This window comes from Hyperoodon ampullatus (assembly GCF_949752795.1).
Source record: "Hyperoodon ampullatus genome assembly, chromosome: 5".
Classification (NCBI taxonomy): Eukaryota; Metazoa; Chordata; class Mammalia; order Artiodactyla; family Ziphiidae; genus Hyperoodon; species Hyperoodon ampullatus.
Genome location: NC_136918.1, coordinates 97,380,047 through 97,446,305, shown reverse-complemented (window position 1 = coordinate 97,446,305; position 66,259 = coordinate 97,380,047). Strand labels below are relative to the sequence as shown.

The following is a 66,259-nucleotide window of genomic DNA, read 5'->3' as shown; positions in this document are numbered from 1 at the left end:
TATCCATTACCTCACAGTTACAATTTTGTGTGTGTCTGTATGTGTTGGGAACTTCTAAGATCTATTCTCTTAGCAATTGTCAAAGAGTTTTATGGTATCATGTCTTATGTTTAAATCTCATTTTGAGTTAATTTTTGTGAGTGGTGTAAGATAGGGGTCTGGTTACATTCTTTGGCATATGGATATCCAGTTTTCCCAACATCATTTATTGAAGAGACTATCCTTTCCTTATTGAGTATTCTTGGCTCATGTCAAATATTAGTTGACTGTATATGCAAAGGTTTATTTCTGGGCTCTCAGTTCTGTTCCATTGGTCTATGTGTCTGTTTTTATGCCAGTGCCATACTGTTTTGATTACTATCGCTTTGTAATCAGGAAGTGTGATGCCTTCTACTTTGTTCTTTTTTCTCAGTTTTGGCTTTTTGGGTTCTTTTGTTGTTCCATATGACTCTTAGGATTGTTTTTTCTACTTCTGTAGAATGATGCCATTGGAATCTTGTTAGGGATTGCAATCTATAGATGGCTCTGGGTAATTTAGATGTTTAACAATATTAATCTTCTAATCTATGAACACAGGATGTCTTTCCATTTATTTGTGTCTTCCTCAAGTTCTTTCATCAATGTCTTACAGTTTTTTTTTAAATTTTTTAATTTGTTTATCTTTGGCTGCGTTGGGTCTTTGTTGCTGCACATGGGCTTTCTCTAGTTGCGGCGAGTGGAAGCTACTCTTCGTTGCGGTGCTTAGCCTTCTCATTACGGTGGCTTCTCTTGTTGTGGAGCACAGGTTCTAGGCACTCAGGCTTCAATAGTTGTGGCATGTGGGCTTAGTAGTTGTGGCTCAGGCTCTAGAGTGCAGGCCCAGTAGTTGTGGCACACAGGCTTAGTTGCTCCACGGCATGTGGGATCTTCCCAGACCAGGGCTTGAACCTGTGTCTCCTGCATTGGCAGGCAGATTCTTAACCACTGTGCCACCAGGGAAGTCCTTACAGTTTCCAGTGTAGAGAAGTTCACCTCCTTGGTTAAATTTATTCCAAAGTGTATGTATGTGTGTAGTTGATTCACTTTGTTTTACAGCAGAAACTAACACACCATTATATTGTTTTTGATGCTATTGTGGTGGGATTGTTTTTTTCTTTTTCAGAGAGTTTGTTATTAGTGTATAGAAATGCAGCTGATTTTTGTATATTGATTTTGTATCCTGCAACTTTTCACTTGTATTCATTGATTAGTTCTAATGGCTTTTTGGTAGCATCTTTAGGGTTTTTTTTTTTTTTTTTTTTTTGTATAGGATAATGTCATCTGCAAACAGACAGTTTTACTTTTTCCTGATTTGGATACTTTTTATTTCCTTTTTCTTGCATGATTGCATTGGCTAGGACTTCAGTATTATGTTGAATGGGAGTGGTGAGAGTGGGCACCCTTATTCCTGATGTTAGAGGAAAAGCTTTGAGCTTTTCACTGTTGAGTATGATGTTGGATGTGGGCTTGTCATACGTAGCATTTATTATGTTGATGTATGTTCCTTTTTTAAAAAATAAATTTATTTATTTATTTAATTTTTGGCTGTGTTGGTTCTTCCTTGCTGCATGTAGGCTTTCTCTAGTTGCGGTGAGCGTGGGCTAATCTTCATTGCAGTGCACGGGCTTCTCGTCATGGTGGCTTCTCTTGTTGCGGAGCACAGGCTCTAGGCATGCAGCCTTCAGTAATTGCAGCACGTTGGCTCAGTAGTTGTGGCTCACGGGCTCTAGAGCGCAGCCTCGGTAGTTGTGGTGCACGGGCTTAGTTGCTCTGTGGCATGTGGGATCTTCCAGGACCAGGGCTCAAACCCGAGTCCCCTGCATTGGCAGGCAGATTCTTAACCACTGCCCCACCAGGGAAGTCCTGAGGTATGTTCCTTTTATACTCAGTTGGTTGAGAGTTTTTTGTCATGAATAGATGTTGATTTTGTCAAATGCTTTTTCTGCTTAAATGATCATCTGATTTTTGTCTATCATTCTATTAATGTGATGTATCACATTTATATTTTAAATTATATATTATATATGTTTATATATAAATTATATATATTTGTATATATTTATATGTAATTATTATATATATCATAAATAATATATAATTATTATATACAGTTGACACTTGAACAACACAGGAGTTAGAGGTGCCAACCCCCCTGCAAAGGCAAAAATCCTAGTATAACTTTACAGTCAGCCGTTTGTATCCACAGCTCCACCTCGGAGGGTTCAAGTAACTGAGGATTGAGTAATACTGTAGTATGTATTTATTGTAAAAATCCTGTGTATAAGTGGACCTATGCAGTCTAAACCCGTGTTGTTCAAGGGTCAACTGTATATATAAATGTGAAGTATCATATTTGTATTTTATTCTATTCTATTTTTATTTTTTTTGGCCGCACTGTGCAGCATGCAGGATCTTAGTTCCCCGACCAGTGGTCAAACCCATGCCCCCTGCAGTGGAAGTGCAGAGTCTTAACCACTGGACCACCAGGGAAGTCTCTTATATTTGTATTTTAAATTATATAGTATATATAAATTATATATTTGCATATATCATGTAATTATATATTATACATTATATAATACATATAATTATTTTATAATATATAATTATAATAATGTCAGGTATATATACATACATATATATTTGTATGTTATATAATATATAATTATATTTATGTAATATTTATATAATATATAAATAAATATCTATTATATATAAATTATATATATTTGTGTTTGTTGAAAGATCATCCTTGCATGGTGTATGATCCTCTTATTGTACTTTTGAATTCAGTTTGCTTGTATTTTGTTGAGGAAATTTTCACCTATATTCATTAGGGATATTGGCCTGTAGTTTTCTTCTTATCTGGATTTGGTATCAGCACAAAGCTTAGGAGTGTCCTCTCTTCTTCAACTTTTTGGAAGAGTTTGAGAAGGATTGGAATTAATTCTTTAAATGTTTGATAGAATTCACCAGTGAAACCATCTGGTCCTAGACTTTTCTTTGTTGGGAGGTTTTTGATTGCTGATTCAATCTCCTTACTCATTTTTGGTCTTCTCAGATGTCTTCTTAATTCACTCCTGCGAGATTTTATGTTTCTAGGAATTTCTCCATTTCTTCTAGGTTGTCTAATTTGTTGGTGTATAATTGTTCATTTTAGCCTCTATGATCCTTTGTATTTGTGTGGTATCAGTTGTAATAAGTTTTGGTATTTTGCCTTTTCATTTTCATTTGTCTCAAGATATTTTTTAATGTACCTTTTCAGGAGTGTGTTGTTTAATTTCTATATATTTGTGAATTTCCTGGCTTTACTCCTGTGCTTGATTTCTAGTTTCATTTCTAAAATTTACCATTATCATTTTTAGTAATGCATTCTTTTTCATTTATTTATTTTTAAAAGTTACTTAATTTTTTATTGACGTATAGTTGATGTACAATATTAGATAAGTTGCAGGTGTACAATATAGTGATTCACAATTTTTAAAGGTTATACTTCATTTATAGTTATTATAAAATATTTGCTATATTCCCCATGTTGTACAGTATCCTGTGGCTTATTTTATACCTAATAGTTTGTACCTCTTAATCCCCTACCCCTATATTGCCCCTCCCACCTTCCCTTTCCCCACTGGGAGCCACTAGTTTGTTCTCTGTGAATATGCTTCTTTTTTGTTATATTCACTAGTTTGTTGTATTTTTTAGATTCCATATATAAGCGATATCATATAGTATATATCTTTCTTTGTCTGACTTATTTCACTTAACATAATGCCCTCCAAGTCCATCCATGTTGCTGTAAATGGCAAAATTGCGTTTTTTATGGCTAAGTATTCCAGTGTATGTATGTGTGTGTGTGTATGTATGTATATATAAACTTCTTCTTTATCCATTTATCTGTTGATGGACACTTAGGTTGCTTCCATATCTTTGCAATTGTAAATAATGCTGCTATGAACATTGGGGGTGCATGTATCTTTTCGAATTAGTGTTTTTGTTTTTTTCAGCTATATACCCAGAAGTGGAATTGCTGGGTCATATGGTTGTTCTATTTTTAGTTTTTTGAGAAACCTCCATACTGTTTTCCACAGTGGCTGCACCAATTTACATTCTCACCAACAGTGTAGGAGGGTTCCCTTTTCTCCATATCCTCACCAACATTTGTTGTTTGTGTTCCTTTTGATGATAGCCATTCTGACAGGTGAGAGGTGATAATCACATTGTGGTTTTATTTCTCTGATGATTAGTGACCTTGAGCATCTTTTTATATGCCTGTTGGCCATCTGCATCTCCTCTTTGGAAAAATGTCTATTCAGTTCTTCTGCCCATGTTTTAATTGGTTTGTTTGTTTGTTTTATGATGTTGAGGTGGATATTAATCCCTTATTGGTCATATCATTTGCAAATATTTTCTCCCATTCAGTGGATTGTCTTTTTGTTTTGTCATTATTGTCATTTTTAGTACATTTCCTTTTTAACTTTTTTTTTTTTTTTTGGCTGCACCACTCAACTTGTGGGATCTTATTTCCCTGACCAGGGATTGAACCCAGGCCATGGCAGTGAATGTGCTGAGTCCTAACCACTGGACCACCAGGGAATTCCCTCCTTTTTAACTTTTAAACTACAGTTGTAAGTAAATTACACAACAACATTGAAATATTAGAGAATCTTATTTTGACTATAGCGTTACTGGTGAGTTTTACACATTCACGTTTTTATGATGTCAGCATCCTTTTGTTTCTGCTTGAAGAACACCCTTTACTATTTCTGGCAAGGCAGGTCTCATGGGGATGAACTCACACACCTTTTGTCTGGAAAAATTTTTTCCCCAGTTTTATTGAAATATAATTGACATATAACACTGTATAAGTTTAAGGTATACAGCATAAGAATTTGACTTACATTTATCGTGAAATGATTGTCACAATAAGTTTGGTGAACATCCATCCATATAGGTACAAACTTAAAGAAAAAAATTTTTGCCTTGTGATGAGAACTCAAGATTTACTCCTTTAACCACTTTCATACATAACATACAGCAGTGTTCACATTACATCCCTGGTACTTATTTATTTTATAACTAGACCATCTTTATCCAACACTCCTTCCCCTGACCTCCCGCCTCTGGTAACTGCAAATCTGATCTCCTTTTCCATGAGTTTGTTTTTTTGTTTTTAAAATATAACTAGATTCTATTCTGTTCCATTATTTATTTGTTTATATCAGTACTACACTATATTGATTACTATAGCTTTACGCTAAGTCTTGAAACCAGGTTATTTATTTGTTTATTGCCATCAGAATAAAGCTCTTTATTCATCTTCCTTGTTTCAAAGAGTCATGGTAGTTCTTACAGTACAGAGAGCATTTCTGGCACGTGGTAGCACAGAGCCAAGGCACGCTCAAACACGCTGAGCCCCAGCATCTCCCTGGAGGCAGACAGTTACAGAAAATCCAAACAGGGACAGAGGGGAAATGCCAGTGAAATAAGAACCCCAGGTCATGGCTTGGCTTTAGACTTGGGCTGTGATCCTGGGATATCCAGGCAGGACCAAGCTCAAGCTAGACAGCAGTTCATTCACAGGAAGTACTGTGACTGGCCTGGATACAGGCCCCCACAGAGAAGACTCATTTAGGAGTATTCAGCAGGCTGAGAGTGCAAGCCACAGAGGGACACAACTTGCTTCTCCCATGGGGAAACTTGCCCTGGCCTCTCAATTAGCTCCAGAAGGCCAAGGGCCTTTGACTCCTTTGTTCATTCAGCATAACTTTACTGCTGTCTACTCTGTGCCAGGCCCTGTGCCGGGTGCAGTGGACAAAGAGAGGAATCAGACACAGTCCTTACTTGCAGGGAATTCAGAATATAATAGAAAAATATATTTATAAATAAGTTGTTGTGATTCAAGGTAAAAAGGATGCAGAAAGGAGTCAGACAAACTTGGCCCTCAAGGAGTTCACAGCCTAGCAGAGGCCTAGGCTAGGTCGGAACATGGACAATAACACAGGGCAGCCTGTGATGACCAAAGAGAGGCTCAGGCCGTGTGCTCTGGCAGCACAGGGAAGGATGACACAACAGCCACTGGATGACGCAGTGGGGAAAATTCACAGCTTATCAGAGAAGACTGAGCAGCCTAATCTGGCTGAAGTGGAAGTAATGAATCCTACTGCCTTGGGGAGGGGATTGTGCAGCCTCAGGCTGACCTCTGTGCATCCCTTGGGCTACCCAACAGGCAGGGTGCAAGGTCTCTTATCTATGGATGCAGCTGCATGATATCCTGTGGATATCTGAGGGGAGACTGGTGACCAGGGGGAACAGGTCCAGATAACAAGGGCCCATGGTAAAAGTTAGGAGCCTAGGAGTGAGTAAACCAGGAGGGCCTCGGGGATCAGATGACCACAGCCTACACAGATCCCACATGTCATGGAGCAACCAAGCCCGTGCGCCACAACTACTGAGCCTGTGCGCCACAACTACCGAAGCCCATGAACCCTACAGCCCGTGCGCTGCAACTACTGACCCCACATGCTGCAACTGCTGAAGCCCGCGTGTCTAGAGCCTGTGCTCCACAACAAGAGAAGCCACCACAATGAGAAGCCCATGCGCTGCAACAAAGAGTAGCCCCCGCTCACCACAACTAGAGAAAACCCACATGCAGCAACGAAGAACCAACACAGCCAAAGAAAAAAAAGAAAACAGAGAGGATTGAAAGCAAGTCAGCAGAATAACACGGCTTTCTGTGTACTTTCTCTTTTGTCTTTGAAGGAAAAGAAAATCTTTTTGTGCCTCAAAAAAGATTCTTCCAGGGGCTTCCCTGGTGGTCCAGCGGTTAAGACTCCACACTTCCACTGCAGGGGGCACAGGTTCGATCTCTGGTTGGGGAACCAAGATCCTGCATGCCACATGGTGCGGCCAAAAAAAAAAAAAAAAGATTCTTCCAAATTTAGATAATTTAACATACAGAGCTGAGAGAAGAGTCCTTTTAAAATGCCGTAAATTGAAGCTGATTCCCAATTTGGTGATTAGGTGGATATTGATAATTGTTTTAGATATATCTGAATCAGTAGGAGTAGTAGTTTCCAAACTTTTTGCTAATCAAAATATTGGGAGTACATATTGCATGATTCCATTTATATGACATTCTGGAAAAAGGCAACACTATAGGGAGAGAAAACAGGATTAGTGGTAGCCGAGAGTTGAGGGCAGGTGAGGCTGCTCGTGGGAATTTTTAGGTGATGAAACTATTCTATACAGTACTGTGGCTGTGGATACATGATTCTAGATATTTATCAAAACCTATGCAACAGTACACAAAGACTGAAGTTTTACTATATGCAAATTTTACCCCCCAAATCTTAACTAGGATATCAGGGGATCTCAAGATGGAATGAGGACTATGACAAATGAATTTGTTTTACAGATGTATGACATAAACTCACTGAAGGGAATAGGAAAAAGGGAGATGACCTAAGTAACCTTGGAAGATTGTTTTGACTGTTTACTGTAAGTGTCTTAGTCCGTTTGGGCTGCTATAACAGAATACTATAGACTGGGTGGTTTATAAACAACAGAAATTTATTTTTCACAGTTCTGAAGGCTGGAAATCCAAGAACAAGGCATTCAGTGTCTGGTGAGGGCCAGCTTCCTGTTTCATAGATGGCCATTTTCTCACTGTGTCATCATATGGTGGAAGGGGTGAAGGAACCCTCTGGGGAGAGTGGAGCAAAGGAATATGCATTAAGTCTGAAACAGGGAAAAATATTCCAAATGAAGCAACAAGCTCAGCACAAGCCACGAGCTTTTATCTCTTGGTCAGGAAGTGTTCCAAGCCAAAGCCTCATGCCTGAAAGACTGCCTTTCCCAACAAGAGGCAATTAAGGTTAAATGAGGTCATAAGGCTGTCCTAACCTGATGAGAATGGTGTCTTTATAAGAGGAGGCAGAGACACCAGAGAGTTCTCATTCTCTCTGCCATGTAAGGACATATTGAGAAGGTGTTTATCTACAAACCAGGAAGGGAACTCTCACCAGGAACTGAATCAGCTGGCATCTTGAACTGGGGCTTCTGGCCTCCAGGACTGTGAGAAAATAAATTTCTGTTGTTTAAGCCACTCTCAGACCATGGTATTTTATTATGGCACCCTGAGCAGACTAATACAGGCACCAAATACCTCTTCTAGTCTCCACCCTTGGCAGCATCCTCTTACTGTCCGTGGTGTTTTGGAATAGGGTGGTCGGTATCCAATGTGACAGCAGTCACTTATTTTGAACAATGGCTTGATGGTTCTTCTGGCCCAAATTTCAGTCACTTGTTCAAAAGGAGGAAGCAAAGGAACTGAATCAGGAGCTGACATGGACTCAGGAGTGCTTATGCAGCAAGCTTCTGCCATCAGAGATGGAGCCAGACTTGCTGGTGAATACCCCTCAAGTTAGCTGCATCATAAACAAGCTTAATTTGCTTTTGTTTACCTAAACTTAGGATCCGTTCTTTGTTTTACTTAGAGAAATAAAGTTTAGTAACATTAGCATCTAAACCATTTCTGCAGACAGGTCAGAAATGACCAGTTCCTTTGGTTTCATATCAAAATATACAAACCTACGTTCTCATTTTTTTTCCCCAGCTCAAAGTTAGGTTATCATAAATGCAACCTTTAGAAATTTCTTATGCCATGTCATAACCTGAGATAGGGAATTCAAGAGGAAGAGATTTGGGACACTCTTCTAGGTACTTTTCATTTGTCTTCTCAGTTATTCCTAAGTGCAGGTGGTGTTGCCCCTAATTTACAGTTGAGGAAATGAACTCAGAGAAGTTAAGTACTTTGTTTGGGATGGCACTGCTAATAAGAGACAAAGCTGTGAATTAGACTGAGTCAGGCTAGGATCCAAAGTGCATTTTTTTTGTACAGTAGTACTCTCCACTGGGAGTGTGGTGACTTTGCAGTCAGAGATCTTTTAAGAATCTAGTAGTGATGGACAGGCATCTCTGGTCCCTGCCACTCTTTTTTTTTTTTTTTTGCGGTACGTGGGCCTCTCACTGTTGTGGCCTCTCCCATTGCGCAGCACAGGCTCCGGACACGCAGGCTCAGCGGCCATGGCTCAGGGGCCCAGCCACTCAGCGGCATGTGGGATCTTCCCAGACCGGGGTACGAACCCGTGTCCCCTGCATCGGCAGGTGGACTCTCAACCACTGCACCACCAGGGAAGCCCCCCTCCACTCTTGTTTGTGTCTGTAATAACTGTAAAATATAAGATCACTAAAATGCCTTAGGGTTCTGAGTGCCTGTGTGAATGGGGGTTAATAAGGCTCACCAATGGTCCAAAATCATGACTAGGAGTCAGCATGTCCTATTTAAGTATTAGCCACTTGCCAGACAGCCAAACTGTGAAAGACAGGTGGCAGGGAGTCCACCCACTGGAAGATGGGACTTAGAGAAGAAGTCTGTTTTATGGGGCTGTTGATCATTAGGCACAGAGGCAATGGAAACCACCTTTTATGAGTACAAAAGGCTGATCCTTGAGAAAGAAGAATGAAATGATTACTCCAGAAGAGACTGCCCCATGTAGAACCTCCTTTTATTCCAGTCATACGGGTCACCCATGCATGCAGGTCTGCCATGAAAACTTCTGAATGAGCACATAGAGTCCATTGTGGTCAGTAAATGTCAAATATTTTGACCTTGGAACAATAGTCTTGGGCAATCTACTTTTGTTTTTTTTTGTTGTTTGTTTGTCTTTTTGGCTGTGTTGAGTCTCCGTTGCGGTGCGCAGGCTTTCTCTAGTTGCCGCGAGCGGGGGTGGGGGGTGGGGGTGGGGCTACTCTTCGTTGCGGTGTCGGGTTTCTGGCTGTGGTGCCTTCTCTTATTATGGACAATGGGCGCTAGGGCCAGGGCTTCAGTAGTTGCAGCACACCTGCTCAGTAGTTGGCAAGGGAGGGCCCTAGAGCGCATGGGTGGGGCAGTCTACTTTTAGAGGCTGCGTTTTGCTGGGATAAACTGGGGTTAACCCCACTGTGTTCCCAGCCCTGAGGAACACGGAGCACCCCTGACATCTCTTCCGGTTTCCTGAGCAAGTGCTTCTGTCTTCGAAGGACTCTTCTCAGTTCCTGAATTTCACATAGTTGCTACAGACGTTTTACTGCTTAGAAGAAAGTCCAAAATAGGATTACCTAGAATTCGGGTGTGTTTGGGGGGAGTATTCAGGCCTTTTTGCTGGAAGACCCATGTCACCTACAGGGCGAGTAAAAGCAAAAGGGTTGTTTTAAGGGCTAACAGAATACGTCCACTAATTTCAAGCAAGGAAAGATTCAAGGACCCAATGGCTCTCTGCTGGAGCTTGGCAAATCTTTTTATTTTAAAAATTAATTAATTAATTAATTTTGGCTGCCTGGGGTTTTCGTTGCGGTGCGCAGGCTTCTCATTGCAGTGGCTTCTCTTTGTTGTGGAGCATGGGCTCTAGGCACGCAGGCTTCAGTAGTTGCAGCACGCGGGCTCAGTAATTGTGGCTCTCAGGCTCTAGAGCGCAGGCTCAATAGTTGTGGTGCACGGGCTTAGTTGCTCTGCGGCATGTGGGATCTTCCCGGACCAGGGATGGAACCCCTGTCCCCTGCACTGGCAGGTGGATTCTTAACCACTGCGCCACCAGGGAAGCCACAGCTTGGCAAATCTTATTTCTCTGGTGCAAGGAACAAAACATTGCGCCACTGAGCGGAAAGATGGCCCAAGTAGGGGCATCTGGGGTTTGGTCACTTAGGCGGAGAAGACAAAAGCTTCTAAATGGATGCTCCCTGGGGAAACCCTGATGTCTGAAGGCGACAGGAGCCGGGGTCCTGATAGGGGCCAGAGCTCAGACCACAGGGCGACAGCAGCAGCACACCTTCGCGCGTGAACCTGGTGGTGCGGAGCTCGACAGGCGCCAACTCTGCGTCCTTGCTCCAGGGGACGCTTGCGCTCCAAGCCCGCGGCTGTCAGTCAGCGCCCTCGGTCCGCCCCTCCCAGAGCTCAACCAATCGCAGCCGGGGGTCGGGGGTGAGACGACACAGCTGGTGCAGGAAGCCGGGGCAAGGCGGCCTGGTGCAGCTGCGACGGGCGTCTGGGTACCCGGCCGCCGGAGAGCGCACGTCGGGAGGCCAGAGCGGAGGTGAGTGCCAGCTTGCGGCTTGTGCTTCAGGGCCGTGCCGGGCCGTGCCGGGCCGTGCCGGGCCGGGCCTCTGCCGCCCGAGCGAACCATTACCTGGCTCCTCCCGGGCGCCTCTCGGCTGCTAAGCCCCTTCCTCCGCGCTTTGGCTCCCGAGCTCCCGGCCCGGTGCAGAGGAGCTGCAGCCCCGGGGTCATGGCTGGGGCATCTGAACCTGGAACGGGAGGCTCCGGCCCAAGGCGGGGCAGAGTTAAAGCGCCCGGCTGCCGCAGCCTTGGTCCGGAGTAGCCCGAGCTGTAGCCGGCCCCTGGGCGGGGCTGGGCGCGAGCATCTCCATCCTAAGCTTTCTCGACTTGCTGCAACACCCGCAGGAGCAGCCGCAGCGCGGCGGAGCCCAGACTTCCGGGCCGCTAAAGACCCCTTCCCCTAACACCTTTTCTAAGCGAGTGCGGGGCACTTGGAGACGCCTCCCTCCTCTGCCCGCATCTCCAGTCTCATCGCTGCTCCGAGACCCAGCTGCCTCTTGGCTGGCGGTCCTCTCATGCGTTGGACTATTCTGGTTTTACTGAGCTGTCGTTTTGGGACATCAGATTGAGGTCGCTTGGGTAAAGTGTGACCTCTACAAGGTGTGAAGTGGAGACTCTGCCTGGCCTGTCGCTCATCTCCACTTGATCAAAGACCACTAGTGTGGTGGTAAGAGGGATTCACAGGATTTATACAAAATTTGTAATTGTCTGTAAAATTTTCCTTGCTTGCATTATTTATTCTAAAGGAGGATTGTTGCCACATTTTCTAAAGAATAAAGGATCACGCTGCTCTGATGGATCTCTCCCCTTCTCACTGTGGTTAATTATCATTTGGAACATCAGCGTGCTCTTGAAGCTGGCAGCACTCCCAGACCCTGATAACTGTCTCAGTCCACGCAGTAGAGCAGCACACTGTTCCTCCATAGTGTTTGGGCTCCGCTTTCCTTTGACTGTGTTTAATATCTTCTGTGTCTTTCATCCTCACAATCTCTCTGGGCCTGATACGATGCAGTTATTTGTTACTGAGAAAGGAAACGAAGGGATAGATCCCTGAAGTAGGGTTGGCTATCCCCATTGACACAGACTCGGATTGTCCTGGAGGGACAATGTAAGTTACAATTCAAGCATCATTTCTGAAAGGCCGTCCCTGAGCAATTTGTACAAATAAGACCCTCTGGCCACTCTATACCATTGGTTCTCCTACCTGGCTGTGTATTATAATTATCTGCAGACCTTAAATAAAAACTGTTTCTCGGGCCCTACTCCTATGGATTCTGATCCAGTTGGTTGAGTGGAATGCAGGCATTGGTATTTGTATAAGCTTCTGGGATGATATTAATGGGCATGCAAGGTTAAAGAACACCGCCTATCAACATGCCCTATTTTTTCCTTTTTTCTTTTTTTTTTGCGGTACGCGGGCCTCTCACTGTTGTGGTCTCTCCTGTTTGCGGAGCACAGGCTCCGGACGCGCAGGCTCAGCGGCCATGGCTCACGGGCCCAGCCGCTCCGCGGCATGTGGGATCTTCCCGGACCGGGGCACGAACCCGTGTCCCCTGCATCGGCAGGCGGACTTTCAACCACTGCACCACCAGGGAAGCCCCCTCTATTTTTTTCTTATAGCACTTATTGCTTTGTGACTTATTTAACTGATTTGTTTACTTCTCTACCCTACTGCCCCCGCCTCCATCCCGCCCCCCGGGTATTATGAAAGCATTGGGGTGCTGCTTTGAAAGAAGAGAAGGCCTAGGTGAGTCAGCGTTTTGGGCATGTGAGATGGGGGTACATGAAAGAGAAATGGAATGGAATATGGGGAAACAAGTCCTGTAGACTTCTGTCCCTGCTTCATTTTTATCCGAGGATTGATCTTATTTGGTTGACCCATCATCATCATGGTCTTGGATGAGTCTCCAGTTCTTTCTCTAGACATTCCCCTGTTAAGTTTCAAGGTTTTACTCAGCACCCTATGAAATACAGCTGATCTTTGGAAAGTTCGAGATACGAACATTTAATTCGGGATATAGTCCATGTAAATCTGTGCTTTTGTCTTTTATGTGTGGGGTCCTTGTATTCCGAATTAAAATTCCAGATACTTGCTCTGACAAGTACATCTATGTGGCTGGCAGGTCAGAGTATTTAGGATGGGGACTGTTCCAGAAACTGGGTGTGTGGTTGTTCAATAATGTATTGTTTTTGTGTAGTGGTTGTCTAAGAAAGTTAGCCCCCCCAGAGGGTGGGGTTGCTGCCTAATTTAAAAAAATTTATTTATTTATTTATTTATTTATTTATTGGCTGCATTGGGTCTGTGTTGCTGCGCCCGGGCCTTCTCTAGTTGCAGAGAGCGGGCTTCAGTAGTTTAGCACGCGGGCTCTAGAGCGCAGGCTCAGTAATTGTGGCACACGGGCTTAATTGCTCCGCGGCATGTGGGATCTTCCCGGACCAGGGCTGGAACCCGTGTCCCCTGCATTGGCAGGCGGATTCTTAACCACTGTGCCACCAGGGAAGCCCTAATTTTCTTTTTAGTACTGAAATCAAGTATTTCATTTGTGTTACTGACAATTGTAATTCCAAGTGATATAAGCAATCACTTTGTAATTCTCTTGTGAGATGGGGGTAGGAGGTCAGGTACCTAATGGCAGTATAGAGTTGCTGCCACAGGCCATGAAAAATTTAGATTGGCTGGTAAATAGTCTTAATCAAAATTTGGCAAAACAGACCCAGCAGACCATGGATTTTACTTTTTGCTTGTCATTTGAACATAAATATGAAGCATGAGTAAGTGATGTACTAACTTTTCAGAAAGATTTGAAAACAAGACTGCTCAAGTTGAGATTCCTCATGGAGTGATCACAACTTTTAGATGTGTCCAGATACTTCTTGTTTTCTCTAGTGGTAGGATGGATCATTGAACTACATGATTATTCTAGTCTTTAGGAAAATAAGGACCTACTGTATAGCACAGGGAACTCTACTCAATACTCTGTAATGGCCTATATGGGAAAAGAATCTAAAAAGGAGTGGATATATGTATATGTATAATTGATTCACTTTGCTGTACCCCTGAAATCAGCACAGCATTGTAAATCAGCTATACTCCAATAAAAATTTTTAAAAAAAGAGAAAAATAACATATGGGGCTTTTATCTGTGGTTTATATTTTTTCTGGTTATGTTGCTATTTATAAGGTTTTGACCTTTAGCTCAGATCTGAGAATGATTTGCCCTATGTAAGTTCATGAATATAAATAACCACTTATTGTTGGTTTTTTTTTTTTATTACTAGGAAAGGAAATGTTCCTATCCTTATTCCGCCCACTACTTTGTACTGAAATCTGTGTACATCTCTTTGCTATAAAATTGTATTCTTGATTTCAAATATATTTTCCTTTGCTTCATTTTCAGTATCTTTAACCTGTATTTCATGTGCTTATCTCTGTTGCAGCAGGAAGAATGGTATAAAAATGAAAAACATCAACATGTGCTTCGAATGTGACAAGAAAAGAATAAGGGCTCTCACAATTGCTTGAATTCAGATTTTACACTGGAAGGAAAGTTAGATGTAAACCCTAATTTCTTAGTTCTAATAAGTATCTCTTCTTGGGAACTGGAAATTTCCAAAAAAAAAAAAAGGTAAATTAAATTCAATTATATATTTTTATGTTTTGGTTGATCTAGGAAACTTTTTTTAAGAGTCATTCCTATCTAGCACTATTGTTCTTACTCAATTCTAAGGCAATTTGAGATACCAAATGATATTTTCCTGCTCTCTTTGCAAATAGATTTCTTGCTATAATGCCTAGGTTTTATATTTGTAGGAAAAACCGAGAAATCTGTTACAGATTTCTTTTTTCATTTTGGAATCTTTCATTTTAAATTTGTTTTCTCATATCTGATTTAATGCCTTGTTTCTCCTTATAAGCTCATCTTTAATTATTACTTTTAGAAACCAGCTTTTTTCTTTATATTTGTGAGTTTTATTTCCTGGTGAAGATGAAGGAGAAAAACAAAAACCACCCACAGGTGACAACTATCAACATTTTAGTATGTGTCTTTTCAAAGAGAGGTCTGTCTAGTACACCTCAGGCTGTATCTACTTAGGTGTACAGATGGATCTCTCAATCTCAGTGTTCCACCTACTTGTAGCAGGAAGTCAGATCTTCTCCTAGCATGACCTTCCATAATGATTTTTATAAGAAGTCCCTGGCTGTGAGGGGCTTCTTGCATGTTTGCGTTGCTGCCTATAAGGCCTTTCGTTCCTTTAGCTCTGAAGTCTGCTGCCCTTGTGCTGTCCTTCTGCGCCACTGACCATTGCTGTGCTGCTGCTGAGCAGCTCTGAGCCACACTGACGTCCTCTGAGCTGCTGGCCTTTCCACAGTACGTAGGCCACGGCTACCGTGGTGCAGTGGAGTATTATCTTTGGTCTTCCCTCTCTGGCCATCAGGGAAAACTATGATTCTTGTGGCCAGCTCCTTGAGAAGGGTTTCTGCAGAGGAGCAGAGGGGCCCTGGGGACAGAGTTATTTCCTTTATTTCACAGCCATTTCCTTCCTAGAATTTACAGGTACTTCAGGGTGGGTAGGTAGCTGGGTGTTGGAGAGGGATGATATTGGGGGGCTATGAAATGGTTAAGTTCAGTCTTTCACAGTACTTGGCATCCCTGTGGAGGTGGCCAGGAGTGGGGGATTTATTCCTCTTTAATTTAGGAGAGAAATACCTCTTGCCTAACATGAGTGTAAGCTTTGCCAGGGGAATTTCTGGCACTTAGTACAGCGTGCGGTACAGAGTAGGCCTCCATAATTATTTATCATGTGGTTTGTTGAATCAGCATATATCATGTAAGGAGCTAAGTACTGGGAAGGAATCAAAAAGTATGATACATTGTTATCCTTAAGTTGCTTTTCTCTGATATATAGTTTCTGTTTTTTTTAAAAAAAATATAGTCTTAATTGGTATAGAGTAGTTGGGGAGATGAGAAATACATAGAAATACAGAGATCAGCTGAGAAGTGAAAAACGTAAGTGCTGTGGGAATTCTGAGGATGGAAAGCATACTGGAATAGCTTAGCCTTGTCTCCTTTATGAAGCTGGGGTGAGGAAGTGTTGTCGTATGTCCTTGTGGTATGGGACTTGTGGTATGGGAACATATTAGACCAGAAGAGTGGAGGAGTGAGGGAAGAGGGGGCTTGCCAGGTCCAACACAAAACTGTAGGCATATTGGTGCAGCTAAGGGAGTCTGAGGTCCTCTTCACTGTGGTTATGCACCCTTTGCACCTTTACCTCTCTATCCTGCCTTCCATGGAAAGCCTCACTGGGAACTAAACACTAACATTTTCACTGCGTACCTATATCATAAAAGCAGCTGGGGAGAGCATTTTAAAATAATTACATGGAAGAACAGTTAGGAGCCACATACTCTCAAGTCCTCTGCCTCTATCAGGTGTGATGAAGGATTTGGGTGAGCTGTTACTCCTGAGGCTTAGCTTTCCTCTCCTACATCTTCAGGGCAGGTGTCTTTCCTCCTGTGCCTTGTTACTCAGCTGAGGGAGCATCAGAACCACATGCGTGGTGAGGGAGCCAGAAACCCAAAGGGTGTTTCCTGTCTCCTGCTATACAGAGGGATGGCATCCCTGTTTTCCAGAGGTTATCAGAATGGTTTGCACCTAATCCCAGATCTTCTCATAAAATCACAGGTTTTCTTCTTACTGCTCTTTAAATATAATTACTCTAGTAATGTAATAAAACTTAAACTGTAAGGGAAGGGAAGTGGTTTTATTTACTTAGACCTCTTTAGAAAATTAACACTTGAATTTTGTAATTTCTAAGGGTTTGAAGATATTCTTCTTTGCTCTCTTAAAAGTTAAGACCTAAATAGGTAGTAGGACAGATATCTCTGTATTTACACGGAAGCCTGGAGCTGGGTTTAAGTAAATTGTCCAGATATGGAATAGATGTTACTGTGCTCTGTTTCTTTGCTTTCTCTTATGACTTTGGGTCTTCAGTAAGGTTAAGAAAGAGGAAATATGGGGCTTCCCTGGTGGCGCAGAGGTTGAGAGTCCGCCTGCCGATGCAGGGGACGCGGGTTCGTACCCCGGTCTGGGAGGATCCCACGTGCCGCGGAGCGGCTGGGCCCGTGAGCTATGGCCGCTGAGCCTGCGCATCCGGAGCCTGTGCTCCGCAACGGGAAAGGCCACAACAGTGAGAGGCCCACATACCACAAAAAAAAAAAAAAAAAAAAAAAAAAGAAAGAGGAAATATGGTGTCTTTCCTTTTACTCCACTCTAAGCTGTTGTAATTGGTAATCTGTTTTCTCATCTCCCCTCTTCGAAGGAGTCCTTTGGAGAAAAATGTGCTTCTTAAATCAACCCCAGTTGCTCTTTTATACAAAGAACTCGTAAGGAAACTAGCAGAAAAGAAGCAAGTCAAACTGAAAGCTCATCTGCAGCTCAGAAAAACAAAGACATGGAGTTTTAAGGAGTGAAGGGAGCATGGTGTCGGCCATGGGTGATCAAGACACAGCCAGACAATGTGGATCAGTTTCTTCAAACTACGTTTTTTCTGCTGTCTGCTTGCAGTATTGATGGTGGTAGTGCTGGTCATCAATGTCACTCAGGTAGAGGTGAGTACTCAGCATGCTGCTTCATAACTAAGGGAACCAAGTCGAGGGATTTGGGGCTAACTAGCCTGGAAAATGTTGATCATCTGGGAACTTATCTCAGTCACAGTTCCTGTTTTCATTCATTCAATAAGTGTTTGAGTGCCTTCAATGGTTATATACTGTGTTAGTCACCAAAGGTGCAGTGGTTTCTTCACTATGGAGCTCGTATTCTAAATGTGCATGGGAGAAAATAAGAGTAATAAGTAATCATAGAATATAATAATAAATGATAATTAGAAATTGTGAGAAGTACTATAGAGAAAAGAAAGTGGGTTCTCTAGAGTAGCTTTAGAGTGATGAAAGAAAGTCTTTTCAAGGAGGGGACCTTTTAGCTGACTCCTGGCAGAAAGCTGAAGGAGTATTTCAGGGGAGGGAGATGATGATGTCTGTTTGTTTGTTTGTTTTTAATTAATTAATTTATTTTTGGCTGCTTTGGGTCTTTGTTGCTGCATGCAGGCTTTCTCTAGTTACGGCAAGCAGGGGCTACTCTTCCTTGCGGTATGCGGGCTTCTCATTGCAATGGCTTCTCTTGTTGCGGAGCACGGGCTCTAGGCGTGCGGGCTTCAGTAGTTGTGGCACTCGGGTTCAGTAGCTGTGGCTCACAGGCTCTAGAGTGCAGGCTGAATAGTTGTGGCGCATGGGCTTAGTTGCCCTGCGGCATGTGGGATCTTCCCAGACCAGGGCTCGAACCTGTGTCCCCTGCACTGGCAGGCAAATTCTTAACCACTACGCCAGCAGGGAAGTCCGATGAGTCTGTTTTGAAGACTGGGTGTGGTGCTTAGGACAGGGACCATGTCTTATTGAACCCTCACAAGTGCCTGGCACTGAGAAGTTACTTAGTAGTAGTCACCTCTCCCCCTCTCTTCCATTCCCTTCATGAACTCACATATCACCAAAATTTATGGAGTATTTTTTAATCTAAACTGATGCTGTCCTTTTAATTTTGTTGGCTTGTGGTACTTCTCAGGTTATAGGTCGAACTTAATTACGGTATTTTTTTGGTTTTTGGATTTTGCTGTAGGCTAAATGTTTGTGTCTCTCAAACATCCCCGCCCTGTGGGAACTCAGGTTACTGTTTTCTCTCATGGTTTCATGTGGTTCTTTCCCCAGCCTCCAGGAGTTTCCTTACACACGTGTGCTCTTCAGTACTCTGCTGAATACTTAATTAGGACTCTGTAGATCTCCTGAGTTCTGTGTGCAGCTGTCTCCTACTGTTACTGTCCTGTGGATTCTAACCAGCTTGGTCTTTTAAGACTCTCAGCTCATCTCCTCAATTTAGGGGGTTCTCCAGGCTCCACCTGGGTTCCCCTCTTGCTGCTGCAGCCTGGAGATGCTCTCAAGGCTGTAAGCAAAGGGCAATCAGTCATAGGGATCACTTCCTTTATTTCCCATCTTTCAGGCATCATGTCTTTTGTTGTCTGATGCGCAGTGTCTGGAAAAACCACTGTTTCAGGTGGAGGAGTAGCTCTCACTGTTTCTGTATCTTGGCTGCAAGTGGAAGTCTGAGGGACTTGTATTTGAGGGGGAAGAATTCATAGAGGAGCTGGAGAGAAGGATTAATGGACCAGGGGGAGGAGGAGAAGATGGGACCTAGAGTACAGATGGAGCAGTAACTATGTCGAATGAGGGACATGGTACACTGTGAGTGTTCTTGTTATCGTTTTATTATTAATTATGTAGGAGGAGCCATGCTCCTTCCTCTGACCTAAGAGGGAAAAATGTCATAATGGTTGGCAACGTAGATACATTTGCTGCTGGAAGGTAAGACATTGAGGGAGTTCTTGCCTAGAAAGGAGGCGGAAGGTGGAAGGAGGGTGGAGCCCAGGAGGTTGGTACATAGGGGCTTGAAAGAATGGGGGTGGAAGATGGAGCTGACCCTGCAGGATGATAGAGGCCAATGACTTTCAAGATCATATGTGTGCATGGCGCTTACTCGCATTGATTTTGTGAGTGTGTGTTTGGTTTTACCACGTTCAACAGCCTGGGTGTAAGAAAAGAGAGGATAGTTGTGTAGGTCTAGGATGGCCGAGGAGGGAGGAGAAAGAGAGACTTGAGAGGTTAGGCCATAGTCCCACATCGTTAATGTCATTATAATCAGGAAGGAATGTTAGGAATTATTGTTAGGAATTCCCCTAATAGTTCTGCTGCAGTTCTTGGAAACTTCTGGAGAATGTCCGCTAACAACTCTAGCTATCTGCACGAACACAAACCGAACAATAATGGAGAAGGGAGGTGCCAGTAATATAAATGATGTAGGACAATTTTAATATTGAAAATATAAATAGATCTTTTAGTGGAGGGGGTGAGACACTTCCCCTCGTCTAAAGAGGTTATCTTGTCCAGGCTGAGAGTATTGTTATGACTTTTAAACTGTTCAGTTTATTACTATGATGATAATTGTTAAAGAAGCTTGGGGTGGGGAGTGGGGAGTGGGAAAGGCTCTGAACCTTGGCCGTCTTCCGTCCCTTAATCCCTGGTCTGTCCTAGGCTTCTGATCCTGATTGTACTCTCCTTGCTATTAGAGTATCTGAGTATTTTCTTTTTTTTTCTTTTTTTTTCGGTACGCGGGCCTCTCACTGTTGCGGCCTCTCCTGTTGCGGAGCACAGGCTCCGGACGCACAGGCTCAGCGGCCATGGCTCACGGGCCCAGCCGCTCCGTGGCATGTGGGATCCTCCGGACCGGGGCACGAACCCGTGTCCCCTGCATCGGCAGGCTGACTCTCAACCACTGCGCCACCAGGGAAGCCCTCTGAGTATTTTCTGAAAAGCACAGATTCAATTTTAATTAAAAATATCACATAAGAAAATTAACCATCACAGGTGGTAAGGGGAGAAAAAGCATTTTCAAATATGCCAAATTCAGAGTTGGTTAAGATAAACAAACAAAACAAACAAAACAATCAAACAACACTAAATGCAGCAAATATTCTTTCCATTGGTAACAGGTCTCCTTCATGTTTTTGTTTCCTCATCTCATGCTCAAGTTAGTCTCCCTTATATTGTATATGTGGAGTTTTTTGAAATTTAAGAAAGCAATATTTCCTTTGTCACGACTATTACATTTTTACTTAGTTTTCCAACATAAAATGTGGTTAGATACTTTAAATTCTTCAGCTTCTGAAACATTAATAAAGATTTACTGAATGAAAGTTGAATAAATTCGAAATAATTCATGGGGGTTTAAAAAATACAAATCCTAGGACATCCCGTTTGCTCCATCTCAGATGTATCACACCAAAATCCCCACATTTCCTAAGATTTGGCCAAATTCAGTTAAACAAATAGAGGAACAAATAAGATCCACAAACTAGCAAAACCTCTCTAGTTGGGTGATTGTGAGTAGAGCAACTACTATAGTGAATTCACAGATTTCTGAATTTCTAGACATCTCTGAATGTAAAGGACTTATTATCAAGTTGGTATATACGGTAGGCTGAATAAAGCCCCCAAAGATGTCAGTGTTTGAAATCTTAGAACCTGTGAATATGTTATCTGATAAAAGGGACTTTGCAGACAAGCTTAAGTTAAGAATCTTGAGTTAAGGATATTATTCAGGATTATTTGGGTGGGCCCAATATAATCACATGGGTCTTTATAAGAGAGTGGCAGGAAGGTGGAGGTGATATGATGATGGAAATGGACATTAGAATGATGCAGGTAGAAACCATGGGAGAAAAAATATCACATATGAGAAGGAGATATATATCAATATCTAACAAAAGTTTGTAGGGAGAATTCTCTGTTAGTTCTCTGATAACCTCTCATTGAGCATTGCCTGTATTTATTTGATTTTTCCTTATTCATTGATATTTTAAATATATATGTTTTCCAATTATGAAAACAATACCAGTGTATTAGGGCTTTTGGCTGCAAATAAAGCTGATTCAATCTGGCTTTAATATTAAGGAATAATATTCATTTAGAATAGAAGTCAGGAGGTATAGTTGTGCATAATTCATTTTGCTATGTTGAGCATAGTTCAGGCTCCATTTCTCTGTAAGTCTCTCAGCTGTGCCCTTTGTGCATTAGCTTTGTCTATGGCATCCTCTTTCATGGTTGGATTTTAGGTTGCTGCCACAGCAACAGGTGGTTGCTTTCTTGTACATGTCCAGCTTGAGATACAATTTTTTCCCTCAAAATATTCTCAAGAGTTACTTGCATTTTTTTCATTGGCAAGTAAAATTCAGAGAGCTGTTCCCAGAGTACTGGTGGTGTCTGGATTCAGGTGCATGAATCCATCAGAAACATGCAGCAGCTTTTCATAGAACATTGGGTCACAGGCCCATTCCTGAATCAGTCACTTGGGATTATTCTTTGATCAGTCAGGCCCGCCCCTGAGCTGACCGGTCAGTAAACAGCAGTGTTGTGTTTCAGTAGACAGGAGTGAAACAGGCCTGTGGGACAGGCAAGCATAGTGTTCATTCCAGTCCACACCTTACAGTGGCTCCAGGAGTGACCATTAGTGTTTCCTCTTGGATCTGAATCTAAAAAGATGGCAGACCTTGAAGCTGCCCTTGTTACTGGCCTAGAATAGGGTTATCATTTGGGAAAATTAAGTAAATTGGCATTTTTGCATTCTTTTTTTTTTTTTTTTTTTTTTTTTGCGGTATGCGGGCCTCTCACTGTTGTGGCCTCTCCCGTGTGGAGCACAGGCTCCGGACGCGCAGGCTCAGCGGCCATGGCTCACGGGCCCAGCCTCTCCGCAGCATGTGGGATCTTCCTGGACTGGGGCACGAACCCGTGTCCCCTGCATTGGCAGATGGACTCTCAACCACTGCGCCACCAGGGAAGCCCTCTTTTTCATTTTTAAGTAAAATTCAGGTGACTTAGCACCAAGCATCTGGTGATTCTTGGATTGAGCTGTATGGGTCAGTTTGCTGGCCTTGAGTTGGTAGCTGGTGGCTACCCAAGGAACAAGAGTGACCATGGGAGAGGAAGAGAGGAAAAAGAAAGGAGAAGGAGGCATGCTGTGAGCACACAGTGCATGGTTTGGTCCTTAGTAGTTTGTCATAGCCTCACAACAACTAGAAAAGAGAGGGAGGCTGGAATATTTCCTAAAATGTGATCAGTAGGTAAGGGAAATTCTTCTGTTTTTAAAAAATTGAGATATAATTTACATATAACGTTGTGTAAGTTTAAGGTGTATGATGTGTTGATTTGATACATTTATATATTGTAATATGATTACCACTATAGTGTTAGCTAGCACTTCTGTCATGTCACATAATTATCATTTCTTTTTATGGTGAGAACAATTAAGATCTTGTTTGTTAGCAACTTTGAAGTTTGTTACATAAACTTATTATATTTATATTAATACAATAATACACTATTGTTGACTACAATCACTATGCTATGTGTTTGATCTCTAGGACTTATTTATCTACTAGTTGCAAGTTTGTACCCTTAAACAATATCTCCCTAATTCCCCAATCCCCTAGCCCCTGGTAATCATTTTATTCTTTGTTTTCACGAGTTCAGCTTTTTTTTTTTTAACACTTTATTCCTTTTTTTTTTTTTGGCCTCACCATGTGGCTTGTGGGATCTTAGTTCCCCAACCAGGGATTGAAAGCATGGAGTCCTAACCACTGGACTGCCAGGGAATTTTGGAGTTCAGTTTGTTTAGATTTCACATATAAGTGATATGGGGTATTTGTCTTTCTCTGACTCATCTCACTTAGCATAATATTCCAGTGTGTGTGTGTGTGTGTGTGTGTGTGTGTGTGTGTGTGTGTGTGTGTGTGTGTATACACCACTGCAATTTCTTTATTCGCCCATCAGTGGACTTAGGTTCTTTCCATATCTTGGCTATTGTGAGTAATGCTACAGTAAACATGGGTGTGCAGATATCTTTTTTTATACCTTTTTTCATTTCCTTAGGATATATACCCAGAAATGGGATAGCTGGATCATATGATAGTTCAATTTTTAATTTTTTGAGGAACCTTCATGCTGTTTTCTGTAGCAGCTGAACTAATTTACATTCCCAACAACAGTGTATAAGGGTTCCCTTCTCTCCCTATCCTCTTTATCTTCCTTATGATAGCCATTCTAATAGGTGTGATGTGATATCTTATCATGGTATTGATTTGCATTTCCCTGATGATTAGTGATGTTGATCATCTTTTCATGTACCTGTTCACCATTTGGATGTCTTCTTTGGAAAAAATGTCTATTTAGTTCCTCTGGCCGTTTATTTATTTATTTATTTACGTATTTTTGGTTGTGTTGGGTTTTTGTTGCTGTGCACGGGCTTTCTCTAGTTGTGGCAAGTGGGGGCTACTCTTTGTTGCAGTGCATGGGCTCCTCATTGTGGTGGCTTCTCGTTGCGGAGCACGGGCTCTAGGCACGCGGGCTCAGTAGTTGTGGCTTGCGGGCTCTAGAGCGCAGGCTCAGTAGTTGTGGTGCATGGGCTTAGTTGCTCCACGGCATGTGGAATCTTCCCAGACCAGGGCTTGAATCTGTGTCCCCTGCATTAGCAGGTGGATTCTTAACCACTGCGCCACCAGGGAAGTCCCCCTCTGCCCATTTTTAAAATTGGATTTTGTTGTTATTCTTATTGAGTTGTTGATTTTTGCTTTTGTTGCTTGTGCTTTTGGTGTCATATCTAAAAAAATCATTGCCAAGACCGATGCCAAGGCACTTCTTCTTCTAGTATTTTACAATATCAGATCTTATGTTTGTTTTTAATCCATTTTGAGTTCATTTTTGTGAGTGGTGTAAGATAGGGGTTCAATTTCATTGGTTTGTTTGTGGTTAACCAGTCTTCCCAGCACCATTTTTGAAGAGACTATGCTTTCCTCATTGAGTATTTGTTTGCTTCCTTATCAGATATTAGTTGACTGTTTATGTGGAGGTTTATTTCTGAACTCTTGATTGTATTCCATTGGTCTATATGTCTGTATTTATGCCGGTACCATACTGTTTTGATTACCATAGCTTTGTAGTGCAGTTTGAAATCAGGACGTGTGATACCTTTAGATTTATTCTTTTTTCTCAGGATTGCTTTGGCTATTTGGGATCTTTGTTGTTCCACATAAATTTTAGGATTGTTTTTTCTATTACTGTGGAAAATGCCATTGGAATTTTGATAGGGTTTTCACTGGATCTATAGATGACTCTGTTAGTATAGGGGTTTTAACAATATTAATTCTTCCAATCTATGAACATGGGCTCTCTTTCCATTTGTTTATGTCTACTTCAGTTTCTTTTCTTTTTTTTTTTTTTTACTTCAGTTTCTTTCATCAAAGTTTTCATTGTATAGATCTTTCACTTCCTTGGTTAAATTTATTCCTAATTATTTTATTGTTTTTGATGCTACTGTGAATGGGATAGTTTTTTTTATTTTTTTCCAGATGTTTTGTTGTTAGTGTATAGAAATGCAATTTATTTCTGTATGTTGATTTTATATCCTGCAGCTTTACTGAATTTGTTGATTAGTTCCAACAGGTTTCTGATTGAGTCTTTAGGATTTTCTAAATACAGGTGACCCTTGAACAAGATGAGTTTGAACTGTATGGGTTCACTTATACATGGATTTGTTTTCAGTAGTAAATACTACAGTACTACATAATCCACAGTTGGTTGAATCTATGGATGTGGAACTGCAGATATGGAGAAACCATGTATACGGAGGGCTGACTATAAGTTATATGCAGATTTTCGACTGTGTGGAGGGTAAGTGCCCCTAACCTCTGCATTGTTCAAGGGTCAAATGTATGAGATGATATCATCTTCAAATAATGACAATTTTACTTCTTCATTTCTGATTTGGATGCCTTTTATTTCTTTGTCTTGCCTAATTACTCTAGCTGACACTTATAGTACTATGTTGAATCAGAGTGGTGACTGTGGACATTCTTGTTTTGTTCTTGATTTTAGAATAAAAGCTTTTAATCTTTCACTATTGAGTGTGATATTAGCTGTGGGTTTGTTGTAAATAGCCTTTATTAAATTTACCTTCTATACCCAGTTTGTTGAGAGGTTTTTATCATGAAAGGATGTTGTATTTTATCAAATACATTTTCATTCTATTAATATGGTATATCACATTTATTGTTTTGTGTATGCTGAATCATACTTGCATCCCAGGGATAAATCCCACTTGGCCATGGTATGTATCCTTTTAATATATTGTTGAATTTAATATATTGTTGAATTAATATTTTGTTGAGAATTTTTGCATCTGTATTCATCAGGGATGTTGCCCTATAGTTTAGTTCTCTTGTAGTGTCCTTATCTGGCTTTGGTATCAGGGTAATGCTGGTCTCATAAAGTGAATTTGGGAGTGTCCTCTCCTTTTCAATTTTTTGGAAGAGTTTGAGAAGTTTTGGTGTTAATTTTTAACACCAGCTTTTAGTTTTGTTGATCTTTTCTGTTGCTTTTCTGGTCTCTAATTCATTTATTCCCACTGTGATCTTTATTTCTTTCCTTCTGCTAACTTTGGTCTTAGTTTGTTCTTCTTTTTCTACTTCCCTGAGGTGTAAAGTTAGGTTGCATGAGATCTGTTTTCTTAATATATACATTTATTGCTATGAACATCCCTCTCAGAACTGCTTTTGTGGTAGGTTTTCCATAGGTTTTAGTATGTTATTTCCAGCTTCATTTGTTTTGAGATATTTAAAAATATTCTTTTTCAACTTATTCTTTGATCTATTGGTTGTTCAGGAGTACGTTGTTTAATTTCTACATATTTGTAGATTTTCCAGCTTTCTGCTTGTTGTTGATGTCTAGTTTCATACCACTGTGGTCAAAAAGGATAGGTGGTATGATTTCATTCTTCTTAAATTTGCTAAGACTTGCTTTGTGGCCTATCATGTGATCTAAAGTGGGGCATGTTCCATGTGCACTTGAGAAGAATGTGTATTCTGCTGTGATTGAATGTTCTATAAACGTCTCAGGTTCATTTGATCTAATATATGGTTCCAGTCCAATGCTTCTTTATTGATTATCTGTCTGGGGGATCCATCCATTGCTGAAACTGGGGTATTGAAACCCCCTATTATTACTATATTGATGTGTATTTTTCCCTTCAGTTATGTTGGTATTTGCATAATAGATTTAGGTGTTTTGACATTGGGTAGGTATAGATTTATGATTGTTATATTTTCTTGATGTATTGACCCATTTATCATCATATAATGATCTTCTTTATCTCTTGTTACTGGTTTTGGTTTAAAGCCTATTTTGTCTCATATAAGTATAGATAACCCCCTTTCTTTTGGTTTCTGTTTGCATTTAATGTCTTTTTCCATCCCTTCATGTTGAGTCTTTTTGTGTCATGAAATCTGAAGTGAATCTATTGTAGGCTGCATGTAGTTGGGTCTTATTTTTTTATTCATTCAGCCACTCTGTGCCTTTTGGTGAATTCAATCCACTTACATTTAGAGTGTTTATTGATACATAAGGACTTATTAATGCTATCTTATTAATTGCTTTCTATTTGTTTTGCATTTTCATTGTTTCTTTTCCCCTCTGTTTATGCCTTCCTTTTTTTGTAAATTAGTGATTTTCCATGGTGATATGCTCTGTTTTCATTTCTTTCGCTTTTGTGAATTTTCTTTATGTTTTTGTTTCGTGGTTACATAAAACATTTCATAGATAAAGCAGACCATTTTAGGCTGATAACAGCATAACTTCAATTGCACACAAAGCTCCACCTTTTTTTTTTTTTTTTTTTTTTGTGGTACGCGGGCCTCTCACTGCTGTGGCCTCTCCCGTTGCGGAGCACAGGCTCCGGACGCGCAGGCTCAGCGGCCATGGCTCACGGGCCTAGCCGCTCCGCGGCATGTGGGATCTTCCCAGACTGGGGCACGAACCCGTGTCCCCTGCATTGGCAGGCGGACTCTCAACCACTGCGCCACCAGGGAAGCCCAAAGCTCCACCTTTTTATTCCCTCCCTTTTATATTTTTGATGTCACAGTTTACCTCTTTTTGTACTGTGTATTTGTTAACAAGTTATAGTAGCTGTAGTTATTTTCTTTAACCTTTATACTATAGTTAAGTGGTTAACACACCATCCTATTACAGAATTAGAGTTTTCTAAATCTGTATATTTATCTTCACCAGTGTGTTGTATACTTTTGTATGTTTTCATATCACTAGCATCTTTTCATTTCAACGTGAAGAACTGCTTTCAGCATTTCTTGCAGGGCAGGTCTAGTGGTGATGAACTCCCTCAGCTTTTGTCTGTCAAGGAAAGTCTTTATTTTTCCTTCACATCTGAAGGATAACTTTTCTGGGTATTCTTGGCTGGCAGTTTTTTTCTTTCAACACTTTGGATATGTCATCCACTCTCTCCTGGCCTGTAGGTTTTCTGCTTAGAAATCTACTGAGAGCTGAATGGGCATTCTTTTGTAGATTACAATATTTTTTCCTTTGGCTGCGTTTAGGATTCTCTCTTTAGGCTTGTTTTTTGACAGTTTCATTATAATGTGTCTTGGAGAAGGTCTTTTTTGCATAGAGATAAAAGGGTGATCTATTAGCTTCTTGAACTTGGTTGTCCAAGTATATATCCCTAGGTTTGGGAAGTTCACAGCTATTATTTCTTTAAATAAACTCTGCCCCCTTTTCCCTCTCTCCTCTCTCTCAAACCCTGATTATTCTAATATTTGTACATTTGGTGGCATCGCATAGATCATGTAAGCTTTCTATGCTCTTTTTCATTCTTTTTTTCCTGCGTTCTCTTCTGATTGGTTTATTTCAAAGTTCCTGTCCTCTAGCTCCCTTATTCAGTCTTCCATTTGATCTCCTTTGCTATAGATGCTCTCTATTGCATTTTTTCATTTTATTCATGGAATTTTTCAGCTCCAAAATTTCCATTTGCTTCTTCTTTATGATTTCTATCTCTTTGTAAGTTTCTGATTTTGTTCATGTATATTTTTACTTGTTTGTCTATGTTTTATTGTAGCTCATTGAGTTTCCTCAAACAGCTATTTTGAATTCTTTATCTTCTAGGTCGTTAATTCTGTGCCTTTGAGCTTGGTTATTGGAGGATTATTGTTGTCTTTTGGTGATGACACATTTCCTTGATTCTTTATGTTCCTTGTACATTTGCATTGCTGCTTTCACACTTGAAATAGCAGATACCTCCTCCTGTCTTACTAGTTGCCTTTAGATGGGATAAAATGTTCATTAGTCCTGTTTTATCTGTGGTTTTTTCTGCCCTTGTATGGGTACACTTGCTTCCCATGTCTTGCTTCTTCTTGTGGCACAGTTTTTAACCTTTTCTTACAATCCACCAGGCTAGCTGCTGTTAAGCTTTTGTTTTCCAGAAGGAGGCACTATGGCTTAAGTTTGTGTTTCTCCCTTGTCCACAGAAACTGATAGTGTCCTGTTTAGCAGAGTCTCACTCACTGCCTCATTTGGGAGCATGCACAGGAGCTGCTGGTTCCAGAGTGTGGGGAGGTGTGGGTTTAGCACTCAGGGCATTGGGAGTGCTCATGGGCTCTGTGGAAAGATTGTCAGGTGAGGGTCTCCCATGAGCTCGTGGGTGGACTCCCTGCTAAAGTCCTGAGCACAGTTAGTAGGAACTGCATCCCTTCAGTGCCCTTTGGTATTCTTTTTTTTTTTTTTTTTGCGGTACGCGGGCCTCTCACTGCTGTGGCCTCTCCCGTTGCGGAGCACAGGCTCCGGACGTGCAGGCTCAGCAGCCACGGCCAACGGGCCCAGCCGCTCTGCGGCATGTGGGATCTTCCCGGACCGGGGCATGAACCCGTGTCCCCTGCCTCGGTAGGCAGACTCTCAACCACTGCGCCACCAGGGAAGCCCTACCCTTTGGTATTCTTATCTGCCTCTTTCCTGATCCCTTCCCTCCCTCCAGTCATGGAGATCCCACCTCAGTACTTGGGGTGCTGCTGAATTAAGTGGGTTTCTCTCACAATGGGGGTAGCTGGGCACTAACTTGCACTCTCCTTTTCCCTCTTGGAAGAGGGCGCTCCTGGGTTGTTCAGCCCTGGGCTTGTTATGTGTGGGGAGGGGCAGTGCTGGCAAAGTTTCTCGTACCCTCTTAGTCACATCCAAACTTGTATTTTTTTTCTTTCTGGGATTTCCCCTTGGGAAGACTGGATTTCTACAAATTCTTTCTCATCTGTTGGTATCTGCCTGGGTCAGCATGCTCCAGGTTTTCCCTGACTATGGCCAAGAGGGATTGGGACAAGTTCACTGGCTATGCTGTCTTCACTGAGGTTTATCCGCCTATTACCAGATACACATGTGGTCGAGACTCCTCCTAGGTCCCTTGGCGTGTGGTACTGGATCCCACAATTCCCACAGAGGCACTTTTGTTTTTGGATGGGTGCCTAATTTGTTGTTAAAAAGGGGGACAAAAAAGGAGGAATGTCTTACGCCATGTCATGACGCTGATGTCAACTCTGCTAGGGAAAAATTTTCAAAGTCATTATTACCCTTTTTAATGAACAAATAATACTATGTGTTCCTTTAAAATGAAGGAGCCTAATGAAAGTCTTCCAATTGAGAGTGTCTGGATACAAGTGTAAAATGAAAGGGAAAAAATACAGAATCTAAGAAGATCATTAAAAATCCTTTTGTATTTTGGGATTATTTTTACTTTGTTTGGCATTATGTTTACCTCGTATAGGATTTTGAAGTGATTTGGCGTAGATGGGGAGCCTGAGGCCTTGTTTAAGTGGTTTATAGCAGGTAATACTAGCTATTGAGGAGAGTGATTTTCAGTTTTGCCTTGCTGTTGTTGTTTTTCCTTGCAATTTAACTTATTGCATAATGTCAGATGCAGTCCCCTGGGTTAGGTACGAAAAAGGTCCTGCACCCAATTTCCAATGTGGGTAGGGGGGATTTTTCCATACCGCCAGGCAATTCTTGGACACCAGCAGGGTGACCTACAGTTCAAATCAATTCTGACACTGTAACTGAGCAGGACCCTATGGGCCCTTCCTGGACAGACCCCCTCCCCCAGGTCCTCTGCCTGCCTCTCCTTTGTAGAAAAGCTGTAGTTTCTCAGGCCTCCCGAGAGTCACAAAAGCCTGGCCCAAGAATTAATGATTGAAAGGACAATATAGTGACAAAAGTAGCAGTTGGGCCAGGAGAACTGGTAACAATTGAAACAGTAAATCAGCCACATGGCAGTCACAGTATCCATAGTTCCTCCCTGAAATACATAGATAACAGTATCTGATACACATTCCTGAGTTGTTTTACAGATGCTAAAACCCCCACCAAATGGAAGAAGTTAACTATTTGATGATCGTGAGCACATAGCCCCCAGAACATCTGGAACTTGAAGATTGATAATGTTAACCCCTGTAACACCGCCTTGCTACCACACCATCAACCAGTCAGAGAATTGTGCACGAGCTGATCATATACTCTGTGACTCCCCTCCCTCACCTTCCCTTTAAAAATGCTTCCTTGAAACCCATTCGGGAGTTGGGGTGTTTCTGAGCACTAGCTGCCCTGGACTCCTAGTTTGGCACTTTACGATAAACGCTGCACTTTACTTCCCCACAACCTGGTGTCAGTAGATTGGCTTTCCTGTGCGCAGGCGAGTGGACCCAAGTTTGGTTTGGTAACAACACTGTTTACCTGAATATAGCATCAGATCCCACAGGTTAAGGGCTCAGTCCTATAAGACTCTCCCCAAACCCCAACTTCAGATGCCAGTAACAAGTCCAGGTTGTCACCTGCTTCTGACTGACTATAGATCAGAAGTTCCAATGGTCTCTGCCTTGGCTTCAATTAATTTGCTAGAGGAGCTCACAGAAATCAGAGAAACATTTTACTTACAAAATTACTGGTTTATTATAACCAGTTATAACTCAGGAGCAGCCAGAAGGAGGAGATGCATAGGGCAAGGTATATGGGAAGGACATAGAGCTTCCATGCTCTGAGTGCACCATTCTCCTTGAATCTCCATGTGTTCACCAACCCGGAAGCTCTCCAAACCCCATCCTTTTGGGTTTTTATGGAGGCTTTATTCCATAGGTGTTATTGATTCAGCCTCCAGGGGTGGAGGTCCAGGGTGGGACTGAAGGTTCCAACCCTCTAATCATGGTTGGTTCTCCTGACAACCCAACCAGCCCCCATCCTCAGGTGCTTTCCAAAAGCCACCATAGTAACATACACCCTGCTGTGGTGGAAAGGGGCTTTTAACGAAGAACAAGGCACCCATTTCCCCTTTATGACTCTGAAGTGTTTTCAGGAATGGAGGACATGAAACCAAATATTACAGCAAAAGATGCTCCCATTGCTCTTATCACTGCCAAGGATTTTGGGAGCTGTGAGCCAGGAACTGTGGATGAAGACCAAATGTATATTTCTTACAAATCACAGTATTGCTGGTACATAGCTATTTTTCCCATCCATGTGTTCATCTGTCTTTCTGTCTATTAAGAAAATAATTAATGAAAAGTATAAAACACTTGAAAGAATAGAGAGTGGTATTAAGTACTTAATTGAATTCCCTCCCCAGTCGTCACCCTCAGTGTTGTTTCTTGGATGTAACTGCTTGTTTTTAATTATTTGCTTAGTTAGCACAAATTACACATTACACAGTTATATCTTGTTTTGTCAACTTTACACTGTACCTTCTGACCTTTCCACATCAGGCAGTACAGCATGGATGGTTAAGTTAAAACACAGACCGAACTCAGACTGCTTGGGTTCTAGTCCAGGTTTGCTGCTTATAACCTATGTGACCTTGGGCAAATTATCAAGCCATTCATTGCCTCAGTTTCCTTGTCTATCATATGGCATAATAATAGGACTTATCTCATGGGATAATTTAAACATTGTATTAAAAGATTTATGTAAAGTCTTCAGAAGAGTGTCCGGCACATAGGTGCTTAGTAGATGTTGGTTGATACTGCTGTTCCTGTTAAGATAATGAAAGATGAGGTCTTCTGCTGACTCACACCTTCTGTCACTCTCTTTCTAAACTTTATAAAATTATTTTTATTTCTGTGCATTAAAATAATGTATTTAGACCTTTTCTTTCCCTAATAGTGTTAGATAGCACATTTTAACTCCCTCCTGTAAGTGAGGAAGAAAATCACTTCTGCATTATTTTACATTTGATTTCTGTTAGCTAGCGTATAACTTTTGCATCATCAGGCTTTATAATCTTTAGTTTTATTGCTCTAACTATAATTAAGGCTAACGTGTAGCCTTAATTATATCAATCTTTATGGATTGATTATTTTCTTTTAAATTTATTTAATTTATTTATTTTTGGCTGCGTTGGGTCTTTGTTGCTGCACACGGGCTTTCTCTAGTTGCGGCTAGCGGGGGCTACTCTTTGTTGCGATGCGTGGGCTTCTCATTGCAGTGGCTTCTCTCATTGTGGAGCACGGGCTCTAGGCGCGCGGGCTTCAGTAGTTGTGGCACGCAGGCTCAGTAGCTGTGGTTCACAGGCTCTGGAGCACAGGCTCAGTAGTTGTGGCTCACGGGCTTAGTTGCTCCGTGGCATGTGGGATTTTCCCAGACCAGGGATTGAACCTGTGTCCCCTGCATTGGCAGGCAGATTCTCAACCACTGTACCACCAGGGAAGCCCTGGATTGATTCTTATACTTAAAAAAAATAACATTATGATAATCATGTAAATGTTAGTCAATATAGAACATGATCCTTTGAAACCAAATCTATATCTCTTGATGGAGAATTTCCCAAACATCAAGGTCAAATGGATCTTTTTTATACACTACCTCAGTTGCTTAATCATACTGCCTTTTAATTTGCTTCATATTTTAATGATGACTTTCTTATACCTCTTCTTGTTTTTTTTTTTTTTCTGGAGTGCTAATTGCCTTTTTTTTCTGATGAGAGAAAATACCACCTTCTGTAACATGTCATGAGAATTTTCCTTCATATGATTTGTTGAATTGAATCCACTTGCTTCTCCTTTTTTTTTTTTTAAGATGTTTTTGATGTGGACTTTTTTTTTTTTTTTTTTGCGGTACGCGGGCCTCTCACTGTTGTGGCCTCTCCTGTTGCGGAGCACAGGCTCCGGACGTGCAGCCTCAGCGGCCATGGCTCACGGGCCTAGCTGCTCCGCGGCATGTGGGATCTTCCCGGACCGGGGCACGAACCCGTGTCCCCTGCATCGGCAGGTGGACTCTTAACCACTGCGCCACCAGGGAAGCCCCTGATGTGGACCATTTTTAAAGTCTTTATTGAATTTGCCACAATATTGCTTCTGTTTCATGTTTTGGTTTTTTGGCCGTGAGGCATGTGGGATCCCAGTTCCCTCACCAGGGATCGAACCCTCACCCCCTGTGTTGGGAGGCGAAGTCTTAACCACTGCACTGCCAGGGAAGTCCCTCCACTTGCTTCTTCAAGGCATTTTGTTTTTTTTTCCTCAGAGCCCTCTATCTTCCTGTTTCAGTGTTCACTGATTATTGTCTTGACCTGTTGCCCAGCTGTTATTCTGAGTTTGCTTTTCATTGAATTCCTGGGTTGGTTTCACTGTTGCTCATGTCTTTCACTTCCTTGGATTTTTCTTCCCATTTTACTGGGTTAAATCTTCAAATAATGTTTTTCTGAAAGGGCACATGGGAACAAAGCTTACATGTCTGAAACTGTCTTTATTTTGCCCTCATGTATGATTTGTATTTGGATTTAGAATGGTGTATTCAAAATCCTTTTCCCTCAGAACCTTACAACTTTGCTCTACTGTCTTCTAGTGTCCAGTATAGCAAAAGACAAGGCTAATGCCAATCTAATTCTTGTTTTTTTATTGGTAACATTGTTCTCCTTTCTGGAAGCTATTAGGACCTTTTCTTTACCTGTGAAACTTTACAAGGCTCTAAGGTGAGTTTTTTTTTTTTTGGTAGAAAACTTTATTGTCAAACAGGCAGATCTGCTCACTAATAAGAAAAGAGCTTAAACATCTGAAATTTAGAGACACTATAAAATTTGAGATACAAAATATTAGAAAGCCATTGTGTTGTACGGTATATAGAGCAAAATGCCACAATATAAATAACAATTAATGTCCAAACTAGAAAAGACTGAAGTCCTTATAAGGTCATCTTCTAAGCAGAAAGGCCAAAGTGAAGATTAAGGACCAGTTCTAAGAGGGTGTAAAACATGGTCTTTGGGAAGCACTGGAGTTCTATTATGGCACTTTCTTGCATACCTGGGATAAATCCCACTTGGTCATGGTGTATAATTCTTTTTACACATTGTTGGATTTGATTTGTTAATATTTTGTTGATGATTTTACATCTGTGTTTATGAGGGAAATTTGTAGTTTTCTTGTAATGTCGTTGTCTAGTTTTGGTATTAGGGTAATGCTGGCTTTATAGAAAGAGTTAGGAAGTATTCCCTCTGCTTCTATGTTCTGACAGAGAGTGTAGAGAATTGATACAATTAATTCCTTAAATATTTGGTAGAATTCATCAATGAATCCCACCTGGACCTGGTGGTGTCCGTTTTGAAAGGTCATTAATTATTGATCCAGATTCTTTACTAGAGATTATAGGCCTATTCAGATTATCTGTTTCTTCTTGCATGAGTTTTGGCAGAGTGTATCTTTCAAGGAATTGGTGCATTTCATCTCAGTTATCAAATTTGTGTGTATAGAGTTGTTTGTGGTATTCCTTGATTATCCTTTTTTTAAAAATGTATTTATTTATTTACCTATTTATTTTTGGCCGTGTTGGGTCTTTGTTGCTGCGCGCGGGCTTTCTCTAGTTGTGGTGAGCAGAGACTACTCTTGGTTGCGGTGCGCGGGCTTCTCATTGCGGTGGCTTCTCTTGTTGCGAAGCATGGGCTCTAGACGTGCAAACTTCAGTAGTTGTGGCTCGCGGGCTCTAGAGCGCAGGCTCAGTAGTTGTGGCGCATGGGCTTAGTTGCTCCGCAGCATGTGGGATCTTCCCCGACCAGGGCTTGAACCCATGTCCCCTGCATTGGCAAGCGGATTCTTAACCACTGCACCTCCAGGGAAGTCCCTTGCTTTTCCTTTTAATGTCTATGGGATCTGTAGTGATGTCTCTTCTTTCATTTCTGATAATGGTAATTTGTGTCCTGTCTGTTTTCCTTAGGTAGCCTTGCTGCAAGCTTATTGATTTTATTGATCTTTTCAAAGAACCAGCTTTTGGCCTCATTGTCTTTCCTCTTGATTTCCTGTTTTCAGTTTCATTGATTTCTGCTCTAATTTCTAATTTCTTTTCTTCTCCGTACTTTGGAGTTGATTTGCTTTTCTTTTTCTAGTTTCCTAAGGTTGGAGTTTAGATGATTGATCTTAGATCTTTCCTCTTTTCTAATAATGTGCATTCAGTGCTGTAAATTTCCCTCTAAGACCTACTTTTACGGCATCCCATAAATTTTGATAAGTTGTGTTTTCGTTTTCATTTAACTAAAAAGATTTAAATTTTCTATTGATATTTTTTCTTTGACCCTTGTTTTATTTAGAAGTGTGTTGTTTATTTTATTTTATTATTTATTTATTTGTTTATTTATTTATTGGGCACCCCTCGTGGCTTGTGGGATTTTTTTAGTTCCCCGACCAGAGATTGAACCTGGGCCCTGAGCAGTGAGAGCATGGAGTATTAAGCACTGGACCGCCAGGAAATTCCCAGAAGTGTGTCGTTTAATATCCAAGTATTTGGGGATTTCCTAGCTATCGTTTTGTTATTAATTTCTAGTTTAATGCCATTGTAGCCTGAGAGCAGACATTGTATGATTTCTATTCTTTTCAATTTTTTATGGTATGTTTTATGGCCCAGAATATGATCTGTTTTTGTGCATCTTTCATGTGAGCTTGAGAAGAATGTGTATTCTGCTGTTGCTAGGTAAGTAGTTTATAGATGCCCATGATATCTAGTTGATTGGTGGTGCTGTTGAGTTCCACTGTGTCCTCACTGACTTTCTGCTTGCTGGATCCGTCCATTTCTGATAGTGGGGTATTGAAGTCTTTAAATACAATAGTGAATTTATCTATTTTTTCTTGCAGTTCTATCAGTGTTTGCCTCACATATTTGACTTTCTGTTGTTAGGCACATACATGTTAAAGATTGTTATGTCTTCTTGGAGAATTGACCCTTTTATTATTATATAATATCCTTCTTTATCTCTGATGACTTTCCTTGCTCTGAAGTCTACTCTGTCTGAAGTTAATATAACTATTCGTGCTTTCTTTTGATTAGTGCTAGTCTGGTATATCTTTCTCCATCCACTTACTTTTAATCTATATAAGTCTTTATATTTAAAGTAAGTTTCTTAGAGACAACATATAATTGAGTGTGACAACCTCTGTCTTCTAACTGGTGTCTTTAGTCCATTGGTGTTCAAGGTGATTATTGATATAGTTGGATTAATATCTACCATAGTTGTTACTGTTTTCTATTCATTGTCCTTGTTCTTTGTTCCTATTTTTGTCTTCTGCTCTTTTTCTGACTTTTGTAGGTTTTTAAAAATTAATTAATTAATTTATGGCTGTGTTGGGTCTCTGTTTCTGTGCGAGGGCTTTCTCTAGTTGTGGCAAGCGGGGGCCACTCTTCATCGCAGTGTGTGGGCCTCTCGCTATCGTGGCCTCTCTTGTTGCGGAGCACAGGCTCCAGATGCGCAGGCTCAGTAACTGTGGCTCATGGGCCCAGTTGCTCCGTGGCATGTGGGATCCTCCCAGACCAGGGCTCGAACCCGTGTCCCCTGCATTGGCAGGCAGATTCTCAACCACTGCACCACCAGGAAAGCCCTGACTCTTGTGGTTTTAATTGAGCATTTTTAAAGAAAATATTTATTTATTTTTATTTTTGGTTGCATGGGGTCTTAGTTGTGGCATGAGGGATATTTCATTGCTGCACGCAGGCTCTTCATGCAACACGAGGGCTACTCTCTAGTTGTGGCGTGCAGGCTACTCTCTTATTGTGGTGTGTGTGTGGGCTTCTCTCTAGTTGTGGCGCACGGGCTTCTCTCTAGTTGTGCTGCGCAGGGTCCAGAGCACTTGGGCTCTGTAGTTGAGGTGCTTGGGCTCAGTAGTTGTGGCGCATGGGCTTAGCTGCCCCGCAGCATGTGGGATCTTAGTTCTCCGACCAGGGATGGAACCTGCGTCCCCTGCATTGGAGGGCGGAATCTTAACCACTGGACCACCAGGGAAGTCCCTACTTGAACATTTTATAGATTCCATTTTGTCTCCTTTCTTAGTGTATCAGTTATACTTCTCATTTTACTTTAAGTGGTTGCCCTGGAGTTTTCAGTATGCATTTTCAAGCAACTCAAGTCCACTATCAAATGATACCATACTGCTTCATGGGTAGTGCAGGTACATTATTAACAAAATATTCCTAATTCCTCCCTCCTGTCCCTTGATAATTGCTGTATTTTTTTCCTTTTAGTATGTCTTGTAATTTTTGTTGAAAGCTGGACATGATGTACTGGGTAAAATGAACTCCAATAAATAGGCTTTTAGTGGTGTGGGGGTGAGGTGTAGGGGAGGTGAAACATTTTATAGTCTTATGATCCTCAGTTCTTTAGTGAGTCTGTGAACTTCAGAATTGTTTCTTAATCTTACCCCCAACCCTTAAATTGGATAGAATGGTTAGAGTGGGCTGGAGTTGGGTATGTCCCTTACCTCAGTTTGGTTAGGCTCTGATAAAACCTCAGCAGGTTAGGCTCTGGTAAAATAGTTTGGCTTGAGGGCAGGCCTTGTTAAGAAGAATGGAATACTCTGATATTCAGTAGTCCCTCCATCCACTGTTTTGCTTTCTGTGGTGTCATTTACCTATGGTCAACCATGATCTGAAAATATTAAATGGAAAATTCCAGAGATAAACAACTTACCAGTTTGAAATTGTGCATTGTTCTGAGTAGCGTGATGAAATCTTGTGCCATCCTGCTGTTTCCCACCCAGGATCCTCAACCACTGACCTCATTGTAGCTCAATCCACGATCACCTGACACAGATGATCCTTCTTCTGACATGTTGTCAGAAGGTCAGTAGTAGCCTAACGCTACGTCACAATGCCTACATCATTCACCTCACTTCATCTCATCACGTAGGCCTTTTATCCTTTTACATCATCACAAGAAGAAGGACAGTACACCGATAAGATATTTTGAGAGAGAGACTTCCCTGGTGGTCCAGTGGCTAAGACTCATGCTCCGAATACAGGGGGCCCGGGTTCAATCCCTGGCTGGGGAGCTAGATCCCACATGCATGCTGCAACGAAGACTTCGTATGCTGTAACTAAGAGTTTGCATGGTGCAACTGAAAGATCCTGCACATGGTAATGATGATCCCGCACACAGCAACAAAGATCCCGCATGCCACAACTAAGACCCAGCGCTGCCAAATAAATTTAAAAAAAAAGATATTTTGAGAGAGACCTCATTCACATAACTTTTATTCTAGTGTATTATTATAATTGTTCTATTGTATTATTATTGTTAATTTCTTACTGTGCCTAATTTATAAATTAAACTTTATCATAGGTATATATGTATGGGAAAAAGCAGCAAATATAGGGTTTGATGTGACCCACAGTTTCAGGCATCCACTGGGGGTCTTGGAAGTATCTCCTGTAGATAAAGGGGGACTACTGTCCTTCAAAATGATTCCTTTTCCCTTTCTCCTTCTGGAAGCACCAAAGGGATTTTTCTCTGATATTTGCTGTGGGAACCTGTAAAACTGGTGAGCCGTGGTTTTTGAAACAATGTCATCTCAAGTAAGTTTTATTAAAATTTAAGCTGAAGCAGGGATTTATTTGTTGACTATAAGGAGATTTATTGTAGCTGTGGTTTCTGTTGTTTGTGTCTTTCTCTCCAGTACTTGGACCATGAGACTGCATCAGCCACATTCATCGACAGTGGTGGACAGTTTGTTTTCTCCCAGGTGACAGGAATTAGCCGGAATCCTTACTGTGGCTATGAGCACCAGACTCTGTCCAGCCGGGAGCGCCTGGAGGAGGACTCCTTGTTGGCCGCCTTACAGTGGCAGGTGCCTGATGTGGGCCCAGTCCCCTTTTTGAAGAGCACTGACCCTTCTTCCAGCTACTTTGTCATCTTGAACTCTGCAGCCTTCTTCAAGGTGGGAAGCCAGCTAGAGGTGCTGGTTCATGTACAGGATTTTCAAAGAAAGCCCAAGAAGTATGGTGGAGACTACCTGCAGGCCAGAATCCACTCCCCTAAGCTGCAGGCAGGGGCCGTGGGTAGAGTGGTGGACTACCAGAATGGGTTTTACAAGGTCTTTTTTACTCTGCTCTGGCCAGGCAGAGTTAAAGTGTCCATATCTCTGGTCCACCCCAGTGAAGGGATCAGAGTTCTTCAGAATCTACAGGAAGAGAAACCAGACAGGGTCTATTTCAAGAGCCTCTTCCGTTCAGGAAGAATTTCTGAAACTACAGAGTGTAACGTGTGTCTTCCTGGGAGTCTTCCCCTGTGCAACTTTACAGATCTCTATACCGGAGAACCCTGGTTCTGCTTCAAACCAAAGAAGCTCCCTTGCAGTAGCCGAATTAACCATTTCAAGGGTGGATACCTGAAGGGCCTCCTAACTGCTGCAGAGAATGCTTTCTTCCAGAGGTATGTGCTCCTTGCTCTAGGGGGTAATTTAAGAGGTCCCTTTCCATTGTCTTTGTCCTACTTAGGAGACTTTCTTATTTTGGTTATGTGCTTCTTATATCTTTCTGAACTTGGCCCAATTCAGGAGAGGTGGTAAGAAAATAAATATTTATATTTTGTGATTAGTGTGCTTATTTCAGTTCAAATTAATGACCTTAAATTTTTGTTCTTTTACCTTAATATCTTTAACTTCAGAATTGCATAGCATATCTGTATAAGCAAGATCACTTATTCACAGAACAGATAAAAAAATCATCCAAGAACAGGGCTGCTAGAGGTCTTATAGTCAGGGTAGTGTTTTAGCTTCATGTCTAATAAACTGAAAAAGTTTTAAGTGACATATTATTAGTTGTTAAAATCATATAAACATTTATTGATAGGAAAAAGACTATGATTATGGTAACATTGCTGGACTGATTTAATGATAAGCATGGGAAGCCAGGAATACCACAGCAAACTGTATTTTTGAAGGTTAATAGTTGTTGAAATTATTGCATTCCATATAGTTCTGAAATAAAATAACATTCTTAAGGAATAAAAAGAAAAATAACATAGGAAGTACAATTACTTGAGAGAATGTAAAACATTTTTTATTTTTAAATGAAATCTATACTTTAAAAATATTCCCTTGGGCTTCCCTGGTGGCGCAGTGGTTAAGAATCCGCCTGCCAATGCAGGGGACACGGGTTCGAGCCCTGGTCCGGGAAGATCCCACCTGCCGCGGAGAAACTAAGCCCGTGCATCACAACTACTGAGCCTGCGCTCTAGAGTCCATGCTCCACAACAAGAGAAGCCACCGCAAAGAGAAGCCCGCGCACTGCAACGAAGAGTAGCCCCCGCTCGCTGCAACTAGAGAAAGCCCACACGCAGCAGCAAAGACCTGATGCAGCCAAAAATAAAATAAAAATAAAAAATAAATAAATTTGTATAAAAAAATTCCCTTGTAGAGAGGAATCTTTGTTGAGTGTATCTGGGCACTCTAAAACTTTTAATGTTTTATGTCCACTCATTACTTGGTGGGGGAAAAGTTCCTACCATGAGATGTGTGGTCTGTAGGAGCTTCTAAAATAAAACTCTGATTTTTTACTTCCCGATCAGCTTTTGGTCGTTAACAGTTTTAAGTACATATTTGATGCCATACTTTCAGAAGGCCAGCAGAGGGAGCACTACTCCCAGTGTATTCACTGTACTGTTCTTGAGGGGACTGCCTAGTTTTTTGTGGCTCAGTACAAAAGGACTTTAATTTTATTCTTGGGTTCAGATCTTAGACACATTATTTATCAGTGACTATGAGCAGATGATTTTATTTCTGTGTACTTTTTGCCTATGTATGGAGACTGTTCAGTTACCCCCTTTTATTTTAAATAACTTTTTTTTAAAGATTTTTTTTTATGTGGACCATTTTTTAAAGTCTTAGTCCCTTTTAGAGTTGTGTTGTCAGTCTACTTACTGGCTTAGCAAAGAGGAGGAAGCATAGCATGTAATTTACTGAAATTCCACGTGGAAAAAAGTGGGAAAAAGGTTAGAGAATTAAGTTAGTGTAAAATTTAAAATGTTCCTAACACTAAATCCTACCAATAAAACCAAGGAACACCTGTGAATCCAGAAGGATAAAATAATGTCTGCCCCTGCCTTTACTTGCATATCCTGGATGAGGCTGGCTGAGGGTACTTTGTAGTAGAATCATTAAAAAAGATTCTACTTACCTGGAAGTTTTCCGGGAAAGCGTTTGAGGTGGCATAAGTTTTTGGAAACCAAACATTTGACAAAGTCCTGATACAGATTTTTTTTTGCATTGTTTGCTCTGTTAAAAATCTGAAATTTTGCATTAGGCTAACTGAAAAGAAAAAGAGAAAGATTGAGATTGATCATTTGAGGGATCTTTGAGTGTAGTATTTTGAGCTCATGGCCTGAATATGTTAAGCTATGCTCATTTTTACCTCTCTTCCTTGGTGGCTCATAATGTTGCTTAATTCAGAAACGATTAAGAAGCTTAGCCTTGGTCTTTGGTTCCCAAATGACAGTTGGACAATTAAGGTGGTCTAATCTCTCAAGGGAAAAAAAAAAGTGTTGGTTTTTAGAAAGAACCATAGTACTTTGCTTAAAAAATTCTGATAACAAGAGAATGTCTTTTGAAAGAATGAGCTTATCACATTAAAAGCTTCCCTTTTATTTTAGCATGATTTATACTTTTTTTTCCCTTTCTAACTTTGTATTAAAAAAGTTCAAATCTGTAGAAACAGTGAGCACCCACATACCTTTAGCTTATACCCACCATTGTTATGTTTTGCCACATTTGCTTTCTCTCTTTCTATGTGTTTATATGTGTGTATATGTGTATAATTCTTTCCCCTCAGACCATTTGAGAGTAAGGTGCAGACATCATGGCACTGCACCCCAGGCATATGCATCTCCTAGGACTTTCTCCAACGTATAACCATGACACAGTGATCACACTTGGGCCTATTATCATTGACACAACATTGTTATTTAATATGCAGTCTATATTCAAGTTTATCCAGTTGTCCCAATAATATCCTTTATTGCTATCTCTTTTATTTTAACTGAATCTCTGATCACACACAATCTGTTTAGTTGTCTCTTTAATCTTTTAGTCCAGAAGAGTTCTCTAACTTGTTTTGGTTTTTACGATATTGACAATTTTGATGTTGCTGTTTTTGTAGAATATTGCTTAAATTGGATTTGCTGCTTTATTGTTTCTGCATGATTAGATTGAGAGTAAACATTTTTACAAGCAAATTACAGTGGTGAAGGTTTCTTCTTTTCCTTACCTTAAAGCTTTAAACTCATGAAAGTAGTTTATATGTGCTCTCTTAAAGTCATGTATATTAATTGTCACTTTTACAATCCATGAAATGCTGTTATTCTCTAACATAGCCCCCTATAATTCCTTCCTTCCTTGTTGTCTGTCTCCCTCATTCATTAGAATGTCAGTGCCATGAAGGAGGAGATGCTGTTTTGTTTTTTTTTTGTTTGGCTGTGACACTTGGCTTATGGGATCTTAGTTCCCCAACCAGGGATCGAACCTGGGCCCTCGGCAGTGAAAGCCTAGAGTCCTAACCACTGGGCCTCCAGGGAATTCCCGATGCTGTGTGTTTTGTTTACTGTTATATCCCTAGTAGCTAGGATAGTGCCTGGCACATAGTAGAAGCTTAAGACTTATTTAAGAACAAATCTGTTTTGAATTGATTTTTGATGAAATGAAATATCGTAACTGCAAGTTCCCATATCGAGTTTGGAAAGTTAGCATTTTATTTTATTTTTTTGTTTTTGGTCTAAGTGCAAGAGGCCTAATTATTATGAGCCAGTTTCTGGAATAGTTACACCACGTTTTCAGTATACTTCTCCTGGACTCCACTGTCCCCCACCTTTTCACACAGCCCTCTATCAGATATTTTCTGAGCATGGACTCTAGTCCAGGGCCTGTGCTAAGTACTGAAGATGAAAGATGAATGGGATATAATCCATGTCTTTGAGGAGTACATGTTTTATTAAGGGGAACAGACACTACAGAGCCATAGTAATGATGAACAGAGTACATGCATGAGCACGTATCTGGGGACACATGTCCCCAGGTAGGAGTCAGCTCTGGGCAAGGCCTAAGGAATCTGACGTATGACTTAATGCTCCATAGTCTTGCAGCCTGAAAACTAAGTAGTGACAAAATAGACATTCTCATCAGTGAGTCCAAGGGAAGTAAGGCCTCTTGCACTTAGACCAAAAACATTCTCTGAGTCCAAGGGAAGTAATTCAAACAGAATTTGTCATTTTGGAGTTTGCACTCTAAGGGTGAAGCAGTGAAAAATTAAAAACTTGTTTAATTCTTATTCAGTTTATGTATCCATATAACCTGCTTATTATAATATACCTAGTTTATTAGTTATCAATTTTATTGATTAACATATATAAGAATATTTCATCTTAGTAAAGCTTTGTGAAATCCTGTCCATTTAAAAATTTGAAAATAAAGATACATATTAGAAAATAAATGTTCCTGAATCTAAGCTTGTCCTCTTTTTATTCCTCTTTCAAGTGGTGTCAATATCAAAATGCCAATCAACTCCAGTGGACCTGATTGGGTGACTGTGATTCCCAGCAGTGTAAAAGGTAAAAAGGAATGAGCTTGATGATTTGTTGTTTTTCCTGCTAAGTGTGTTGAGGCCCTGTAGTTACACTGATGTTACAAAGCCCCCTTTTTTTTTCCTTTTTAATATGCCCTGGTTACTGCTGGGCACAGTTTTAACTGTTTTAACAAACATTCCAGGTGATTCTGATCCATTGGTATAGGATATTATTAAGAGTAAAAGAATGAAATTTAGAAGAGTAAATGTATGTGTTTTGTTTTTGCAGAATAGGTATAATGAGCTATAGTGACTTGTAGAAAGAAAGGATGAACACTATTAAGGTGGTTATGCAGATGGAAGGTGATCACTCCTTGGCCTTTTGGCTAAGATCAAGTGCAGATGGCAGACGAGGTCCTTTTAGCTGTTGAAAGCATGTATGTAGTAGCCTACAGAGCAGATAGTGCAAACACCAACGCCCCAGGGATGAGGTATATAACACATATGAACCCACCAGTGTGGGTATTGACCATATGCATGCCTTGTGTAAGTGGTGGTTAAGGAACTGCAGAGCAAGGACCATCTAAAGGGGGAATCCCCTCAGTTCCTACACGTTGTTGCTATGCAAAAATGTAAACCCAGCACAGCCAGATCTATAGATTTTTTTCCATGAAAAACCAGAAATCAATTTTTGAATGTTAATATCTCCATATTTCAAAACATTGGCATCCAGTTAAAAACTTTAAAACTATTGTGTAGGCTAAATAAAATTTGAGGCCCAGATGCAGGCAGGACACTGTCAGTCTGTATCTCTGGTGTTCACTGTCATGTGCCACAAGAAATCCCAGTCTTTTCCTAGTGAAGAGCTGTATTTGATTTACTTGAACCCAGTGAGTTACTAATTTTAGAGGGTACATATGCGAAGCATCGTTAATAGAAATTGCTTACCTTTTATCTGCCTGGCCCTCAACCCCACAGCCGAGATATCAGTAAACATGGGATCACCCAGGAGTGCTGAACCCCTCATATGCTCACATCTGACACCTCCGGAGGCCCCATCCCACTACCAGATCTATCTCCCTCTTCCACAGCCCTGGTTGTCTGGCTCACCCACCTTGTGATGTCCCTGGCTATCCAGTGGGAGGAGCTTTGGATGGTTTACTTGAACCTGACAGGTCTTGGGATTCAGCCAGGAAGTGGTTGTGGGTTTGTGATGTACATTCTGTTTAGAGAGAAGGAAGATTCAGTAAGTAGTGGGGCTTTTGATGGATTTTTAGAGGAAGAAAGAAACCATGAATCACTAGGAGCAGGGTAGCCTGGCTTTGATAAAACTGTCTCGGAGCAGGTAAATAATTGGAAAGAAAAGAGAAGGACAATTACTTTATAAAGCAATGAAGTCCGGCTTGGGGGAACTTCACCTAAATTCACCTTAGTGACCAGCAGGGGGCACTCAAAGACGCTAAACGAAGGGCTCACATTCTTCCTTTTTTATTTTTTATTTTTTTATTTTTTTTTTGCGTTACGCGGGCCTCTCACTGTTGTGGCCTCTCCCCTTGCGGAGCGCAGGCTCCGGACGCACAGGCTCAGCGGCCATGGCTCACGGGCCCAGCCGCTCCGCGGCATGTGGGATCCTCCCGGACCGGGGCACGAACCCGTGTCCCCTGCATATGCAGGCGGACTCTCAACCACTGCGCCACCAGGGAAGCCCCATTCTTCCTTTTTTAATTCCTTCCTTCTTCCCTCCCTCCCTGCCTTCCTCTCTTAATTCCTTCATTCCCTTTGTACTCTTTTTAAAAATATTTTGTTTTCAGATAATTTTAGACTTAAGGAAGAGTTGTGGAAATAGTACAAAGTTCCCGTATAGCCTTCACCAAGTTTCCCTTATGCTAATTTCTGATTAATTGCTGTGCCGGATCTTCATTGTGACATGCCGGCTCTCTAGTTGTGGTATGTGGGATCTTAGTTCCTTACCAGGATCGAACCCAGGCCCCCTGCACTGGGAGTGTGGAGTCTTAACCACTGGACCACCAGGGAAGTCCCCCCTTATGCTAATTTCTTAAGAAATCACAGAACACTTATCAAAACCAAGAATTTAACATCCATATAATGTTATTAACTAAACTATAGAGTTTATTTGGATTTCATCAGTTTTTCCACTAATGTCCTTTTTTGTTTCAGAATCCAGTGCAGATCTCACATTGCATTTAGCTGCATGTTTCCTTAGTCTTCCCTCTGTGACAGATCCTCAGGCTCTTATTGTCTTCCATGACTTTGACACTTTTGAAAAGCATTGGTCAGATAGTTTTTAGAATCTCTCTAAACTTGGGATTGTCTAGTGTTTTCTTTTGATTGGAATGAGGTTATGCATTTTTGGAAAGAATAGGACAGAAATGATGTTGTATCCTTTTGAGAGGGTACATGATGTTGATATGTATTGCTAACAATGTTAACCTTGATCACTTGGTTAAAGTGGTGTCTAGCCCGGTTTTCCACTGTAAACTAATTATTTTTCTTTCTTTCCTTTTTTTTTTTTGGCTGTGCTGCTCGGCTTGTGGGATCTTAGTTCCCTGATGAGGGATCAAACCCAGGCCCTTGGCAGTGATAGCACGGAGTCCTAACCACTAGACTGCCAGGGAATCCCCTAAACTAATTATTTTTATCTTTGTATTTACTCAGTATTCTGGGGAGGTACTTTGAGACTGTGGTAGGCTGAATAATGGCCCCCAAATATATCCAGATCCTAATCCCTTGAATTTGTGAATGTTACCTTATATGGCAAAAGAAACTTTACAGATGTGATTAAGTTAAGAGTTTTGAGCTGGGGGGAGATTATCTGGATTATCTGAGTGGGCACTAAATGCAATCACAAGTGTTTTTTTAGGAGGGAGGCAGAGGGAGATTTCATACAGAAGACAGAAAGCCATGTGAAGATGGAAGCAGAGAGAGGTTTGAAGATGCCATGACATTGGCTTTAGAAATGGAGAAAGGGGCCATGAGCTAAAGAATATAGCTCTAGAAAAGGCAAGGGAACAAATTCTTCCCTAGATCCTCCAGAGAGAGCGTGACTCTGCTAACACCTTGGTGTTGGCCCAGCGATACTGATTTTGGACTCCTGGCCTCAGAACTGTAAGAGAATAAAGTTATGTTGTTTTAAGCCACTACATTTGTGGTAATTTATTACAGCAGCTACAGGAAACTAATACAGAGACTATGTAAACATTCTGTTTCTGCTTAAACTTTCATCTACTAATTTTAGCATTCATCATTCTATCTTCCCTGCAGCAGTTATTTCTGTGGTGTTCTAATGGTGACTTCCTCTATCCTTCATTTTTAAGACATTTATTAATTGAAATTTTTCTGTAAGGAAGAGTTGTCCCTTCTTCACCATTAATTTAATCAGTATAGACTCTTGACTATTTCATTCTTTGGTTTATAATCCAATTCAGTTGTTCAAATTGTTCCACTTTTGGTAGTTGAGAACTTTTTTAGTTTGGCTTCTGTGCCCTTTTGACATGCTCTCATTCTTTTAATTAATTAACATTTCTTTTTGAGCACTTCCTTACTTTACGGTACCACAGGATATTTCAGGTCCATCTTATATTTTCTTTGCCCAGGCCTTGGAAGTGTTCATAATATTTACACTTATATTATTTCACTTATGAATCCTATATTTTGAAGGTTTTATTTTCCCTATGACATTTCATAATTTATATATTAGTTAATTGATTTTCGTACAAGGTAAAACTCTTCTCAGGTGCATATTTAGAGTCTGGTGGATTGCTTGAGGTTGCCAGGGCTACCCCCATGCACACATAATTCCAGTCAAAAGCAAAGAAACACAGCTTTCAATTAGACTGGACTATCTTATCAAGGGCAAGCATCTGGCTTCTGACAGGCTTTTCCAGTGTCAGAATTACTACTGAATTTTCATAAGCATCTGCATTGTGGTCCTCAGACCATTATAGCCTAATGGTGTGGGACCTTGATGGCTTCTAACCTCATCAGCAACTAAACTAGAGCTCATATTTTTGGGAGCGTTTACTGAAAGTTTAGGATAGGACTAGATTTAATAGCAGTAGAACAAGTATCAACATCTTTGTGGCTTTTTACTATTTTCTCTGTTTATTGAAATTTATCTCATATGCAATAGAGCACACAGATCATAAGCATACAGTACAATGGAGTTTTACATGTGTACCTATCTTTGTAGGGTGAATTCTAAGATGACTCCCAATGATCCATGCCCTTATATAAACCCTTCCCTTCAATTATATGACAAAGTTGACTTTAAAAAAAGAGAGATTGGGGCTTCCCTGGTGGCGCAGTGGTTGAGAGTCCACCTGCCGATGCAGGGGACACGGGTTCGTACCCCGGTCCGGGAAGATCTCACATGCCGCGGAGCGGCTGGGCCCATGAGCCATGGCCGCTGGGCCTGTGCGTCCAGAGCCTATGCTCCGTAACGGGAGAGGCCACAACAGTGAGAGGCCTGCGTACCGCAAAAAAAAAAAAAAAAAGAGAGATTGGGCTTCCCTGGTGGCGCAGTGGTTGAGAGTCCGCCTGCCAATGCAGGGGACACGGGTTCGTGCCCCTGTCCTGGAGGATCCCACATGCTGCGGAGTGGCTGGGCCCGTGAGCCATGGCCACTGAGCCTGCGCATCCGGAGCCTGTGCTCCACAACAGGAGAGGCCACAACAGTGAGAGGCCTGCGTACCGCAAAAAAAAAAAAAAAAAAAAAAAGAGAGAGATTTTCCTGGGTGTATCTGACCTAACCAGATAAGTCCTTAACAGGGACCAGGTTCTTCCAGAAGAAAGAGATTGAAAGTGTGAGAAGGATTCCATGTGAGGGAGATAACTTCATTGCTGGCTTTAAAGATGAAGGAGGCCATGGGGCAGGGAATGTAGGCAGCTTCTAGGAGCTGAAGGTCATTCCCTGGCTGACGACCAGCAAGGAAATGAGAAACTCAATCTTATAACCACAAGGAACTGAATTTGGCTAACAACTTGAACAAACTTGGAAACAGATTTTTCTCCAGAGCCTTCAGAAAGGAACACAGCCCTGCTAACATCCTGATTTCCACCTGTGAGAGCCTGAGCAGAGAACCTAGCCATACCAGGCCCTAGATTCCTGACGTGCAGAACTGTGGGAAAATAAATGCCCCTTGCTTTTAAGCCGTTAAGTTTGTGGTGATTTGTTACACAGTAATAGAAAACTAATTAACTACCACCCAGATCAAGATATAGAATGTTTACAGTGTATAGAATATTTCCAGCGTTCCAGTATGGCCCCTTATTGTGACAACTGCACTTTCACACTATTACAGTATCGAATTTTCACAACAGCCCTTCAGAATAACTAGTAGTTTGTCCGTTTTACAGATAATGAAACCAAGGTCCAGGTCCAGTTAACTTAGGAAATCAAAGGACTCACATCCTACACATAACATCCAGAAAACTGATATCATTTGGGGAAAGGCAGCCCACAGCCATTTCAATAATAAATGTAGGTCTCTGTAAATGGTCCCATCTCTGCTACCTCCTGTCTCCTCAACTCTCTGAGAAACTTTGGCAAGTCACTCCGACTTGCTTTCTTTACCTCTAAAAGATATTTGGACTAGCTATTCTCTGAGGTCCCTTTCAACATTCTCTGAATCTACAGGTATTTCTACCTCACATAGCATTTTTATCTTTCCTTTGTAAAATGCATAGCTTTTAGGGGACTAAAATAGAATGGAAAAAAATCAATTTCCCAAGGTTTTGTGGGGTGAAACTCAAGCCAGTATGGTGGCTGAGGAGCTAGGACCTCCTCACGTTCCCAGCACTGGACAGGGCATGCCCAGAGCTTGGCACGCTATCCTCACTCCTTACCTCCCCGAGGTGATGCCCGGGCACTCCTGTGTTCATGTTCCCTGGTCAGGGAATTGTTTGCCTCCATTTCTTCTCTGACTTATCTTTCCTTCCCCTCATGAACGTCTCCCTTTCGCCAGCCTTTTACTGTTCTTACTTCTAACTCCATGCCAGAAAATTAAGGGACCTGTGTTCACACACGCGCGCACACCTCCCACCCTTAATTCACACAGTATCCCTCTCGTCCAGCTCTTTCTAGATCATTTAGGAAAATTTATCTCTGCCTTTTTCTCTCTCATTTTGTCCCATTTGTGGTCCAAATAGCCCTTATTGTGGCTAATGAATGATATGGGATGATGCCCTTTGGAGGAAAATGTAAGCTGTGGGCTTTTAAAGAGAAGCCAGGACATTTTAGAGAAGCAGGGACCTTACTTGCAAATAATCAAAACTGTCCCTCCTGATTTTGCATAAAGATCTTTATATCTGCTCTTACAATCGCCTGCCTGTAAAGTTCCTTCACCGTCAGTGTTCAAGACAACCATAAAATTGAGTAATAACTCAATTTTATTTTTTTTTTTGCGGTATGTGGGCCTCTCACTGCTGTGGCCTCTCCCGTTGCGGAGCACAGGCTCCGGGCGCGCAGGCTCAGCGGCCATGGCTCACGGGCCCAGCTGCTCCGCGGCATGTGGGATCTTCCTGGACCGGGGCACGAACCCGTGTTCCCTGCATCAGCAGGCGGACTCTCAACCACTGTGCCACCAGGGAAGCCCTCATTTTTGTTTTTTAATTATTTTCATTCCACTTGTACAGTACATTAAGAGTTATATTATTGATTTAAGAGGCTTTCATATCTCGGATATCTTATGTGAAAATGCATTCTGAGCTCCAAGCAACACTGACTTTTTAAACAACTTCAGACTGCTTGAAATCATATTAGTCAGGAAATGTTTTTGTCCCAGTTGACCATAAGAGGGCAATGTAGGTAAACACATTTCACTTTAAAAATATGTTCTGTTATCTAGCGCTGCATGTTTAAAGAATTAATGTCAGGTTCAGTAATTGATTTGCTTTGCTTGACTTAACTCTGATAGTAAATATAATTAACATTTGAATGGAAATGGTAATTGTTTCCTGTGTGATATACCCCTTTCTTTATGACCCTTATTTGACAGTAGACTCAGTAGCTGAGTCTCCAGACTTAACTGTGGTAAATATTGTGACTTCAAAATCACTTTTAATTTCCATTCCAGTAAATGTTTTCTTTGGGCCCCAGGTGTCTGCTCAGGAGCTCTCTGGCCTGTGCAGCCTTGATGTGATGATACAGTGAGAAGCTTTGGGCAAGGTGTGGTGACATGGTAAAGCCACACTTGGTAGCATGTTGAGAAATTGCTTTTGAATAAGCCAAGCAAGTGTTTACCCTAACCCTCATTTTTCTTTGATAATCACAGTGGCCAAAAGAGCATTTACAATTCTGTTTACTTTTCAATTTAGACCCTGAACCTGCAAAGCATTAGCAGATACCTAAGAAAAAAGATTAAGTATGCACTGTTAAATAGGGTATCTTCTTTGAAGGGAGTAAAACCAAAGTAATTTTGTTTCTTTTTTTAACATCTTTATTGGAGTATAATTGCTTTACAACAGTGTGTTAGTTTCTGCTTTATAACAAAGTGAATCAGCTATACATATACATATATCCCCATATCTCCTCCCTCTTGCATCCTCCTCCCACCCTCCCTATCCCACCCGTCTAGGTGGTCACAAAGCACCGAGCTGATCTCCCTGTTTCCCACTAGCTATCTGTTTTACGTTTGGTAGTGTATATATGTCCATACCACTCTCTCACTTTGTCTCAGCTTACTCTTCCCCCTCCCAGTGTCCGCAAGTCCATTCTCTGCGTCTGCATCTTTATTCCTGTCCTGCCCCTAGGTTCTTCAGAACCATTATTTTTGTTTTTATTTTTAGAATCCATATATATGTGTTAGGATACAGTATTTGTTTTTCTCTTTCTGACTTACTTCACTCTGTATGACAGACTCTAGGTCCATCTACCTCACTACAAATAACTCAATTTTGTTTCTTTATATGGCTGAGTAATATTCCATTGTATATATGTGCCACATCTTCTTTATCCATTCATCTGTCGATGGACACTTAAGTTGCTTCCATGTCCTGGCGATTGTAAACAGAGCTGCAATGAACATTCTGGTACATGACCCTTTTTGAATTATGGTTCTCTCAGGGTATATGCCCAGTAGTGGGATTGCTGGGTCACATGGTAGTTCAATTTTTAGTTTTTTAAGGAACCTCCCTACTGTTCTCCATAGTGGCTGTATCAATTTACATTCCCACCAACAGTGCAAGAGGGTTCCCTTTTCTCCACACCCTCTCCAGCATTTATTGTTTGTAGATTTTTTGATGATGGCCATTCTCACTGGTGTGAGGTGATACCTCCCTGCAGTTTTGATTTGCATTTCTCTAATGATTAGTGATGTTGAGCATTCTTTCATGTGTTTGTTGGCAATCTGTATACCTTCTTTGGAAAAATGTCTATTTAGGCCTTCTGACAAATTTTTGATTGGGTTTTTTGTTTTTTTAATATTGAGCTGCATGAGCTGTTTATATATTTTAGAGATTAATCCTTTGTCAGTTGTTTCATTTGCAAATATTTTCTCCCATTCAGAGGGCTGTCTTTTCATCTTGTTTATAGTTTCCTTTGCTGTGCAAAAGCTTTTAAGTTTCATTAGGTCCCACTTGCTTATTTTTGTTTTTATTTCCATTTCTCTAGGATGTGGGTCAAAAAGGATCTTGCTGTGATTTATGTCACAGAGTGTTCTGCCTATGTTTTCCTCTAAGAGTTTTATAGTGTCTGGCCTTACATTTAGGTCTTTAATCCATTTTGAGTTTATTTTTGTGTATGGTGTTAGGGAGTGTTCTAATTTCATTCTTTTACATATAGCTGTCCAGTTTTCCCAGCACCACTTATTGAAGAGGCTGTCTTTTCTCCTTTGTATATTTTTGCCTCCTTTATCAAAAATAAGGTGACCATATGTGCATGGGTTTATCTCTGGACTTTATATCCTGTTCCACTGATCTATATTTCTGTTTTTGTGCCAGTATCATACTGTCTAGATTACTGTAGCTTTGTAGTGTAGTCTGAAGTCCAGGAGCCTGATTCCTCCAGCTCCATTTTTCTTTGTCAGGATTGCTTTGGCTATTCAGAGTCTTTTGTGTTTCCATACAAATTGTGAAATTTTTTGTTCTAGTTCTGTGAAAAATGCCAGTCGTAGTTTGATAGGGATTGCATTGAATCTGTAGATTGCTTTTGGTAGTAGAGTCATTTTCACAATATTGATTCTTCCAATCCAAGAACATGGTATATCTCTCCATCTATTTGTATCATCTTTCATTTCTTTCATCAGTGTCTTATAGTTTTATGCATACAGGTCTTTTGTCTCCTTAGGTAGGTTTATTCCTAGGTATTTTATTCTTTTTGTTGCAGTGGTAAATGGGAATGTTTCCTTAATTTCTCTTTCAGATTTTTCATCCTTAGTATATAGGAATGCAAGGGATTTCTGTGCATTAATTTTGTATCCTGCTGCTTTACCAAATTCATTGATTAGCTCTGGTCATTTTTTGGTAGCATTTTTAGGATTCTCTATGAATAGTATCATGTAATCTGCAAATAGGGACAGCTTTACTTCTTCTTTTCTGATTCGGATTCCTTTTATTCCTTTTTCTTCTCTGATTGCTGGGGCTAAAACTTCCAAAACTATGTTGAATAATAGTGGTGAGAGTGGACAACCTTGTCTTGTTCCTGATCTTAGAGGAAATGGTTTCAGTTTTTCACCATTGAGAACGATGTTAGCTGTGGGTTTGTCATATATGACCTTTATTATGTTGAGGTAAGTTCCCTCTATGCCTACTTTCTGGAGGGTTTTTATCGTAAATGGGTGTTGAATTTTTTTTTTTTTTAAGATGTTGGGGGTAGGAGTTTAGGAATTTATTTATTTATTTTTTTGCTGTGTTGGGTCTTCGTTTCTGTGCGAGGGCTTTCTCTAGTTGTGGCAAGTGGGGGCCACCCTTCATCGTGGTGCATGGGCCTCTCACTATCGCGGCCTCTCTTGTTGTGGAGCACAGGCTCCAGATGCGCAGACTCAGTAGTTTTGGCTCACGGGCCTAGTTGCTCTGCGGCATGTGGGATCCTCCCAGAACAGGGCTTAAACCCGTGTCCCCTGCATTAGCAGGCAGATTCTCAACCACTGCGCCACCAGGGAAGCCCATGGGTGTTGAATATTGTCCAAAGCATTTTCTGCATCTGTTGAGATGATCATATGGTTTTTCTCCTTCAATTTGTTAATATGGTTTATCACATTGATTGATTGATTGATTGATTGATTTTGGCTGCGTTGGGTGTTTATTGCTGGGCATGGGCTTTCTCTTGTTGTGATGAGTGGGGGCTACTCTTCGTTGTGGTGTGGGGGCTTCTCATTGCAGTGACTTCTCTTGTTGCAGAGCATGGGCTCTAGGTGTGTGGGCTTCAGTAGTTGTGGCACGCAGGCTCAATAGTTATGGCTCGCGGGCTCTAGAGTGCAGGCTCAGTAGTTGTGATGCACGGGCTTAGTTGCTCCGTGGCATATGGGATCTTCCTGGACCAGGGCTCGAACCCGTGTCCCCTGCATTGGCAGGCCGATTCTTAACCACTGCACCACCAGGGAAGTCCCTATCACATTGACTGATTTGCGTACATTGAAGAATCCTTGCATTCCTGGGATGAACCCCACTTAGTAATGGTGTGTGATCCTTTTAATGTGCTGTTGGGTTCTGTTTGCGAGTATTTTGTTGAGGATTTTTGCATCTATGTTCATCAGTGATATTGGCCTGTAGTTTTCTTACTTTGTGACATCTTTGTCTGGTTTTGGTATCAGGGTGATGGTGGCCTCATAGAATGAGTTTGGGAGTGTTCCTCCCACTGCTATATTTTGGAAGAGTTTGAGAAGGATAGGTATTAGCTCTTCTCTAAATGTTTGATAGAATTCACCTGTGTAGCCATCTCGTCCTGGGCTTTTGTTTGTTGGAAGATTTTAATCACAGTCTCAATTTCAGTGCTTGTGATTGGTCTGTTTATATTTTCTATTTCTTCCTGGCTCAGTCTCAGAAGGTTGTGCTTTTTTAAGAATTTGTCCATTTCTTCCAGGTTGTCCATTTTATTGGCATAGAGTTGCTTGTAGTTATCTCTCATGATCCTTTGTATTTCTGCAGTGTCAGTTGTTACTTCTCCTTTTTCAGTCCTAATTCTGTTGATTTGAGTCTTCTCCCTTTTTTTCTTCATGAGGCTGGCTAATGGTTTATCAATTTTGTTTATCTTCTCAAAGAACCAGGTTTTAGTTTTACTGATCTTTGCTATTCTTTCCTTCATATCTTTTTCATTTTTTTCTGATCTAATCTTTATGGTTTCTTTCCTTCTGCTAACTTGGGGTTTTTTGTTTTTTTTTTTCCTGCTTTCTCTAATTGCTTTATGTGTAAAGTTAGGTTGTGTACTTGAGTTGTTTCTTATTTCTTGAGGTAGGATTGTATTGCTATAAACTTCCCTCTTAGAACTGCTTTTGCTACATCCCATAGGTTTTGGGTCGTCGTGTTTTCACTGTCATTTGTTTCTAGGTATTTTTTGATTTCCTCTTTGATTTCTTCAGTGATCTCTTGGTTATTAAGTTGTGTACTGTTTAGGCTCCATGTGTTTGTATTTTTTACAGATTTTTTTTCTGTAATTGATATGTAGTCTGATAGCGTTGTGGTCGGAAAAGATACTTGGTACGATTTCAATTTTCTTAAATTTACCAAGGCTTGATTTGTGAGCCAAGATAGGATATGTCCTGGAGAATGTTCTATTAGCACTTGAGAAGAAAGTGTATTCTGTTGTTTTTGGATGGAATGTCCTATATATATCAATTAAGTCCATCTCGTTTAATGTATCATTTAAAGCTTGTGTTTCCTTATTTATTTTCATTTTGGATAATCTGTCCATTGGTGAAAGTGGAGTGTTAAACTCCCCTACTATGATTGTGTTACTGTCGCTTTCCCCTTTTATGGCTGTTAGCATTTGCCTTATGTATTGAGGTGCTCCTATGTTGGGTGCATACATATTTACAATTGTTATATCTTCTTCTTGGTTTGACACCTTGATTATTATGTAGTGTCCTTCTTTGTCTCTTGTAATAGTCTTTATTTTAAAGTCTATTTTGTCTGACAGGAGAATTGCTACTCCAACTTTCTTTTTATTTCCGTTTACATAGAATATCTTTTTCCATCCCCTCACTTTCATTCTGTATGTGTCCCTAGGTCTGAAGTGGGTCTCTTGTAGACAGCATATATACAGGTCTTGTTTCTGTATCCATTGAGCCACTTCTATTTGTTTTGGTTGGAGCATTTAATCCATTTACATTTAAGGTAATTATCGATATATATATTCCTATTACCACTGTCTTAATTGTCTTGGGTTTGTTATTGTAGGTCTTTTCCTTGTCTTTTGTTTCCTGCCTAGAGAAGTTCCTTTAGCGTTTGTTGTAAAGCTGGTTTGGCGGTGCTGAATTTTCTTAGCTTTTGCTTGTTTGTAAAGGTTTTAATTTCTCTGTCGAATCTGAATGAGATCCTTGCTGGGTAGAGTAATCTTGGTTGTACGTTTTTCCCTTACATCACTTTAAGTATGTCCTGCCACTCCCTTCTGCCTTGCAGAGTTTCTGCTGAAAGATCAGCTATTAACCTTATGGGGATTCCCTTGTATGTTATTTGTTGTTTTTCCCTTGCTGCTTTTAATATTTTTTCTTTGTATTTAATTTTTGATAGTTTGATTAATATGCGTCTTGGCATGTTTCTCCTTGGATTTATCCTGTATGGGACTCTCTGTGCTTCCTGGACTTGATCGACTATTTCCTTTCCCATATTAGGGAAGTTTTTAACAATAATCTCTTCAAATATTTTCTCATACCCTTTCTTTTTCTCTTCTTCTTCTGGGACCCCTATATTTCGAATGTTGGTGCGTTTACTGTTGTCCCAGAGGTCTCTGAGACTGTCCTCAATTCTTTTCATTCTTTTTTCTTTATTCTGCTCTGCAGTAGTTATTTCCACTATTTTATCTTTCAGGTCACTTATCTGTTCTCCTGTCTCAGTTATTCTGCTGTTGATCCCTTCTAGAGAATTTTTAATTTCATTTATTGTGTTGTTCATCATTGTTTATTTGCTCTTTAGTTCTTCTAGGTCCTTGTTAAACCTTTCTTGAATTTTCTCCATTCTATTTCCAGGATTTTGGATCGTCTTTACTATCATTACTCTCAATTCTTCTTCAGGTAGACTGACTATTTCCTCTTCGTTTGTTTGGTCTGGTGGGTTTTTAGCTTGCTCCTTCATCTGCTGTGTGTTTGTCTGTCTTCTCATTTTGCCTAACTTACTCTGTTTGGGGTCTCCTTTTCGCAGGCTGCAAGTTCGTAGTTCCCGTTGTTTTTGGTGTCTGCCCGCAGTGGGTAAGATTGGTTCAGTACATTGTGTAGGCTTCCTGGTGGAGGGGACTAGTGCCTGTATTCTGGTGGTTGAAGCTGGATCTTATGTTTCTCGTGGGCAGGACTGTGTCTGGTGGTGTGTTTTGGGGTGTCTGTGACCTTATTATGATTTTAGGCAGCCTCTCTGCTAATGGGTGGGGTTGTTTTCCTGTCTTGCTAGTTGTTTGGCATAGGGTGTCCAGCACTGTGGCTTGCTGGTCGTTGAGTGGAGCTGGGTCTCAGCGTTGAGATGGAGATCTCTGGGAGAGCTCTCAGTGACTGATATTATGTGGGGCTGGGAGGTCTCTGGTGGACCAATGTCCTGAACTCGGCTCTCCCACCTCAGAGGCTCAGGCCTGACACCTGGCCGGAGCACTGAGAATCTGTGAGCCACATGGCTCAGAAGAAAAGGGAGAAAAAAAGAAAGAAAGAAAAAGAAAGAAAGAAAGAAAGAGAGAGAGAGGGAGAGGGAGAGGGAGAGGGAAAGAGAGAGAGAGGGAGGGAGGGAGGGAGGGAGAGAGAGAGGGAGAGAGAGAGGGAGAGAGAGAGAAAGAAAAAAAATTAAAATAAAAAATTAAAAAGTAATTATTAAAAATAAAATAATTAAAAAGTAATAAAAAAAGAAAAAGAAAGAGAGAAAGAAGAGAGCAACCAAACCAAAAAATAAATCCACCAATGATGATAAGCACTAAAAATTATACTAAAAAAAAAAAAAAGAAACAAAAAAAGGACAGACAGAACTCCAGGACAAATGGTAAAAGCAAAGCTATACAGGCAAAATCACACAAAGAAGCATACACATACACACTCACAAAAAGAGAAAAAAGAAAAAAATATATAACTATATATTAAAAAAGAAAGAGGAAGAGAGCAATCAAATCAATAAACAAATCTACCAGTGATAATAATCTCTAAATACTTAACTAAGATAAACATAAAGCCAGAAACAAATTAGATGCAGAAAGCAAACCCCAAGTCTACAGTTGCTCCTGGAGTCCACCACCTCAATTTTGGGATGATTTGTTGTCTGCTCAGGTATTCCAGAGATGCAGGGTTCATCAAGTTGATTGTGGAGATTTAATCCGCTGCTCCTGAGGCTGCTGGGAGAGATTTCCGTTTCTCTTCTTTGTTCACACAGCTCCTGGGGTCCAGCTTTGGATTTGGCCCCACCTGTGCGTGTAGGTCACCTGAGGGCGTCTGTTCTTCGCTCAGACAGGACAAGGTTAAAGGAGCAGCTGATTAGGGTGCTCTGGCTCACTCAGGCCTGGGGTGGGGGAGGGAGGGTTACAGAATGCGGGGCAAGCCTGAGGCGGTAGAGGCTGGCGTGACATTGCACCAGCCTGAGGTGTGCCGTGTGTTCTCCTGGGGAAGTTGTCCCTGGGTCACAGGACCCTGGCAGTGATGGGCTGCACAGGCTCCCAGGAGGGGAGTTGTGGATAGTGACCTGTGCTTGCAAATAGGCTTCTTGGTGGCAGCGGCAGCAGTCTTAGTGTTTCATGCCCATCTCTGGGGTCCGCAGTGATAGCCGTGGCTCACGACCGTCTCTGGAGCTTGTTTAGGCGGTGCTCTGAATCCCCTCTCCTCGTGCACCCCAAACAATGGTCTCTTGCCTCTTAGGCAGTTCTAGACTTTTTCCTGGACTCCCTTCTGGCTAGCTGTGGTGCACTAGCCCGCTTCAGGCTGTGTTCAGGCAGCCAAGCCCAGTCCTCTCCCTGGGGTCCAACCTCCGAAGCCCGAGCCTCAGCTCCCAGCCCCCGCCCGCCCCCGCGGGTGAGCAGAGAAGCCTCTCGGGGTGGTGAGTGCTGGTCGGCACCGATCCTCTGTGCAGGAATCTCTCCGCTTTGCCCTCCGCACCCCTGTTGCTGCGCTCTCCTCCGCGGCTCCGAAGATTTCCCCCCTCCGCCCCCCGCAGTCTCCGCCCGCGAAGGGGCTTCCTAGTGTGTGGAAACCTTTCCTCCTTCACAGCTCCCTCCCACTGGTGCAGGTCCCGTCCCTGTTCTTTTGCCTCTGTTTTTTCTTTTTTCTTTTGCCTTACCCAGGTACGTGGGGAGTTTCTTCCCTTTTGGGAGGTCTGAGGTCTTCTGCTAGCGTTCAGTAGGTGTTCTGTAGGAGTTGTTCCACGTGTAGATGTATTTCTGATGTATTTGGGGGAGGAAGGTGATCTCCGCATCTTACTCCTCCGCCATCTTGAAGGTCTCCTTCCAAAATAATTTTTAGTATAGAGAAAATATCAAGAAGTCAAAGCTGAAAATAGTCACAAATAGGAGACTCATTTAAATTTAAATTTTAATTTAAATTTCTGAGCATTTGGATTTTAAATTGTGGTTTAACAGGTGAGACTATAAAATTACTGGATTATGATCAAGATTTCAACTTTGGGCTGTGTAAGGGAGTGATATAAAATGATTGGTGGTTTTTTGAAGATTGCAGGTTTGAATAATAAGTGTTAGAAATGAATAAATGTACTCTTTCAGGAAAAAAGCCGAAAAGAAAGATATCTATTAGCATCTCTTTTTGAGAGGCGATGTAACACAGTGGTTAAGAGCATGGGCTTGGGGGCTCACCGGCTTGGATTAGATCCTGGCTTTGCTACATACTAGCTCTGGATCAAGTTGCTTAAATGTTTTGAAAGGTAGGGATAATAGGACCTACCTTAAAGGGTTATTGTGAGCATCCCATGAGATAATAAATTTAATTGCTCAGAACAGTGTCTGGTGCAGAGTAAACCTGCAAGAAATATTAGGCATCCCCGTTGAAGCATGTAAAGCGTGCCATTTTTGCAGTGGCATTTTCTGAGGGAGGTGTTAGGACAGAAAGGTGTTGACTTTCTCTGTGAAAGGTATCCCGGCACTTGTGTTATCACGTGTAGCTAGGCTACAACCATGAGTACACACTGCTGATGCAATTTTAATATTATTCATTGTGCATAAAGACTTCTGAAACTTTTGTGTTGTGGGCAGTAAATCTTTAGAATGTGTGTCATTGGTTTGTTTTCTGTATTCAGTGGTGGTTTTCCGAGTTAATATTTGATTGTAGGACCCATGGATTGAAACTTTTCTTTTTAATGGACTGAGAAACAGTGTGGACTAATATTATTATGCATATGTAAAATATGAATTTAAATTTTTACTTGCCTCACAGGCATTTGGATGAGAAGTTCTTCTCCTGTTCTGGGATAATGCTGGACAATGCTTAGATCTACACATTTCCTTGGTTTTGGCCTGCCTTTATTTTTGGCTTGGAGAAAAACATGCATAATCAGAGGGAATGATCAACGTCTCCTTTCCCCTTTGAGGGTGTCCACAAACACCCTCACACCCACTTCAGATCTTCCTATTTTTGTGCAAAGGAGAACTTTTTGTAGGAGGGGGAAAGTCTGGGATTTCTTTGAGATGTGATGGCAGGAAATGTTATCCGTAGCCAGCAAGCTAACAAACATAGGGGCATAATTGTGTTTCTTGGAACATTTTTTAGGTATGGTTTGTTGGAGGAGAATTTCAGAATATCTTTTTTTTTTTTTTTTTTTCCAGAAACCAACAACCTAGAACTATCTCAAGGCTTAGGAACTTTTCCTTCTGGCTATTATTACAAAAATCAGTGGAGGCCCAGAAAGTTTAAGATGCGCCAGTTTAATGACCCTGACAACATTACAGAATGCTTACAGAGAAAAGTGGTGTATTTATTTGGTGACTCGACAATCAGGCAATGGTTTGAATACCTCACTACATTTGTTCCAGGTTGGTACTTTGCTTTTTGTTTCATAACTCTTTCCCACACATACAACATTCAGCTTTGAAATAAGCAGACCCAGTCCGGTGCCTGAAGAAAGGCATCAGGTGAGGAAGCAGTTATTTCTCTGTAGGACTGAAGAGGTGTCCTAACCTTGGAGAGATGACTGATAGTTTCTGATCAATGGTGGGGCTGTGATGCATCGATGTAAGCACTGGCTGCTTGTTGAAGTTCATACCACTCATGAGCTGTGTGACCCTGGACGAGTCATCTGCTTCTCAGGGCTTCACTTCTCCAAGTGTGAGCTGCGGCAGCAGGACACTGTCACCTCACAAGTGTCTTTCACTTCTAGCATTCTGGGCTGTGAGATAGAAGTGAACATTTCCAGTTGTTTCTCTTCTAGTTCTGTTTGGTCCAACTCCAAGTTTATCATAGCTTTAAGTGGAAGGAGGCAGCGAAACTGTCGCGCATTTTAATGCATCCATGCGGCAGAGCCATCCCTGCTCACCCCTTGGGCCGTCCATTGGTGTGACTCTGAGGTGGAGCTGCCTCCCAGCAAGGGAGATTCTGGTCAGTCCCAGTCTTCTTAGCTTCTTGGTCTCCCTGCTGGGCTCTGGGGCAGCTCTCCAGACTTGGAATAAAACCCCACTTATGGGAGGGCCATCCCTTATTCACAGTGGGCCTTTTCCTCTTCCTGGAAGTGGTGTGGATGGAGCGAGGAGGGATGGATTCGGGGCAGCAGGACTAAAGGCCCCGCTTAGGGTTTAGAGAGCTGATGAATAGTTCTGTGGGAACTGGGTTTTTTTGTTTGTGTGCTTTTAATTTTTTTTTTAAACTTTTTATTTTTGGAGTATAGCCGATGAACAATGTTGTGATAGTTTCAGGTGTACCGCAAAGCGACCCTGCCATACATATACGTGTATCCATTCTCCCCCAAACTCCCTTTCCATCCAGGCTGCCACATCACTTTGAGCAGAGGGAACTGTTTTTGATGGCTGTTTATGGACAGGGCTTTTCATAAAGCAAATTCCCACAGTTGGGAGTGGTTGTGTGTGATGTTTTTCTTTTTTCTCTTTTATTTACTATATCAACTTAGTTTCAAATTTAGTTTTTAGAAGGAAGGAAAGGAGGAAGTAGATATGACCCCCCAAAATAGAAAGTTAATTCCATTTTTGATTTGCTTGCTTTTTTATTGAAACAGACACAGCAGAGTTCTAGTTGATGAAGCGTAAGTTAAAAAGCAGGAGAATGGAAATCATTTGTATGGCATGATGCTAGGCACAGTTCGGTGTTGACCAGCCAGGGCCCTCCAGGAGCCTGTAGTTGCTTGATTCTTTTCTTTTTTTTTAATAGATTTATTTTATTTATTTTTGGGTGCATTGTGTCTTCCGTTGCTGCGCGTGGGCTTCCTCTAGTTGCGGTGAATGGGGACTACTCTTTGTTGAGGTGTGAGGGCTTCTCATTGCGGTGGCTTCTCTTGTTGCAGAGCACAGGCTCTAGGCACACGGGCTTCAGTCGTCGTGGCACATGGGCTTCGGTAGTTGTGCTCATGGGCTCTATAGCACAGACTCAGTAGTTGTGGTGCACAGGCTTAGTTGCTCTGTGGCATGTGGGATCTTCCCAGACCAGGGCTCGAACCCGTGTCCCCTGCATTGGTAGGCGGATTCCTAACCACTGTGCCATTAGGGAAGCCCCAGTTGCTTGATTCTTAAGTTCTAATGACGTAGCTTGGTATTTCCTTTCATAGCAATGATCACATTGCGTGTCTTGGGCATTTTCCACCCTACCCTTTGCAGACAGATTTTTACCCGATAAAGCCTTGTGTTGGGCTTGATCTTAATCAAAAGAAAGAATGGTTAATTGAGCTTTTGTTCAATTTAAGTGGGACCACATGCTAAGTAGTAATGAATTAGGTATGAGAATCTAGAAGAGGAGCCTGGGAACTCATGGAGAAAAAAGTGAAACCTTGACTTTAACCCTTAAGAGTAAATAATGTGGGACAATTATAGTTTGATGGTACTTTTTCAGAATTGACTGTAAACTCCTTGAGGGCAAGGACTGTGACTTACCCATCTGAGCATTGCTGGCTTTTTTTTTTTTAAGCTGGGAAACTATTCTAATTTATTTTATTATTTTTTTATTTGATTTTTTTTTTTTTTCTTTTTGGCCGTGCCACGAGGGATCTTAATTCCCTGACCAGGGATTGAACCCATGCCCCCTGCAGTGGAAGTGTGGAGTCTTAACCACTGGACTGCCAGCAAAGTCCTGCATTGCTGGCTTATAGCACAATAGTGCTGGCACGGAATAGATGCTTAGGAAATGTGAATTCAGTTTGGCTGCCAAGGGTTACTTAATCTGGTCTGTGTAACGCACTTATAGGAATATTTAGGGATATGAGACAGACCCTCTTTCCTCATGGGGTGAATGTTCAGTGATGAATTGTACAGCCTTTTTGAGGAGTAATAAGGGAGAATAATCATTGATTCCTGGGACCTTCAGAGGAGCAGGACTTGGAAACACAACTTAGATAAAGTAGAGGGAGAGAAGGGAATTCTAACTTGTGCTGCTGTGTTTGTTATGACAGAGAGAGAGAAGTTTTCTAAGACATAGACAGGATTTTCCATCCATAGGGTGAAATTGAAAGTCAAAAGAAGCATGGTTGCTTCTTTCTTTTGCTTATTTCAAAAAGAGCTATTTGGTTACTATTATGTGTTTGTAAAAAAGCAGAAGTTATATAGTTCTTGACCTGGAAGAAATAATATTGATCTGTTAGAACAGTAATGTGTAAATGCCAAATCAATGTTTAGATATTCAACAGTCAGTGCAAACAGGAAGATTTCTTGGCCTAATAATTAGAGGTAAACAGGTTATTTTGCTTCTCATGTCTAGAATCAATTGCTGATGGTATTACTTGTAATGTCATGCTTATGGAGTTATTTAAGTAATAAATATGTTAAAATATAAAGGTCCATTGAAGCCAAGGGGGCCAAGGTGAAGTGAAATAGGTGTGTTTCCTTTACATTTGTATTGTACCTTTTTGTTGTTTTATTTTAAAAAATTGTTCTTTGAAGCCACTAAGTAAAGAATAATCAAAATATATCGCTTGGTTTACACATTCTTATGAATCTGAGTTTTACTTGTTTCAGACTTAGTGGAGTTTAACTTGGGTAGCCCCAAGAATGTGGGTCCCTTCCTCGCGGTGGACCAGAAACACAACATCCTGCTCAAATACCGCTGCCACGGTCCACCGATCCGCTTCACGACCGTCTTTAGCAATGACCTCCGTTATGTGGCGAATGAGCTGAATGGCATCGTGGGAGGGAAGAACACAGTGGTTGCCATAGCTGTGTGGTCTCATTTCAGCACGTTCCCCTTGGAAGTGTATATCCGGCGGCTCAGGAACATCCGTCGAGCCGTGGTCCAGCTCTTGGATCGAAGCCCTAAGACTGTGGTAGTCATCCGGACAGCCAACGCCCAAGAACTGGGACCTGAAGTGAGCCTTTTCAACAGCGACTGGTATAACTTTCAGCTGGACACCATCCTTCGGAAGATGTTCTCAGGAGTTGGGGTATATCTTGTTGATGCCTGGGAGATGACCCTGGCCCATTATCTGCCCCACAAGCTACATCCAGATGAAGTTATTGTGAAGAACCAACTGGACATGTTCTTGTCCTTTGTGTGCCCCTTGGAGAGCTAGTCTGCCCTGCAGGGGACTGGAGGAATCACATTCAGTGACCTTCTCTATCACCTGCACTACGGAAAGTTTATGGGTGGCCCTATGGAGAGATGGCTGCCATTGATATGTATTTAAAATTTTGAAAAAGTGCTGGACTTTATATAATGACTTGTAAGGAGCTTAGAAAATGCAGATTACGTTTATATCTACCTATAGGATTTTTTTCCCATCTTGACTTATCCATGGGGGAACGATTATTAACAGCATTTACGCACTATATTGGCCTTGTAACCAAAGATACTAATGAGTGTGTTTGAACTAGCTTCTCCTGGGAGGGGAGGGGATACTGTGCTAAAAAGTGTGAAAAATGTTGTGACCTAAGTGGAAGGGACAAGTTTGGTTGGCAGTGGAGTGTTTGTATCTTGTCTGGTAAAGGAAATTGAGCACATCTACATGAAAAGCGTAATTGGTACATCTTCAGTGGGAAGTGAATTAACCCCAAGGCTTGTAGTCAGTGGCTCCTGTAACATACTGAAGACTGCTGTGTCTTAGAAGTTTATCTTGATGATCCAGTTTTTTCTGGATTATTTGAAAAGGCCAGTGTCCTTGGTCAGAACTTTCTAATGAGAATATTTACAGTGTCTGGCTTTTATCTAGAAAAGAAGCAAAAGGGAAATATGAAAGCAGTATATATAAAATCTGTGCATTGAATTGATATTTGCATTGGGTAATTGCTACTTATCTGATTCAGCTAAATTTTACAGGATGAATACTTATTCTAAAATAACCACTTTTGGATCTGGAAGGGGAAAATCTATAAAGGAAAATTTATTTTTGTGTTCTGAAGTTTGAGGGTTTTAAGAATTGACTTTTATGTAAAGATTGCTATTGTTTGTTATAAAGTTGTGGAAATTATTTCATCAATTTTGAGTATTTCTTTTTTGGTTGTTATTTTGAATTGCATACCCAAATTAGAAATTAAAATCTAATTAAAGATTAAATTTAGATATTGAAATCTGTGATGGGTTGATTTGGGCATAAGGTAC

General features: G+C 41.2%; 1 protein-coding gene across 1 annotated transcript; it reads left to right on the top strand.

Annotated features, from left to right (window-relative positions):
- Window positions 1-17,003: 17,003 nt before the first annotated feature.
- NXPE3 (neurexophilin and PC-esterase domain family member 3) lies at window positions 17,004-65,234 on the top strand (the record flags this gene model as incomplete). Its single annotated transcript, XM_079705587.1, has 5 exons — window positions 17,004-17,780; window positions 39,560-40,314; window positions 44,408-44,481; window positions 61,339-61,545; window positions 64,684-65,234. The coding sequence occupies exons 1-5, from the start codon at window positions 17,688-17,690 to the stop codon at window positions 65,232-65,234; spliced, it is 1,680 nt and encodes a 559-aa protein (XP_079561713.1). The 5' UTR covers window positions 17,004-17,687.
- Between the last annotated feature and the right edge of the window lie 1,025 nt (window positions 65,235-66,259).